At 31.0% G+C, this 67,246-nt stretch overlaps 4 protein-coding genes and 1 long non-coding RNA gene across 9 annotated transcripts; 2 read left to right on the top strand and 3 right to left on the bottom strand.

Moving 5' to 3' along the window:
• Positions 1-9,962: 9,962 nt before the first annotated feature.
• On the top strand, positions 9,963-11,137 carry LOC149516220 (protein SOB FIVE-LIKE 3-like). Its single transcript, XM_089768823.1, has one exon. It carries the CDS (start codon positions 10,398-10,400, stop codon positions 10,890-10,892), a length of 495 nt encoding a protein of 164 aa, XP_089624949.1. The 5' UTR covers positions 9,963-10,397; the 3' UTR covers positions 10,893-11,137.
• A 2,345-nt stretch (positions 11,138-13,482) lies between these two features.
• Positions 13,483-28,751, top strand: LOC111290593 (serine protease SPPA, chloroplastic-like). 2 transcript variants are annotated; one of them, XM_022881966.2, is made up of 13 exons: positions 13,483-14,422; positions 15,052-15,235; positions 15,760-15,897; positions 18,265-18,435; positions 18,513-18,616; positions 18,906-18,973; positions 19,666-19,832; positions 21,049-21,118; positions 21,812-21,966; positions 22,896-23,001; positions 27,483-27,570; positions 27,689-27,832; positions 28,373-28,751. In XM_022881966.2, exons 1-13 carry the CDS (start codon positions 13,709-13,711, stop codon positions 28,601-28,603), a joined length of 2,340 nt encoding a protein of 779 aa, XP_022737701.2. In that variant the 5' UTR covers positions 13,483-13,708; the 3' UTR covers positions 28,604-28,751. The 2 variants fall into 2 exon arrangements, with proteins under 2 accessions (XP_022737701.2, XP_022737703.2); XM_022881968.2 differs by lacking the exons at positions 21,049-21,118; positions 21,812-21,966 and having other exon boundaries at positions 13,694-14,422.
• A 146-nt stretch (positions 28,752-28,897) lies between these two features.
• On the bottom strand, positions 28,898-32,039 carry LOC149516219 (uncharacterized). Its single transcript, XM_089768460.1, has 4 exons — positions 30,776-32,039; positions 30,408-30,551; positions 29,397-29,977; positions 28,898-29,297 (listed from the first exon to the last, which is right to left on the bottom strand). The coding sequence occupies exons 1-4, from the start codon at positions 32,037-32,039 to the stop codon at positions 29,229-29,231; spliced, it is 2,058 nt and encodes a 685-aa protein (XP_089624586.1). The 3' UTR covers positions 28,898-29,228.
• A 10,897-nt stretch (positions 32,040-42,936) lies between these two features.
• Positions 42,937-48,317, bottom strand: LOC111291250 (uncharacterized). 4 transcript variants are annotated; one of them, XR_016346567.1, is made up of 8 exons: positions 47,780-48,316; positions 46,823-46,877; positions 46,621-46,732; positions 46,284-46,449; positions 45,988-46,177; positions 45,840-45,890; positions 44,270-44,333; positions 42,937-43,192 (listed from the first exon to the last, which is right to left on the bottom strand). It is a non-coding gene; the product is annotated as an uncharacterized LOC111291250 (long non-coding RNA). The 4 variants fall into 4 exon arrangements; XR_016346566.1 differs by having other exon boundaries at positions 46,621-46,877; positions 47,780-48,317; XR_016346568.1 differs by lacking the exon at positions 47,780-48,316 and adding an exon at positions 45,434-45,543 and having other exon boundaries at positions 46,621-47,773.
• A 1,356-nt stretch (positions 48,318-49,673) lies between these two features.
• LOC111290300 (uncharacterized) lies at positions 49,674-60,374 on the bottom strand. The gene is made up of 15 exons (XM_089768459.1): positions 60,168-60,374; positions 58,751-59,094; positions 56,258-58,012; positions 55,297-55,350; positions 55,152-55,207; positions 54,297-54,455; positions 54,007-54,196; positions 53,859-53,909; positions 53,506-53,556; positions 53,357-53,415; positions 52,199-52,334; positions 51,677-51,829; positions 51,039-51,425; positions 50,857-50,933; positions 49,674-50,413 (listed from the first exon to the last, which is right to left on the bottom strand). Exons 2-15 carry the CDS (start codon positions 58,935-58,937, stop codon positions 50,237-50,239), a joined length of 3,492 nt encoding a protein of 1,163 aa, XP_089624585.1. The 5' UTR covers positions 58,938-59,094; positions 60,168-60,374; the 3' UTR covers positions 49,674-50,236.
• Between the last annotated feature and the right edge of the window lie 6,872 nt (positions 60,375-67,246).

Raw genomic sequence — 67,246 nt, 5'->3', positions numbered from 1 at the left:
ATCAGGTAAGGATAATATAAGGTAAAACCCCTCAACCTGTTGCCCCTTATGAATTACAGGTTGAGCATCTCTTTTTTTTTTTTAGCATAACCTCTTTCGTTGCATTACTACCTTCAAGCTTTTCATTCTTGATGACATTTTTAATGATCTCTTTAGAAATTATCATATCAATAAAATCCTTGATGGCATTATCAATCATTCTTTCATAATAAGGAGCTTTGAGAGTATTGATGAATAGAACTATGATTTATTTTTTGATCAATAGAGGTTGAACTTGGACAGTAATATCCCTTCATCTTTGGGTATATTCTTTGAAACTTTTAGTATATTTCTTTTTCATACTTTGTAAAGATATACGATCTAGTACCAGATATATAATGTGTTTGTATTGCGTAAAAAAAATCCTTGCAAGTTCTTTCCATCCATGGATGTGAGATCTATCTAGTTGTACATATCACCTAGTAGTTAAATCAATAAAATTATCTTGAAAAATATGGATAAGTAACTTTTCATTATAAGCATATGCAACCATCTTATGACTATACATCATAATATATGTAATAAGGTATTTAGTCCCATTATATTTTTCAAACTCAGCATTTTAAATTTTGGTAGAATCACAACATCAGGAAGCAGGCATAATCTAGTAATACCATTGGCCCATAAAAATCTGTTCTTTTAATGGCTTTAAGCCTCTTTTATATGAGATCTATCTCTTGAGAACCCGAATTTTTTTTTAATTTCAATAGAGATTATCTTTAGCTTTTTTTATACCTTGAGATTATTAAAATTTGAAACTTGTGTAAGATCAAATGTCTTGATGTCAAAAACAGGATAAATGAGAGTATAAGCAACAGTTGTTAGCATATCAATCTGCACATAAGGATAACTTGTAATGAATGACATTTAATGCTAGGTCCATTGGGATACATGTGCTAAATATGGGCCAAAACTAAGGGGACATAATAGATCAGTCTCATTTTGTATCACCATCTCTTTCACCATTTTTTTCCCTTGCTTATGTTTTTTAACAATTCAGTAATAATTTTCAACTGATCATTCAGTTCTTATTGTACTTTCTTTAGCTTTTAGAGGTGAAAAGTATTTTTTTTTTCATGATCCTTACTTGATATCTAGTGTTGTAGCACTTCAAATTGTTTGAAAATTAAGCTATCATTGAATATTAATTTTTCATAATTTTTATGAATTAGAATGACTTATTATCATGACTTTGGAAAGATGTTTATGTATGAATATATGAATGCAATAAGGAAGATTTAACACATAACAATTGTTAATAAAGAAAATCTTTGTTGAATTGAAAGTTATTTCCAACCAAATCTAATATTACATCTACAAAAAGTTTAAAGTTTATTATGAAAAAAAATCCCTAATTTATCTATATGGATATTGTATTTCGTTAATGAAAACTAGTAGCTCTTGGCCATGTGTTCCCATTGATGGTACCTTTTTCTTCTATTTTTTATCTTTTTCTACCATATCCTTGACTTTATAGGTAGCCATAGTGATTTAGTTAAGTAGGCATTTTAATTGGTTATGCTTTCTTACATATACTTCCTTAGTTTGTTCACATTCTTCATTTACAATACCCATTTATGTTTCAATTTTGACTATTATCCTATTAAGCATTTGGATGTGCTTTTGTGTTTCGGTGAGTGCTTCGTCTTTTTACATCTTTGCTTGAATTGTTCATTTTCTTTCAAAAGTTGGGCTAACTTATGATTGATAGATCACTATGTGATGTTGAGATAAAAAAAAATTTCTTCCATTCATCCATTTTTTTGTCTGAGTGCTTGAACCTTTTTGTCCATTTTTCCTTTTAACTCTTTTTTTAGCCTTTTGTTTTCAAGGTCTAATTCATTTTTTTCAACTTGGAGATTTTGTTTAATAGTTTTCACTACCAATAGGGGATCAAGATGTGGTGATTTCATTAGGCCATTTAGAGTTATTTTTTAGGGATTTTAATGTCTTTACCTCACCTAATATGCCATACAAAGTACTCAGAAGTAACCTTATTTGAGTCTCCTTCTATCTTCCCTTTGAGTTAAATTCTAAGCTTGCAGAGCTTTGACTATCTTTATGGAGGCATCAATTTCAACATATAATAAATCCATTTTACTAAGTTCAATAGTGGTTGGGATAAACTGTTTATAACCATATTGTCTTTTCACCATGATGAAAAAATAATTTACTACACCCCAAAGGCCTAAAAAATGAACCTAAAGCTTATCTTCACAATCATACAACACTAGTCCATAAAGCATCTAAAGAGCTCTCAATATCACATCTTAGCTAGTGAGTTTGCGTATAATAAGATCCATGTTTCTTTGAATTTTTGTATAGGCCATTCATTCTCACATAATTCCTTAATGGGAGTGCTTGTAGTGAAATAGAGCTTACGAAATTTACCACCATTATTTTCGATATGACTTTTCATCCAGATGATTAACCATTGAGTATATCGAGTAAAATGACCCTCTTCATTTCGACAATAATGATTTAAAGATCTAATGGTCTAAGCCAAATTATAGGAATAAGGTTGATTTAGTAACCAAGTCAATTAAAGAAATCTACCACTACAACATCAATAGAGCCAATTCCTTTTAGAAATACCATCATCCCATTAAGAGCTAATACCATTAAATCCATTCCTCTTTCAATGCCAAAATATTTGTATGTAAAGTCATGAACAATTGACCAAGGAATACCAACACTTTCAACCTTTTCTTTTACCTAAGCATCAACAGTTTGGATATATATGACCATCATTTAAGCAAGCTTTTTCGATAATCAATCTTTTTATTTTTTCAATATACCTTATCAGGATTATGAAGATCTAAGCAAAAGAGAGTCGAATATTCTTCAATAGTTGGCACCATATCAATCTCATTGAACACAAAGTAGCAATATGAAGGGTCATAAAACTAAATAATGGCACCAATAAGTCGATCATGAATAGGGAATGAAAGAAGTAATGCAAGGTCCCCAAACTTCTTTCGAAAAGTCTCCTTAACAGTGACACTCCATTGGTTCTAAATACTAACCAAATTGCTAAGATTATTTCGTTTGAGATTGAGATGGATTTTGACAAACAAAGTAGTTACATAATTGGCTGGCAAACAATCACCTTCTTTAAGCTAAGTTTTATCAAGCTTCATTCTGAGGCACATAGGAAACTTTGATAGGCTTTCCATGGATGTAATTAAAATTTTTTTTGTTAAGATTATTTTGTGGCAATCACTCTTTATGTAAATTTAATGATGCATGCATGTACAATAAAGTAAAAAAAAAAAGGTTAGTTAACATAATATAATATATACAAGGAATAACAAAATATAAAAGGTTAGAATGCAAAAATATATACAAAGAATAACATAAATTTACAAGAATAATAACTGTCCCATCATGTGTTCTATTTAGGTTTTTTCTAATTAATAGAAGGGTAGGGCTCTAGCTTGGGTTTGGATCCTTAGGGTTCATGTATATGTTGGGTTCAAAAGCTTGACAGTCTAAAGGCTCCTAAACTATTCCCTGCATCATCGTCTATTATAGACTAGTACAACACTCTAATCTTCACCTATCATTATAGGTTTAAATAAAAATGGTTCAATTTGAGTGAGAGTTTTCGCTAGTTCACACGAAAGTTATCACCTCACAAGAGTGCAGGTACTTTCTTTCTCCTAATAAAAGATAAATATCGAGTATAGAACTTATGCATGAATGCAAGTACAGTATGTGTAACAGGACATGTCGAATAATCAAATAAATATGTGTGAATAAAAAATAATATTTGCAAAACAAACAAATAAGAAATCACAAACAAATAGGCTAGTCCACATGAATATCATAAATAATTACATAATAAAAGCTGTCAAAGTAAGGCTTATGATAACCTTTAACTAACTAATAGTTTGACTCTCTAAGATCCTCAGTGGAATCGTCAAACTATCATAACATCTAGATTAGGAGAACTTACCCAATAGACACAAAAATATGAAGTCGTCACTAATCTTTTTTAGCTATGTGCGATTGGCCATCTATGTGAATATACCATTTTTAAGGTTATCTTAAGCCTAAGCTGAAAGTCTCTAATAATAATAGATTTTGGTTTAGATCAATAGAATTAAAATTCAAGAGTCAAATATGTGCAAAGAAGGTATTAGCACTTTTTTACACTTAAAATTGGTACCAAGTTAATTATGTGTTATCTTACATAAGTCTTATCAAAGATAGTTTTATCATGCAAATAAATCAATTCCAATCTTTTTATTTATTTACAAAACATGGTGATACAAAAATTCTATCAAAATATTAAGCAATCATGCAATCATGCAATAAATAAAAAATCATACCATACAAAAATTATCATGCAAATATAATACTATAAATCATACCAAATATCATGTAATAATATCATGCTTAGATCTGTTAAAATATTCATGCATGAATGTTATACAAATATATTATTTATCATGCAATAATAACAATCATATAAATATATAATATCATTCTAATATATTATCATACAATAATATAAATACCATGTAAATATATTAATAACCATTCATGCAAATATATAATCATGAAATATAATATAATCACACGAATATATTAGTAATTATGCATAATCATGCAATTATACACACAATAAACATACAAACATGCAATTAAATATCATTCAAATATAATATTAATCATGCAATAACATATAATATCATATTATGCAATAAATATAAAATCATGCAATAATAATAATAATAATAATAATAATAATAATAACAAATAAATAAATAAATAGCTATGTAAATAAATATATTAATAATCATGCAATCATGCAAATATTTAAATTAATAATCATGCAATTAAGAATGTAAAATATGTAATTAAACATGCAAGTAAATATATAATTATGCAAACAATAATATATAAATCATGCAAAAAAATGCAATTAAATATATAATCATGCAAATAAATATATTAATAATCAAGCAATTAAATATATTAATAATCATGCAATCAAATTAAATATGATAATACAAATAAATATATTAATAATCATATAAATATATTAATAAATCACACAAATAAATATATTAATCATGCAAACAAATATATTAGGCAAATAAATTATCATACAAAGATAATATTAGTCATACAAATTCATGCAAAAAATAAATACTATGCAATAAATATAAAAATAAGAATAAGCAATTAAATATTATAAAAATTATACAAAAATCACAAAAAAAAAAGTGAAAGCAAACATTACCTTAATGAGTCCCGATAATTTTTCATAATTGAAAAACTAATACTTCCTACTATAAATCTTAACATTTCTTCTAAAAACTCCAACTAAATCTTTTTGCAAACTTTTTTACTTGATTGGTTTTTCTTTGTTGATTCAAAGCTTTATCCAAATTTTCTCTCTTTTCAGTGACTTTTATTTAATCATGAAGTAAATTGCTATGAGGTCCCTCTTTGATTTTAGATTCAAGATCTTTATATAGGGATTGAATCCCTTTTGATTTGAAAAAAATTAATTTAAACAAATTTAGAATTTTTTTAAAAAATTTTATTCTTTAGGTAATCTTTCATTTTTCAATAGATTGAGCTTCAAATCTTTTCAAAATTATTCAACCATTAAAGTTAAAATATAAGATAAAATCTAATAGTTAAATTAAATCTAAGATTTTTCATACAAAATCTTACTTTTTTATTTTTATCATTTTTTTTCTGATTGACTTTGACTATTTTAACTAAAAAAACAAAAATTAAACCAAAAATTAAACTAAAAAAATTAAAATACAAATAAAATTTAAGACTTAATTTTTGAACCAAAAATTTATTTATTTTTAATTAAGATCCAACTGCACAATCAAAATTAATATTCAAAGCCTAATGAATTTCAAAAAATTTTTGAACAAAATAGAATGTTTACAATTATGCAATTAAATATCTTATAATTCAAATTTTATATACATCAAGTCACACCATCAATTAATTATTAAAAATTATAAATCTTGAGTCTTAATTTTCTATCCACTAATTAGGCAAAATTAAATTAATAAAGGTATACTTGAAAAGACATGAAGCAATAAATTTCCACTGAACTTAACTTTAAATGAAGCATAAATTTTACTCACCCGTAAATAAAAATATTATAAGCCATATAATTTCAATGCATGAAGATTAGATATGGTCCTTGGTTGGGCCCAGCCCGATTATCCTTTGAAAAATCTTACTCAAGGATGGGCTTGGCCCGTAATCTCAAAATATTTAAAAATTTAAAAAATGTTAAAATATTAGAATTTTAATATTTTTAAATATATTTTATATTAAAATTAAATAGAAGATGAATATTTATTAATTTAATAATATTAATCTGATCCGAGTTTAAAAAACCACGTTCATATTCTTTTCGGACATTCATGACTTTTGCATAATATTTTTAAATTTATTCAGAACTTTTTAAATTAATGACTGAAAATTTTTTGATTAAAACTTTTAAAAATATTTTAAATTCATCCATTTCATCTGTGTTGCTATCCTAGTGCCCCATGGGCAACCGTAGGACCAAAAAAAAAAAAAAAGTTGCCCCGTCAACTTTTGAGTTGGAATTTATCTCATGTGTCCGTTTAATTTGTAACAATGATTGACGTATATTTGAATTTAGAACCTTTAAATTATATTTAAATATTTATTTTAATAGAAAAGAAGAATAAAAATGAATTTAAATTATCTTAGAATATTGCTCAAAAGTAATTGTTTTAGGCACCAATTCAAAACATGCCATTTTTTAAGAGAATATCTTTCATGCAATCGTATGGTATATGTTCCTCTATTAATTTTAATTATGAAATTTAAATTAATTTATTAATAATAGATTAAATAATTTTTTAATAAGAACCTTAATTAACCCTAGCACTAAATACACTACTCTCTATCAGTCATTTTTTTTGTTTTGTTCGATTTTATTTTCATAAAACGAGCGCATATTTGATTAAAGAAATATTATTATTTAAAAAAAATTTTCTTAGTTCAATAAATAATGAAAAAATTATCATTTGGGGAAATTTTACTTTAATAAAAACTCTAGATTTTGCATAATACAAAGAATGAAAAGATATTATGATGAAGAATTTATTAATTTAATAGTTAAATTATAAGGTATGAAAGTGATTATAATTTTAATCATTAGATTAAAAAAGTAATGTTATCGAAATTAATTGAAAAGTATAACATTATTATCAATTATACTTATTTTTTAAATTATAAATATTAAATTCATCAAAATTTGAGTGTAAGAACCAAAACCTCATGATTGAAATAATTGGAAGACCAAAATCACACATTGAACTTTTATCTTTTTCATATTAGAATTCAAAATTTAAAATTATAATTATTGAGAGTTTCTTTTTAAGATATTATAATACCATATATTACTTAAAATAATTAATTAATTAATTAAAACATTAAATTGGGGCTTGAGTAGTTTATTTTCATCTCATCGTTGCCATGTGATATATGACACATTTTTAATGCAAGTGTATCAGTTTATGTTATTATTATTGTTAATATATAAAATTATCCTATACTATTTAATTTTTATTAATTTAGTACTTAAAAAAATTTTATTTTTATATTTTAACTTTTATTTCACCAAATATTTTGATACTTTACAATATTATTGCAATTAAGTGACATGATATAAATATTTAATAAAATCATATCACATATCATAAATATTTAATTATATCACATTAATTATTGTTATATCAATAAAAATTTTTAAAAAATTATTTTTTAAAATAAAAATCAAAATAATAAAAAATGCTTAAAAAATAAATGATATAACGATGATTATATATTATGATTTTATTGGATATTAATATTATAAAAGTAATTTAACTAATATTTTTAGTTTGAAATACTAAAATATTTAATGAAATGAATAATTAAATATTAAAATAAAATTTATATTTATTTATATATTAAATTAATAAAAAATATGATAAAAGAATCATTTTATATTTAACTCTAATTATCATGTAGAGAGCAAAGAGGTGAAATGAAATGAAACCGCGAAAGTAAAGAGAGAGAGAGAGAGAGAGAGAGAGAGAGAGAGAGAGAGAGAGAGAGAGAGAGAGAGAGAGAGAGAGAGAGAGAAAGAGAGAGTGAGATCTCCAGCTAAAGATTGTCCCTTAGCAAATAAAAAACTCATATGTCTTGAATCCAGAGGGTGGAGCCCAAGAGAAGAGCAGCTCAAGAGGTAAAACCTCCAATAGGACAAGTAACAGGAATAATGAACGGGCCTTTTATGTCTGCTAAAACCCACATAATAAGTCATGGGAGAGATTAAAAAGTGGGGAACAGCACCAAGCCATGCTTAGAAGTATGGGGACAAGGACTGCCCCAACCCACTGGTTTTGAACTCTTTTGTTCTCTCTTCTCCCCCCCCCCCCCCCCAACCCTCTTCCCAATTGGGGTCCCATTCTCAAAGTGTAGTCAATTTTCTCTGCTATTCACATAACAAAACAACTTTATTTATATCAAATTTAACGAATTTATGAAAACTTATCACGAGAATCCACCATCTGTTGGCCTAAACAACTTTATTCATGCTTTTGTCATTGAATTAAAACTTTAGAGTATATAGTATATAACAAATTAAGCATCCACTATGTAAAAGATAATGAATTTAAAGATTCAATACCCCCAAAAGTTAGCTGTATGAAATAGTTATAGAAGTTAGTATTGAAGGCATTTAGTGATTAAAAGGATATGTTAATTTTTTTTATTAAGAAACTTGGTACATAGTTAATAATATTTGGAACATTTATGTTAACGTTTAGTATCACATTAACTCATTATGTCATTACCGTCTTCTGTTGATTTTTATTTTATTTTTATAAATATAAATATTCAGGTATTATTATGCAAAATTTTTCATCTTAATTTTTTTTATCTTTCTCTCATTTTGATTTTTTTTATTTACCCTTCGAAATGTAAAAGTAAAATTTATTTTTGTCCTTTCAAAAATACCTCACGGAGCTCGGCATAAACAGTTAATATTACATCATGTTTCCACCACAGACCGGCATGCTATAGCTCGACAATAGAAGCAAAAAATGTACAATGTACAATGACAAGACTAGAAGAAGAAGAAAAAAAAAAATGAAATGAGAGGCAAAAATTGCAGATCATGAGATAGATATAAGTACCGTTGAAGTTATGATCAGAGAGAACATGCAAGTGAAGTTTGCGATGAAAGGAGGGCCATCGGCCATCTCAAAATATGTGAAAAAAGAAACAAGGGTCATTTCGATAGTGAATGCGGGAAGTAAATTCTGGGAAGTTATCTGTCTGATCACTGTAATTTCACCCATCACTCATCAGCAATTCAGTACTTGCAAAATTAAAAATGGTGAGCTCAGACTAGCCCCCAACATGGTTTCCAGCCAATTGATTCATTTATAATGAAAGCATGTTTAATCGGCAACTTTGTTTATTGACGTTCACTTATTGTATAAACTCAACATTTAATTCGAATGATAAGATAAACTAAAAGGACAAGAAAGATAGGATCAAATTAAGTCACTGGTAGAAAATAACTGGATTTCGGAAAAAGACCATATTCCTCCTCAAATAAAAACAAAAGACATAATCCTACGTGTTGAGAAGACAGGCATTATCAAATTAGAGGAGGACAGAAGAGCAGAAGCTCAAAGATACATGGATAGGTTCCTCTCACACGCTCTCATTCATGTTAAACCTAAATTCCAGTTGGGTTTCGTTATATTAGTTTTTAATCCCTAGTAAAAAAGCCTGTTGAAGCTTTAATGACAGGATAAAGGGGAATGGAAGTTGTGAAAGTTAAATGGGGTACTGAAGAGGTCAAGACTTATATTCTCCATAGTTTTGTAGACTGAGCCCAATCTGTCTTTGCATTTAAAGCACCCCTTTATTATTAATGACAAATACAGAGAAGTAAAGAAGATGGTATCTTCACTTGTAAGAACCGATAACCAACAACCCTTGTCCTTTCAAATTCAAGAAAATTTTGGTATTTATGCCTTTTGTAAGGTGAATTTCACTTTCTTTGGCAGCTTCTAGCTGTCTTCTGCTGATTCGAAGTCAGAGAATTAATGGGTCTATAGATTTCCAGGTGGTGAAATTATATCCTATATCCATTTAAGATGGTGTGGTTTTGTGTAGCTTTCAAAAAGTGAGATAGGCATATCTGTTCTTAGTCTTGAAAGCTGGTTTGGACAGGGAGAGGAACGTTTTCTCAGGCCTCTAAATATTTAAGAACTCAAAGCTTTTGCCATCTACTTGATTCTTGGTGTATTCCTTTATAGTTCTTCTTGCCTATACTGATGGAGCCTTCCGAAAACTTTGGAGGCACCGAAGAATGCCACAGCAGTGAATCAGGGTGGACAATGTACATTGGTTCCCCCGTACAAGGTGGTGATGACGACGACGATGATGGACACAATGAAGCTGGTGATGCTTATGCTGCTGATAATGGTGGTCATGCTGATGAAACAGATGCCAATCACGAAACTGACAGTGATGATTCTATGGCTTCTGATGCTTCTTCAGGTCCAAGCCACCAAGGACAGTTTTATGGAAATATGGAGGGAGGTCATGGAACGTCTCATTTCAAGCATGACGAAGACGAGGAAGAAGCTGGCTATTGTTACTTGGACAAGAAAGCTAAGAAATCAGTGGAGAAGCAAAAGCTTGGAATGAAAAAGAAAGAGGACAAAGAAGAGAAAGAGCAGATGACATTCAAGGCTAAAGGAGCTAGTACTCCATCTCGAAGTGGTTCCAAGGTAAGAAAAAGCATCTGGTTGGGAAAAAGAAAGTAGATCTAGTTCTTTTTGCTCCTTTTTCTGCCCCACTTCTTTGTTCTTTTGGTGATTTTGCAGGGAAAACCTGTATCAGCGTAAGAAATTATGTTATGTTGTGTGTTATCAAAGCTATGATGTAAACGCGTTCAATCAAGAAATTTATTATAAGCTTTGCTTTTGCTCCACTCCAATCAAGAAATAAGTTTCACAAGTGAATGAGCTGTGAGCATTTCATTTGTATTCATGTCAAAATAACATCCTCATATATGTTGACAATTAATAGCTAATATAGATTTCTGTCATTTAAAGTTGAATAAATGATGATAAAAGTAAGCCCTCTTCTAAAGAAAAACCTTTAACTAATGCACCAAAACCATTAAGCGACAAATATGATCAATGTAGCCAAACTGACCACTTTGAGGTTGAAAAACCAATTCGATCGACATATTAATTCACTGTAATGGTTCATGATATCTTGCAGGGAAGTGGCAACTATAGTCGACGTCGAAAAGCAAAATTTCTGAACCCTGAATCTTTGGCAACTAATGTTTAAATCAAAATTTAATTTGCTATGCAAAACCTCAAGATTTTTGCATTCACAGATTATTTTTGTTGTAGAAATCAATGAAGTTTATAACCATAGACAATAATGAAGCAGTCATATTCATATATTCCAAAGTCGAATCCAATTAAAATTGTCCAGAAAACAATTGGTCCGAGACATGATGTTCTTTGTATTTTAGGTAGACCCCAATACTACAGGAAAGTAACCGGCCAACAGTAGAAAAAATATTAAGCTCTAAAATGGACAAAATCTACACCAAAAAGTTCATTCAAATCAATAGACAAAGCAACACATCCTGGTGGATCCAGTGGGGGACACGTTGCCGAGCACGTGGGGTGAAGGGAATTTTAGTAATTTGGCCAAAGACTATGACAATTCCACGACGGCCAGGCCAACTCACAACAATAGCTTTTGGTGTGGAGGGCCCTCGTGAGAGGAAACAATTACGTTGCTTTCAGCTATGCTGGTTTCTGCAAACATTGCTTAGCAATTCGGATGCTTCTGCTTGAGCAGTCTTCGTTTCGCTAGCAAACAAAATGCAATCACGTAAACTTCCATCATTCCATAGTAACACATTTTCACAATCATTAAAGTTTGACCAACCCAATCTAAAGCACACTACAGATTGTGGTTCATTCAATAATTTATCTTAAAAAACTTTTTTCTGTTGGGTGAAATTTCCATTTATATTAAAAGTTCAAAGTGCTAAAATGTGATTAAATTCAACAATTTCATGCCATCCCATGAGGAACAACTAAGTATTGATTGATACAAGGAATGTCTTGTTTTGCATAGGATTAATATGGAATGATTAAGTTTTGTGGAGCCTGATTACTACTGATTACTACTTTGATGTTAATTCAATTGTTTTTATGTAGAGCAAATATGGATCACTATAAATATCTATAATTAATTTTTCCTTGCACTTGTTTTATTATCACTTTCTGAAAAATGGGGTTTTAATCTTAACCTATTACAAAGTAAACAAACTGCTTTAAATAATACAATTATTTGCAGTAAGGATTTATATTTGATTTAGTGTCAAAATATAATATTATACACCATAAACGCACCACAAATTGTCACATCTGATGCAAGAAACATGACAGAATCCGTGTAACTAGCAAATCATCCTCTAACCCCCAGTTCTTATAATAAGCATTTTGTTGATTCAATTTTTCTTTAGGAAAAATGTTGTTAAACTAGTAGAGCTTTAAATTACTACAGTATATATTTATAGCAGTCATTGCTATATTCATACTTTTCAACTGGTTCAAAACCAAGTGAAAATCAAGCCAAGTATGTTTGTCCTGAAAGAGCCTTTGCAGTTATAAGCAGATAAACAAGTGATCAAATTAACAATCAAACATGAAATCCAGGCTTCAAGCTAGGCACAATGTGGGAGTAAGTCAGCGAAAGGGTAATGCAAACTAATGAAAACAGGTCGAGTAGAGGTGGTCGGGTCCTCCTAATCGAGGAGCAGTGGAATTTCGAAAAGATCAAGTGACATCATGGCTTTGCAATGGACCCTTAGTTCACCTAAGAAATATATCATTAATAAGCTCACTACAGGGCATGTGACCACTTGTTGAATTTAGCTATGCATATTTCCTTTTCAGGGTTTCGAAAGTGCCAATCTCAATACTGAAGTTGGGCTCCACGGAGCTTGTTCCATCACCAAAGGGTGACAATGTTGTTTTCCACCAAAAATGACAGTCAGATGCATATGCTGAATTCCTCTTTTCCAGAAACTATCTAGCTGGCTATGTCCGGCCTTCCAGATCCTGATCATACAATTGACAGCCACAAAGGAAAAAGATTTGAGAGCTATATATATCTAGAAAACCAAAGTTGGAACTTGAACCTGGCAAGCATGTCAATATGAGATGTTTCATCCCAAGGATATATAGTCTTAAATGTTAATTAAATGTCATCATGAGATGTTTCATCAAAGGGATAATGTCTTGCCTTAATCAGTTATTCTAAAATTACCACTTGAATTGTTCTTTGGTATCACAAGCAACTTCGGCATTGACCTGTGAAAGGAGTGAAAGCAGGAATTCTGTGGGCAACCTCAGTTTAATGATCATGCAGTGAAGGCGAGTATGTTTGTCAGTTTAACTGGGAAATTTAGAATTTATTATGAGATAATTTTTTTAATAAAATAATTATTGAGAAAGTTGTTATTATTAAAAAGATCAAATTTCCGAGATATAGGGGTATTCCAGAGTTGGAGTAGACACAACAGTTAAAAAAACTGCTGCATGACATGACGTTTTCGGCTGAAGTTCAGGCCCGCACGGTTGGAAACGTGTTCGAAAGATTGGAGTTCTTTTCTAAAGCTGGTCCAATCTCCAGTTTGGGTTTCGGCCCAAACAGTTCACGTAATCATATGTCCAAGACAACGTGTCATTTCCAAAATTGTTACGTGGACAAAACTAAACCTTTTTTTTGTTCCTTCGTCGTCCGTTTGTCATATCCATTCCTCCCTTTCTTCATCTTTTCTCTTCTTTGGTTCATCCCCTGCCAAACTGAAAAAGAGAAAATGTCTAAACTGTTGCTCTTCCACACTGCTCACTCGACACCCAAAATCCACCAAAGAAGTTTCACTACAATCCTGTCAAGACCTCTTTCAATCCCTTCTCATTCCAAATGCCGCTCTCCTGTTTCTCTCTTCCCTTCCATTTCTTCTTCAACTCTCCACCCCCACCTCCAAAGACAAAGCTTTTCATTCTCTTACTCTTTTTCCACTCCAGCTTTCGATGATTCCTCGTCTTCAACCGAGGCTCAGAAAGAAAAAGAAGAAAAAGTTGGAAGTCGAAGTGGTGAAAAGTCAGAGACTGAGGAGTATCCGAGTGGAGAAGTGGAGTATGAGAAGATGAGTGGGTGGAAGAGTTTCGTTGTTAAGTTTAAGATGCTTATTGCCTTCCCTTGGGAAAGGGTTCGAAAAGGCAGCGTCTTAACTATGAAACTGCGCGGCCAGGTTTGGTTTTTTGAATCTTTTCAGTTTTCCTTTTTCTTTAGGCTTCTTTACCCTTTTTTTTTTTTTTTTTTTTGATGCATTTGGTAGTAAATAGTTGTCTTGATAAAGCAAGAAATGGGTTTTGGCAGATGCTAATGGAGACACTACTTTAAGTGAAATGAATACAATTTGAAGGTTATTTTGTTTATAGAAGGATTATACATCCATTTTTTTGTGAAACATTGTTTGTCATTTTCTAAAGAATTGACTGAATTTAAAGGGTAAATTAAATCTTGTTTAGCTGAGTCGTAAATATTTCTGATTGTTTGATAATCAAAATTTTTTCTTTTATATTGTCACCATAGTTCTTGCTACTTTCGGTTATTATGTTTTGCACATTGAAAAAGGGTAAACCAGGTTCTGATGTAAGATAGAACTGCGTATTTTATATACCTATTCACACAACTGTCCAGAGTGAGAAGTGTCCGAGATGTAAAGCTTGCCAAAAATGGCATCTGGATTGGTTCAACTGAACCTTAATGCCAGTATTAATATTTAAACTTCTTTTCCTGAGAAATTGTTTGCATCTTTAGCTTTTGATATCATTGATTTATTTTGGATTTGAAAGTTTCTACTCTTTCCATGTTCAGATATCTGATCAACTGAAGAGCCGTTTCTCTTCAGGATTATCTCTTCCACAAATTTGTGAGAATTTCGTAAAAGCTGCATATGATCCTCGTATTTCTGGTGTCTATCTCCACATTGAACCTCTGAACTGCGGATGGGGAAAAGTTGAGGAAATTCGAAGGCATATTTTGAACTTTAAGAAATCAGGTAGCTTCACAGAGTTTATTGTCTCACTTCGATTTTGGATATCCGTACACATAAATTGAACAGTTGGACTTGGACCTTGGGTATTCTAATCAAGTGAAAACTGGCGAGTTTATTCTTTGAGAAGGGAAATGGCTACTGTGGCCCTAAGCCCCTAACTACTGTTAAAGAACATTAAACCATTTCTGAATTTTCAAATACATGATCTTGATACAAAAGTTAAGGGTGGGGGGGTTTGTAGTCAGTTATCTGTTACAGTGAATAACTTCTGGGGTTACTGTGCTGTGTTTATTCTGTTTCAAACATAATGCCCATGTCTTAAGTCAGCTTGCATTATAAACTTTTTAATCAACTTGATTTTTGATAACTTTTTTCAAGCATATTTCTCATAAATTAACAAGTGTTACCATATAGTAGATATCTGGAGAGTAATAAATATCTTCTATCTGTATCTTAGATTTTATTTATCTACTTAATTTGTTGTTAAAGGATTGAATTGGAATTTTAATATTTTCTGAAACTTACAGGTAAATTCATCATTGCATATATCCCTGCCTGTGGGGAGAAAGAGTTTTACCTTGCTTGTGCATGTGAAGAGATCTACGCCCCATCAAGTGCTTATTTTTCATTGTATGGTCTGACTGTTCAAGCATCATTCCTTGGAGGTTAGTTGACAGAAATATATCTCTCTCACTTCCTACTGTTTCTTTTGTCAATGTTCCGTTTTAATTACTATTGAAGAGCCTGTGCTTAAGGGAACCTTAAGCTTTTTATTTTTCTTTCTTTTCTTTTTGGCTACATATAAGTGGTGGTATGTAGGAAGATGATTAAAGCTCAAACTTTTATATTTGTGGTGGACATTTTTTCCTATTTCTTTTGAGCCTGTATAAAATATTTTCTCAAGTCAATTTCATTAGTAGGTCTAGCTAGAGGGAAAAATTGGATGCTTCATGTGGGACTTTCTAATTGTTTGATTTGAATCAGGTGACAGATTCCACCTGGACAATCTGTCCCCACAATTTTTCCCAATCTTATTTCTTGCCACAACTGAAATAATACCAAACTTAAAAACTTTGGTGTGATATAATGATTTTTTTGTTCTTTATAGCAATTTAATGGATCTTTTTTGTTTTCTAGAGCTTTTCAAATATTTTATTTCACTACTTCCTATTCTTAGCTCACAGACATTTTGTACATAGAAATAGCCAAATAGGAACAACAATAACAATAAATCAAACCTTGTCCCACTACATGGGGTTTGTCTCCGTGGATCCTATTATGCTGTTGTTCTGTCATAAGGACTATATTCTTTGTAAGAACTAAGAAGACTAACAAGATGTTCTTTTTGATAGTTTCTGTCCATGTTGTTTTTGGTATTTTTTTGACATGTGCATTCTATAAATAGTAAAATCTTCATTAGCAAGATTATCGTAGGCATTCATCTCCATGACCAAATTTTACCTATGTTCTCTCGTGTATGTCTTCAATTGTTACAACATCACTCGTCTTTGATGTATTTCTTTTCTATCAACACATTCATCATAGTGTCCTATCTTTGCAACATCCAATTCTTTGACATGTATTTCTGCTAAATATTCAGTTTCATAAAGCATGGCCAGTCTTTTCGCTGTATTATAAAAGATTTTATTTTTCACTTGTGTGGGTATTTTTTTTCTCACTCAAGAGTCAAGACTCAAGATAAGCCACTGCAGTTCATCCAACCAGCACAGATCCATCTAATGAAATTTCCATCAATTCTAGTATTTTCTAAATGATTGATTCAAGGCACTGAAATTGTCCATTTTTACTCCTTTACCTTCATTGTCTTTAGTAAATTTACATTCTATATTTTTCGTTTAGACCTACTTAACTGGAAACTCTTTTAACTTCGGAAAGTCACTCGATGTTTCTACCTTAAACTTAAGCTTTAGCATTACCCAGGTTTTCTTCTCCACAATTATTTGATTAGCAGATAGCATATACCAAACTATTGTTCCCTGGATATACCTAGTAAGTTTTACCAAAATTAAGCTAAAAATATAAGACTCAAAAGTTAACCTTTGATCCTCCATAAACCTTTTGGTTATACCTCTATGTTCCTACATTAGGAATATGTGTATCATTGCCACTATTGCTAAAACAGTTTAACCATTCTGGTAGGCTACATCTTTCTTGTTATTCTTAAGTTTAAGGCAATCATCCATAAGCTAAGATACCATGGTTTTGTTCATCCAACCACAAATTCTTTGCTCAGTATCTTGTGAACCTTCTTTAACTGTTTTTTCAGTGCAAGAGTTTCAACCTTTCAGAACCATTGACTTGCTGAAACTAGTAATTTTTGTATTCCGAGTTTCAAGTATGATAATCCTAAATTTTGCAATAGAATAAAAATTAGAAAGGAGTTTGTGAATTTTTTTAGCCATTCACCTTTATTTAGTCATTAGTCCTGTGGTCGCAATGCCATGGAGGATTTTGGAGTTGCTAAAATTTACTAATCAGTCTTGTCATAAAGCAATAGAGATTTTGTTTTTAAAAAAAAATCTTTGGGAGATAATAGTTTAGGGCCAGATGCTGAAACATTCATGCTGTTGGCTCTAGTTACCTGGCAACTAGGGCTTAGTTAGTTTGTTTTTTAACAGAGTTTTAGCAGCCCTTTCTAAAAAAGAGTCGCAATATCCCTTCCCTTTAGTAGAAGCTCTTCTTTGGCAATACGGTGATTGTAATTGAATGGTGCTTTTAAGATTATTATAGTAATCCTTGGAAATGAAAATCATCACACTGCCTCATATTTAGTTATCCTCAAATATGAATAGAAAGGCAATTCATGGAACCAGTAGGTAGTCATTTGCTTCAATAGATGTGTAAAATAATTCTCTTGCCGTTGCTTTACTTTCTTTTTTATATCTCCTTGGTTAATAGATATACTTTCAAATTTTCAACTTTTAGGGTACCTTTGTTTAATAATATTTGTCAATGCTATAGTTGTGGCTTGCATTTTAACGTTATGATTGGTAGTCTAAATCTATTTGCAGGTGTTTTTGAGAAAATAGGAATTGAACCACAGGTGCAAAGGATTGGTAAATATAAAAGTGCTGGGGATCAACTTACGCGGAAGACTATGTCAGAAGAAAATTGTGAGATGCTTACTAAGTTGCTTGATAACATATATGGGAATTGGTTGGATGTAGTTTCCTCTTCAAAAGGTGCCTTTTCTATTTTGTGGTTTTGCTTTGATCTCAAAGTATTAAAGATAATTTTTGGCTCATGCAATCTTATCCAGGAAAGAAACGTGAAGATGTTGAGAACTTCATTAATGAAGGGGTCTATAAAGTAGAAAAGCTGAAAGAGGAAGGATTCATAACAAATATACATTATGATGATGAGGTAGAATCATCAAATGCCAATGCAGTATACAGTTGAGCTAATAAAATATTTAGCAAATTTTCATCTTGTGCTGTTAAAACATAGTTTAAGTTTATTGAGATACAGAAACTTGGTGATTCAGACAGCTTGCTCTCTGTTCCATTTACTAACCCTTGATACCTTCTTTGTACTATATATTAAAAAGAATGTGACAGAGAGTGGTCAAAAACTGTTGTAAGGGGTTGGTCTCTAGTTTTATTTTTAAGCTAGCTCTCTTATGAAAACTATTTGATGTTTGTAACTTCTGCAGGTTATCTCAAAGTTAAAAGAGAGGCTTGGAGTCCAAAAGGATAAAAAGCTTCATATGGTTGATTACAGGTGGGTTTCTGTCATTTATTTCCATATAATCTTCAGGGCATTGAGATCTCTCTCTTACTCCCTATTCTTTCAATTTTTTTATGATAAAACTTTTCTATTATAGTCCCTTAGGGGACTTCCAACTGTTGAATCTTTAAATTTTCCACTTGAAGTTTTTAGACTTTTAGTTTCAAAACCCTTGGAAGGGGGGTGGGGGTGGTTTATCTTCATCGTGTGGCTCAAACCCTAATTACATGTTCCTAAAAAAAAATTTTCTTCTTTCCATATTAAGTTGAGCATCAAGGTAATGGATGCTAGTGTTCATCTGTTTAATCTCCTAAAGGTCACAGTTACTTAGAAACTTTAAAATACTGGTTCAATGGTTTGGGTGACCTAAGACTTACATTAGGAATGCTCTAGAAATTCTGTTTTCAATAATCTTTGCTTTTTCCTTTTGTTTTTCTTCTTTTTCCAATGTGTACCTGGTGTTGGAGCATGTTTTAATCTATCAGTTTTATAACCTTCAACAATAGACACTTTTATGTTACATTCCTGATTTTTTTTTTTTATTGAAGAAATATTGTCTTTAATATTATATATATTTGGAGATGATTTATACCACACCAAGCCTAGTGTAATATTTATGCCATTTGCAACTTAAAGTGGCATGCATGTCAGATTTACTTAAGATTTCTCTTTCTTTGTAAATGTAGGAAATACTCCAAAGTTAGGAAGTGGACTCTCGGTTTAGCAGGTGGTAGAGACCAAATAGCTGTGATCAGAGCCTCTGGGAGCATCAGCCGTGTGCAGAGTCCATTAAGTACGCCAAGTTCTGGTATCATTGCAGAGCAAATCATTGAGAAGATTCGTAGTGTCCGAGGTATTCCTCATTTTACCTTGCATGCAATGATGTGTAGTTGAAATAAAATCGTTCTCTAAATTTTACAAGTAACAGGACCAAATTCTATACAACTTTAAGTTAACTGCAATTCATGCAATAGATGTTTGAAGCAGTCCAAATCTGTCTGATTACATGATGGCTTGGGTTTTACCAGTACCTAAATGCATTCTGATAGAAACCTGGATCTTGGCAATCTGAACTGTTCAAATGAAAGTATACGCTTAACTTGAGTCTCAGCTGCACATTATTGGTTCCACCTCGAAAGAGTGAACAAAACAATAAAGTATATCAAAAGCTTTTTTCCCCTGAAATTTCAAGGCTTAAGGTTTGACAAGTACAGAAAAAGGTAAAATCTAATTGTCTTATTTGTGAAGTATGTTTCTTCCAAAGGGTAAATTGGTAGTTGACTTGAAACATTACCATGTAGACGAAAGAACTCAAGCAGAAGATGTGACTTATAAAATAACCATGACCAGAATTGCAAAATATTAGAGAATTAGGATTCAAGAGTGAGAGAAAAAAATAGAGATAAATGTATGGTCAAAAGGAGCTGATCTTAAGGCCAGAGAATTTGGAATATGGTCTCTTTCGTGAATATTATTGTTGATAAAATGGGACCTATTTTTATTGCATCAATAGAAGTTCTTTATATTATTACAAACACTATAATAAGATCATGTCCAAGTTCTTAAATATCAGCCTTCTACTGTGACTGACAGAAAATAGCCCAAAAGATAAGAAGTCCTTAAATTTACATATTCTTCAGTGGCATGAATGGTGTTGGGCTGCAGTTATTTATTTGTTTATTTTTAAATCATAAAGACTATTAAATCATATTTGCTATTATTATATGCTATTAAAATAGACATGTAAATGGACATTAATGTTTGCTTGTCGAATTGCAGAAAGGAAAAAGGAGTAAAATCATGGATTTTACCAAGCTGACTAAAGTGTTTATATACCACAAAATGGCTAATTTTGAAATCCTTCTTTTGTGCATGCCATTACTTTTATCCAAAAGAATATGTGTGCATTTACATGCGGAAAGTTTATAGAATTTACTTTCTGGATGAGTGTCGCCTTATTTAGGTTGGTTACTGGCACCATCCCCTCTATTCCCCCAACCCCCCCCCCCCCCCCCCAAAAAAAAAAAAAGAAAAAGTGATTTTTTAAATTAAATTTTTATATACTGTAGAATCAAAAAGATACAAGGCTGCTATTATTCGAATTGACAGCCCTGGAGGTGATGCTCTTGCTTCAGATTTGTAAGTGCTTCTAAAGTTTGACTTAATTATTTTCAAAACAATTAAGAATGTATAAGCTTTTGTTATCTGTGCAATGTTTTGTTTGCTTGTGAAGTGATATTTGATGTTTTGTGTGATGAATCCATTTTGAAATTCTCGGATTGCCCATCAATCTTTAGTCCTCCAACATTTTGTGGAACATAAAAGTTTGTGCATTTAGTTTGGATCAATTTTATAAGTTCTTTTCTTTTGGCATGATAAATAAGCTTCTATGGAAGTTTACCATGTCAATTTTCTGGTGGTGAGGCTGGAGAAGAGGTTAGTCTGATAACCTCCCTTGCCAATCCTACTGTAAGTGTAATCTTATTGGTCTTTGTTTCATGAATTTCTGATAGACATAGGAAACTATTTTAAAATTAGATAAATCACGCACATGTGAATATTTTAAGTTGAAGCAGGTGCCCTATGGTAAATAACATTATAGGAACGGAACAATTACTTGGTTCTGTGATTCCAGTAGCCAAGTAACAATGCTTTCTTTTGTTTGACATGTCATTCTTCTTTTTAACCCATTCTTAGTCATGTTTCATTTTAGATGTTGATTTTGTGTGCCAGCATTCAACATTTTCTTTGCTTTTTGAAATACAATGATATGGAATATGAAAAAGAAAATCTGCTAATGTTGATTGGCTAACTATAATCTATCATATCCAGAATGTGGAGGGAAATCAGACTTTTGGCTGCATCTAAACCTGTCATAGCATCCATGTCTGATGTGGCCGCTAGTGGGGGATATTATATGGCTATGGCAGCTCAGACTATCGTAGCTGAAAATTTGACTTTAACTGGTTCAATCGGAGTTGTCACAGGTGAATCAACTCTGAAATTTGATAAGCATGGAGTTTGTGTGGCTGTAAAATAAAGAGATTAAAGTTGGTTGGGCAGATAGAAAACTGCCTATGTGTAAGCTACATATGCAAGGCTGATTTCATTTTTTTTTTTCCTGTTTCTCTCATGACATGAATGATAACTGTAAGAAGAATATAAAATGTGGTCAGAGGGAAAAAAAAAATGAAAATCTAAAAGATATAGGTTATAAACTTTTCTTGGGTCCTCATTATCTGAAACTTATAACAAGTTTAAAAACATTTTTAGAAACCTTGAAAATCAAACATTTTTCCATTGTGTTTGTCCTCCAAAACTAAAATATCCAACCCTCATACCGGCTTACCAGTTGCTATCTGTGACATGAAATGATCTTACGTCTCATTTTATACACGGTCACTACTTTTGTATTTTTTTGTAACCTTTTTCTTTTAATTCATGTCCTTGTCGAATTAGAGATTAATTGTTATGCTAACACAATGCTTCTTCAACAAGAAAACCTGCAAACTAATCACTTGAATTCATTCCTTTACTTTCTTATGACTAGACTAATGGCAGACACCTTGAATATTTGGACTTCACAAATATTGTTATGGAAATATACTGGTGCAGATCTTTGACTAGAAATAATCAAAAGTTTGTTGAATGAATAATTCAATTTCTATTTTTCTTGTCACTGTACACCAAAATACTCACATACAGGAATTGATCCCTTTTTACACTGCTATCTTCATTATGCATTTCTAGTTAATCAAATAAAAAGAAAGATGATACTATGATAGTATAATGCTTTGTGGATCTTAATTGCCCTTTCCTCGATTTTATGAACAAATTGCTTTTTTGACTGAAAACCTTTTGGATTTTTGTGAGTCATAAAATCGATTTTATTTGTTTTCCCTTCTCTTGCTTGTAGGGAAGTTTAATTTGGGGAACTTATATGAAAAGATTGGCTTCAATAAGGAGGTCATATCAAGGGGAAGATATGCTGAACTTTTTGCAGCTGAGCAGCGGCCTTTAAGGTGAATGCCCTTGTTGCATATTTCCATTAGATAGAAAGTGAAAAGATATCAAGAGTACAGTATGATTTCATACCTGAGTTAAAAGCCAAGTTTTAGTCTGTGGAAAAACTAAGAAATAAATCAGTGTGAAAACTGAATGTCTGTTGGAAAACTACTTATTGAAAATTATACAAGAATCTTAGGTTTATATACAACTAACTAAGGGTTAAACTAGAAAACTAAATCTTCTTAAAAAACTAATCCTATAATTGAGGGATTGTCTATCCTAATTTTAGGGATACAAATATTTAATTCTAGAGATACAAATATAAATATACAGATTACAAGATTACAACTAGCTGTAAATAAGTGTTTTTCCACACTCCCCCTCAAGCTGGTGAATAGGTGTTTTTCATTCTCAGCTTGAAAATAATTTCTTGAAATGTTACACTATTGAGACCTTTAGTGAACACATCTGCAAGTTGACCCTTGGTTGATACATAAGGTGTACAAATCAACCTACTGTCTAATTTTTTCTTTATGAAATGTCGGTCTACTTCAATGTGTTTTGTTCTATCATGTTGCACAGGATTGTGTGCAATATTTATTGCAGACTTATTATCACAGTAGAGTCTCATTGGTCCATCCCACTTGATCTTCAAGTCTTCTAAGATAATCTTTAACCATAGTAGTTCACAAATTCCTTGAGCCATTGCTCTGAACTCTGCTTCAGTACTTGATCTTGTCATCACATTCTGTTTTTTATTCCTTCAAGTCACAAGATTACCACTTAAGAAAGTGCAGTAGCATGAGGTGGATCTTCTATCAGTTACTGAACCTGCATAATCAGCATCTGTATATGCTTCTAGAACTAACCCTAAATTTCTTTTGAATAAGATACCTCTCTCAGGATTGGCTTTCAAATAGTACAATATACGGTAGACTGCCTGTAGGTGCACTTTTTTAGGACTATGCATAAATTGACTTACCACACTCACAGTATATGCTATATCAGGTCTAGTATGTGAGAGATAAATGAGTCTTCCAATTAATATTTGGTCCATCTTTCTATTTACAGTAGCATCTTCATTAGCTTCTCCAATTTTATGATTAGGATCTATAGGGGTATTTGCAAGTTTACATGCAAGTTTCCCAGTTTCCTTCAGAAGATCCATCACATATTTTTGTTGTGAGATGAAAATGCCATGCCGTGAGTGAGCTACTTCAATTCCTATGAAGTACTTTAATCTCTATAGCTCTTTTATCTGAAATTCTCTAGCCAAACACTGTTTTAGAGGTTCTCTCTCTTTTTCATCATCTCTAGTTACAATTATATCAACATACACTAATAGAACTGTGACTCTCCCTGAATCAGAGTACTTGATAAACAATGTGTGATCTCCTTGACTTTATTTATATCTCATTGCTAGCATCACTTTGGCAAATCTCTCGAACCAAGCTCTAGGAGACCGTTTAAGGCCATAAAAGCTTTTTTCAGCCTGCGTACTTTGTTTGCTTCTAGATGACCTCCAAATCTCGGTGAAACTTTCATATATATTTCTTCTTCCAAATCACCATGTAGAAAAGCATTCTTTACATCAAATTGTTGAAGTTGCCAATAGTAATTTGCAGCCAATGATAACAAAATCTTAACTGTATTCATCTTGACAACTGAAGCAAAGGTTTCTTGGTAATCCACTCCATAGGTTTGAGTGTAGCCCTTAGCCACTAACCTAGTTTTATATCTTTTAACAGTACCATCTGTCTTATATTTTATAATAAAAAGCTATTTACACCCCACTGGATTTTTTTTCTTTAAGCAACTCTACCAGTTCCCATGTCTGATTTTTCTCTAAGGCCTCCATTTCTATTTTCATGGCTTGCCTCCATTTTTCACTGGATAATATCTCGGATAATGTAGTTGGAACAGAAATAGTGTTTAGGCTCACAAAAAAATTTTGTGAGATGGTGAGAATTTTTTAAATGACATAAAATAAGAAATTGGGTATAGTGGATGCTTAGTACATTCTTTGGTTCCTTTCCTAATGACAATAGGCAGATCATAATCACTAGTTATAGTTTTAGGAGATTCATGCTTATTTTGAGAAACAGAGTAAAAAACTGTAGTTACCTCATTTTCAGAGTTAGGATCAGGTTCTTGAACTGGCACTGGTTCAGGATCTGAAACTTTTTTTTTTGAGTACACCTGTAATTCCTTCATAGAATCAAGAACAATATTATCCTTTGTCACATCTTCTGTATTTGGAATGGGTTCAGACTCAAATTCAGTGTTTGACTTGGGGTCAACAGAAACAGGTTTGGACTCAGAAGAATTAATAGGTGTAAATGTTGAAGAAGGGGATAAATCAAGCAAAAAGAAGTCTTTATCCTTATCTTCCATGAATGAAGTCTCCTCCTGAAGATAAGGTTGAGTAAAAAATGGTTTATTTTCTTCAAAAGTGACATCTGCAGACACATAAAATTTTTTGGTATGAGGATGATAGCATTTATATCTTTTTTGAGTTGAAGAATACCCCACAAAAATACACTTAATCGTTATTGGATTCAACTTTTCCTTGTTATGACTGTGAACATGAATAAATGATGTACAACCAAATATCCTAGGTGTGAGATTGTTTGTGGTATTGAAGTTGGGATAAAATTATGAGAGTAGTTTCATAAGAGTTTTAAATCTTAAAACCCTTGAAGGTAACCTATTTATAATATGTGTGCTAGTGAGAACAGTTTTCCCCAAGTAAAATTTAGGTACATTTGCTTGAAAAAGAAAGGCTCAGGTTGTGACTAGTAAATGGTTATTTTTCCTTTTTGTCACTCCATTTTGCTGTGAAGTATTAACACAAGATAACTTATGGATAATCTCCTCTTTTTGAAAATAGGTAGATAGACTCTGGTTGAAGTAGTCTCTTGTATTATCAGACTTAAATCTCTTGATTCTCACTCCAAATTGATTTTGGATCATGTTTTGGAAGCTTATAAACATTCTATTCACATCTGATTTGGATTTAAGTAAAAAAACCTAAGAGACCCTGGTACAATCATCTATGAATGAAACAAACCATTTCGCACTAGAAATATTAGGAATTATTAAGGGACCCCAAATGTCACTATGAATCAAGTAAAAGGGAGTAGAACTTCTTTTGTTACTGATTGAAAAAGACACACGTCTATGCTTTGCAAGTTCGCAAACATCACAATGAAAATCTTCGACATTTAATCCTTTAAACAAAGAAGGAAACATGTTTCTTGAGGTTCCAAAAGAAGGATGTCCAAGACGAAAATGATAAAGCCATATTTTGTCTTTATTGAAAGATTTTTCAGAAAGAAATGACAAAGGTAAACTATTCTTGATACTACTTGTGTTATTTGATGTCTCAAGATAGTATAGTCCATCCTTCTTCTTAGCAAGTCCAATCATTTTCCCCGAACTCTGGGCTTGAAATTCACAATAAGAGGGATAAAAAGTTACTTTGCAATTCATATCTCTGGTAAGTTTTTGTATAGATATCAGATTAGTAGACAATCCAGGAACATGAAAAACATTTTTTAGAACAAACGAGGGATTAACTTGAACATCTCCTAATCCTGCCATTGTGGTAAGTGAACCATCTGTAACAACAATTTTCTTATTACTAGGACACAGGTTATATGTACTAAGCTTTTGTGAGAAATGTGTCATGTGGTCTATGGCTTTTGAGTCAATCACTCAAGAACTCGTAATAGGCTTAGCCGAGACATTTAATCCATGAGAACCGAAAACTTTACCTGAACTAGAAACCTTACCCAAAAAACATACCACAGTAGGCTTTTTAAGGATTTTCAATAAGTTTCTTAGTTTTTCAATCTCTTCCCTGTCGAACTCTCCTTGTTTCAGAGACATCTGTAGTACTCCAGTGATTTTTTCAGTTAACATTTTCTCAAATTGGGTGGTAGCGATATCTTTTTTTGAAAGGGTTCGGCAATGAAGGCCTAAACAGATGAAGGCCTAAACAGGATTCGACAATGAAGGCCTAAAAAAGTCAGTAATGAAAGCTGAAAATTTTGCTTCCCAAGAAGAGCCTAAAGCTCTGATACTGTGTGAAAAAACTAAGAAATAAATCAGTGTGGAAATTGAATGTATGTTGAAAAACTGCTTATTGAGAATTATACAAGAATCTTAGGTTTATATACAACTAACTAGGGGTTAAACTAGGAAATTAAATCTTCCTTAAAAACTAATCCTATAATTGAGGGATTGTCTATCCTAATTTTAGGGATACAAATACTTAATTCTAAAGATACAAATATAAATTTACAGATTACAAGATTACAACCAGCTGTAAATAAGTGTTTTCCCACATGGCCTTTGCCTATTAATTATTCTTTGTCCTATTTCCTGCCTGGTCTTCTTTACTTTGGGGGCTTTGGATCACAGGAAGCTGCCTTTTTTGTTTGGATTCTTTTTTTTAATAGACTACAAGAGAACTAACTTTAATATATACCAGTCTGGATGAAGCTGAACTTTTTGCAAAGTCTGCGCAGAATGCTTATAAACAATTTCGAGATAAGGCTGCTCTTTCGAGATCAATGCCTGTATGTATCTTTTTATCTTCAGTTTTAGATGTAATGCTAAGTTTCCTCTTTATTTTTCTCTTAAAAGGAAACGGGGAAAAGAAAAAAAATAACCATCTGAATTTGAGTCATTCAACAGGTAGAAATGATGGAAGAGGTAGCACAAGGCAGAGTATGGGCAGGTAAAGATGCAGCTTCACGGGGTTTAATTGATGCTATTGGGGGACTTTCTCGGGCTATTGCCATTGCAAAACATAAGACCAATATACCCCAAGACAGACAAGTTAGTTCTTTACTCTTCATTTTAAGACACAGAAACTTATTCCTAGGATGGATATTACTATTATTTATCACCGTATCATTTGCGAAAAGCACTACTTCAAAGTCGTTGGTGAACCCTGTAATTTGATGATACTTAATATCCATAAAAGTTTTTCTGTTATGAATTTGGATATTATAACCCCTAGGACGGATTATATGAGGATGTTAGTCTTCAGACAATATTATGTTCTTGTAGAATCCTTGGTTTAATACTTCAGAGATACTTCTATATGGAAGGCCAAATATGAAAAGAGACCTAAAGGTTCTGACATATAGCGCAGCAGTATTGCACTAGAAAATTCTGTATGATGGAACTGCATCCTTCCGTATGATAGAATAGGACACACATTTATGGTTATCTGCAAAGCATTGAGAGCATAAGTTTCAACGTGATACAAGTCATAATGCATTATGGATGTATGTGAAAATTAATTATACATCATATATCATTTTGGAAAATAATGCTTACTCAAATATTGACGTATGTAATATAATGAATTAGGTTACACTAGTCGAGTTATCAAGACCTTCTCCAACACTACCAGAGATCCTAAGTGGCATAGGGAGCTCCATAGTTGGAGTAGACAGAACACTAAAAGAACTGGTGCAAGACCTGACATTTTCTGATGGAGTTCAGGCCAGGATGGATGGAATCGTATTCCAGAGATTGGAGGGATTTTCTAATGCTACCCCACTTTTCAGTTTGATAAAAGATTACCTCAGTTCACTATGATTTATATAATTGACTTGACTTTTGGTCCCCTTTTATGGTAGTTCTCAAGAGACTGTTTTCAGCCTATAATTTAGATGGATTCTTTTAGACATGGTAATTTTGTATGTTTTACTAATTTTCAATTACCACATTTTAAATAATTTTTTTCCTGGGATAATCTTTTTTTTTTTAACAAAGGAGATTACGGTATAAGAATATATCTTAAAAAAAATTTGCACATGATATGATTAGAATTTTAAATCAATTGAATATTATTTTTTAAAAATGATTATACGAAAACTTAAAGTTCATACAGATATCATAAACAAAACAAGCCTTCTTTTTTTTCTGGCCCTGGTTCTTCCTAATAGAATGCCCAAGATTCAATAGTACAATCAGCTTCAAACAAAAAGCTACTCAAGTTTAAAAGACAAACTTTGAAAATGTTTCGTGTCACCAAATTTCCGTAGTACAATTAAAGGATTAAAGGATTAAAGGAAGGAAAACAAATTATTAAAATAGTTTGAAAACCCACAAAACAAAAGTGTCGTATGTCTAAATTATAGAAGGTATAAAAAAGAAAAAATCAATCTCAACATTATTCATATTGAAACACGTGTCTATCGCCCTTGGAAAAACTGTCATACTAAGAGACTTCTGTTGCCAATTTCTGTTGCAGCACGGATGTATCAAAGCATTTCACATAATAACCCACCTGTAACAGCAAAATAGGGTCGCACTTGGTTAGCCTGCAATATTGTAATAACCAACCAAAAAAAAAAAAAAAAACCCTCGACCTTGCAGTAGATTATACCTTAGATTGGATGGTATGAATCCATCGTCCATTAACTGTGGATGCAGTATATGAAACAACTTCAAGTCCCTCCTCAAGCAGTAGTTCTAGCACCCTTGAAAGTGTGAAAGCTTGCCCCCCCAAGCTCGAACGGAGCATAACATTGACAACATCCGAACATGATCGAACTTCAACAACACCGCTTGAGGAATAGTCATTAGAGCTCATTTTCGAGTCAAAGCTACTCTGAAGTTTCTTTAACTCATCTCTCGAAGCACACAGTTCAATCATCCTATTTCGCAGGAGCAGTATATAGCTCTGTGCCCTCTCTAAGATATCTTGTATTGTGCACTTTCGCTTGGTATCAGGAGGCAATAGAGATTTAAGAGAAGAAATAAGGGATTTAAATTCTTGCCTCCTACGTCTTTCCCTCAACTTTCTTTTGACATTATCATTTCTATTTTCCCTCTTGTGATCACTCGCAAACAATTCCGGCAGCTGGCCTGTTCCCATCTTGCTGTACGGACTACAATCGCCGTCGATCGGAGCAGAATCCGAAATCTTGTGATCTTGAGGTTCGGACTTTGTCATGACCACTTTTCCTTTTGTAACAACATTGCAAGAATATTAGACATTCAAAAATTTTAATAATTATATATAAGTGATTTTAGGTTGTGAGAGACTTGTTAGATGTCATTTTTTAAGAATGATTACATGAATTAATTGAAATAAACTCCGGATTCAAAACACTGAAATATATGACCTCTTTAATTTCAAACCCACGTAGGCAATAAACAAAAGGAAAAAACTCGGTTGCTGCGGACTAAATGAATAAGGATTTGTGTGCTGCTTGGAATATTAGCACCAGTATACGGACTGTTATGTAAATAATTAATGTTAGTGTATGCTAGTTGTAATTGGATTGTAGCAGACTTCTGCTTTTCTTTGAATAAATAAAGCACAGCTTATCAGAAAAAAAAAAAAAAAAAAAAAAACAAAAAGAAAAAAATATAGGATGAGAAGACAAAATACCTGGCTGTTCTTCACGTTTTATTGAGGCTTCGAATATATCTGGATCTTCTACCAATTGTGTCATCACATCTCTGTCTTTACTGATCGGAGCAGAATCCGAAATCTTGTGATCTTGAGGTTCAAACTCTGTTATGATCACTTTTCCTTTTGTAACAATATTGCAAGTATTAGACATTCAAAAAATTTAGTAATTATATATGTGATTTCAGGTAGTTAGAGATCTAGATGCTATCTTTTAGGAGTGATTACACGAATTAATTGAAATAAACTTCGGATTCAAAGCACCGAAAGATATTACCTCTTTAATTTCAAACCGACGTAGGCAATAAAAAAAAAGATAAAAACAATAGGGTGAGAAAACAAATTACCTGGCTGTTCTTCACGTTTTATCGAGGCTTCGAATATATCTGGATCTTCTATCAATTGTGTCATCACATCTCTGTCTTTACTGATTGGAGAAAAAATACGCATTAAATAATCTGCCCCAGTCCCCCACTCCGTTTCATTCCACTTTATATCTGCCCACCACTGACTGTCGCCCTTGATCATTTTAAGATTTGTGCTTGACAATTCCATTTTTGATATGCTTTTAAACTTCGGACAACTGTAAAAGCTGATGCTTTCTAATTTAGGTGCAATAGGAAGACCGTTAGAAATGCTTACCAACTCTGGGAGGTGAAGAAGTAACAATCTTTTCAAACGAGGAAGAGAATTATCTGACATTGTGCAGATTGATGCTTGGCTTATTAGGCTGGTGACTCTAGGACAGTCTTCAAGAATGATTTCTTCCAGGTTGACAAAATTTTCAAGCAAAGCATGTGGGAAAATGGCACTCAGCTGGGGGCACGTATGAAATGCTATGAATTTCAACTTAGAAAAACAACCGTATTGAACTGGTCCTTTCCAAATACTTCCTAAATTCTCCAGGTAGTAAATGCTCAAATATTTCAGTGATTCAAGTACATGTTTTGCAGAACTCGGGTGAACTTCAGATTGATCAATATTTTCATTTCCTTCGTAATGCATCTCTCCATCAATGATGGTTTCCATCTTATTACACTCTGCCAACAAGCAAAACTCTAGCCTCTTCATATTTTCGATCCCAAATTCAGATAGATTCAGAGCTGTTGCATGGTGGTCCAAGAAAAATGAAGTAGAGTAGTTAAGTACCCTTCTTATTTCAATCGGGATGTTTCCACCATTCACAAACTTCAAGCATTTTTCCCAATTTCGGAATTGTGCTTCAACTTGATCAGGTACACGAGAAATGCTTCTTCTTTTCTGATAGCCAACAACAAATCTAAAGCCTGACAGTGAAGGATACATCAATGATTTGCTATCGGATCTACAATCATCTAAAAGTTGGACTTTTGGCAGGTATAATCTAAGACTTTTCAACGCTTTTAAGCGGCACACTTCCTTAACAACAGCTTCCACTGAATCACCCCACCGTTTGTCTGCTGGATCCACATCAATGCTCAATTCAATCAGTTGCGAGAGATTCGATATTGTTCCAGGGCGAACCACTATGTTTGATAGCAACCTCTTTTTGCTACAATTTGCATGCCCATAAAACGACACTCTCAACTGTTTTAACTTGACAAGCTCTCCAATTTCTGCAGGAAGATCCATAATCTGAGTTTCTTCAAGATCAAGCTCCTCAAGATTCTTGAGTTTGCCAACCTGGGGTCATAGTTCCATGAAAAGTTTGCATTGTCTCAAGCATAGCTTTTTTAGTGCAACCAACTTGGGAAGAGATTTGGGTAAAGATTTGATATTTGTACCAGACAAATCCAACACTTGGAGAAGAAGTATGCGATGAAAGAATAAGGGGGGAATAGCTGCCAGTTCATAGTTGGTTTGCAAGTACCAGGTAATAAATGAAAGGCAGTCTGGCGACTTTGGTAGTTCAGCAAGTTCTGTTTCCGTTTTTGGACGAAGAGTTATCTTAGAATGTGTTCTTTTATCATGGTAGATCTCTTTGGCGTCCCTTTTTTTCTTTTTAGGCGGCTTAATTGATCCTAACCCACGCACCGCAAAAACAAATTGATTCATTTTGTCCAAGTTACTGTCCTGCTACATCAACATTTTCTCCTGCAGATCTGAGACAATCTTCCTTCACAAAATTCTCCTTCAAACTAGAAATAAATGATAATGTAATCACCATGAAATAAAAAGTTTTCAAGAATACCTAAATAAAACCAAGGACTCTTAAAACATATTATTATTTCCCTTTTGATGTTAGGATTTTTTTTTTTTTTTTTTGCCGATCAAAGTCAGATAAAATTAAGGGCTTTAAACCACCTGAGTCAGGGAGTGAACCAGAAAGATGTGGGGGCATCTTCAGGTTTGGAGTCCTAGGTGGTAACCAGCCAGGACAGCTGCAACCTTTGTTACCTCAGATTAACATGGTTCGACGTGTTAGGAAAATGGGATCCAGCCCATGTAATTAGTTTTGGATCAAGTAAAGGTGTTAGGGTCTTTTTTTTTTACACAGAGTCTTAGCTACTTAATAAAAAAGATGTGGAGTTGTTTTAAGGTGGTGTCATAAACCAATAAGAGAAAGAAGAAAGCCATAAAAAATAAAGAGAAAAAAAAAAGGGAGAGTTGATTGAATAAAAATGGATCCATGGTCCGATTAAGCTAAAACTTTGTTAATAGGTTTATAATTCAGAGTTCTACATTCTGAACGGTGAAGATCGGGTTTGAAGTTCTCTAGAAACAAATCCATGGTGTATTTGTTGAGTCACCTATTTGGTGAAATTTCTCCAATTATCTCTCTAGTTGTTGATTAGCTCTAGTTTTAATTAGAGAAGAACTTTATATATCCATTATTTGATAGTAGAGATTTTTCTGGTGATCCGTGATTTTTTCCTTTACATTGGAGGATTTTTTACGTAAATCTTGGTGTACTTTATTTTTTTACGTTTTTTATTATTGATTGTTATCTATTGCTGTGGGTTTATTACGATATATTGCTTTTGTATTATTGTGATTATTGCTTCAGGCGCAACAAATGGTATCAAAGCGATGTTATTTTGAGACATCAATACAGAAGCAACCCAAAACAGAAGTAAATTCTATTTAAGATCATGGAAGGTGATACAGGTGCCATGATAAAATTGAAAGTATCGAATTATTTAATTTGGAAGCCTATGATGGAGGATCATCTATACTGTAAAAATTTGTATGAGTCAGTATTGGGTGATTATGCTAAACCAGTAGAAATGAAAGATGAAAGCTAAAAAAAGCTAGGCAAAAAGATGCTGGCTACAATCAGAAAATAGGTTGATATCAATGCGTTCCATCATGCAGCGTAAAAGTCAGATGCTCACATTGTTTGAAAAAATTGACGGCATTGTATAAGAGAAAAACAGAAATGAATAAAGTTATGCTTGTTAAAAAGCTTACAACTTTACAGTACAGGGATGGATGATCTGTTACAAAGCACTTGAGTGATTGTTAAGATATATTTAATCGGATAACTACTATAAAGCTTAAGATGGATGATGAAATGAAGGCGTTATTTTTTTTAGGTTTATTGTCAGACAGCTAGAATACTCTAGTTGTGACTGTTCTTAATTCAGCTCCTGATTATAAAGTGACATTGAAAATGGTAAAGGATAATATGCTTAATAAAGAAGCAAGACGAAAGATGTAGACCTTGGGAATCAAGTTATGATCACAGAGAATATGGATAAAAATATCGACAAAGGTCAGAACTTAAATGGTCATAGTAAATCTAAACATAGATCTATGTCTAGAGATAAAGTGAAGTATTTTCATTGTGGTAAGGCAGGTCATATAAAATGACAATGTAAAATCTTGAAGCAAGAATGAAAAGATGAGAAAGACAAGAGTTCAGATGATGACAATGTTACAGTAGTGAATCCAGATAGTGATTCAGTTACTTTGATTTATACACATAGTGATTGTAATCATGTTGGTGATCCCGACATTGAGTGGATAGTTGACACAGGAGCGGCATATCATTGTGTTCCTAAGAGAGAGTTGTTTACAACTTATAAAGTAGGAGACTTTGGTTGTATCAAGATGGAAAATAAAAGTGTGTCACAGATTATTAAGATTGGTGATATGGATGTATAAACTAGTACAGGCTGCATGTTGACTTTGGAGGATGTCAGACACATTCCAGATATGAAAATGAACTTGTTTGCTATTAATGTCTTTGATAAGGAGGGATATGAAAGTCGACAAAAGAATGGCCAATGGAAGCTTCTCAAAGGATTTATGGTAGTTGTAAAGAAAAAATTATGCTGCATAATATATAAGACACGGTTGCAATTGAATGGTAATCAGATAAATGCCATTGAAGATGATGCTTCAGCAAACTTGTGGTACAAGAGGTTGGCACACATGAATGAGAAATGGTTACAGGTTTTGGTAACACAGTCTCTCATTCCCTTGACCAAAGGTATATCTCTCGATTCATGTGATTATTATTTGTTTGATAAGCATCATAGGATTTTTTTTTTGTAAAAGTTCTTAAAGAAAAAAATATATTGAAATTAATTTATTCTGACATATGTGGTCCATTGAGGTTGAGTCATTAGGTGGTAGTAGATATTTTGTTACTTTTATTGATGATGCTTCACGTAAGACTTGGGTGTATATGTTAAAAAATAAAAGTCAGATATTGCAGTATTTTTAAAAATTTTATGCCATGGTGGAAAGGATGACAGGATTATCCTTAAAGTGTATTCAGACTGATAATGATGGGGAATACACATTCAAAAACTTTGAAGAGTATTGTTCAAAGCATGAGATTAGGCATAAGATGATAGAACTTAGAACAGTGCAGCATAATGATATAGCTGAAAGGATGAATCGCACTATTATGAAAAAAGTCAGATGTATGTTGAGGATGGTAAAATTACCAAAGTCATTCTGGGGTAAAGTAATCAACACAGCTTGTTATTTGCTTAACAGATCACCATCAGTTTCTTTGGATTTTGATATTTCAAAAAGAGTGTGGATAGAGAAAGATGCTTCATACTCTTATTTGAAAGTTTTTTAGTGTAAAGCATTCATGCATGTGTCGAAAGAGCAAAGGTCAAAGCTTGACAGTAAAGCTACACATAATGTGTTTGTGGGATATAGTGATGAGGAATTTGACTACAGGATATAAGATCCAGTGAAGAGAAAAATAGTCAAAAATAGAGATTTGATCTTCCATGAAAAAAAATTATAGTAAACCTTGAAAAAAATGAAAAGACTACACGAATCACTATTGAGTATGATATTTCAACACTGACAGATGTTCCACAAGAAAGAGACACAGATGATGAAAATGAACAAAAAACAGAACTTGATGATATGAATGAGCCAACCATACTTAGTGATGAGCCAGATTTAATTAGTTTTAAGCAGATGAAGCAATCCTCTTTACCTGAGAGTGTTGAGCAAAGGGAGGTACTTTCGACATTAGGTGATGTAGAGTCTCAATCTAAAAGATCTACTAGAAAATGCAGGTCATCTAATAGGTATCCAAGTTTAGATTTTATTTTAATTACCAGTGAAGGGGAGTCAGAAAGCTTTCAAAATGTATAGACTACTCCGGATAGAGAGCACTGGTTAAAAATAATGAAAGAAGAGATGGAGTTATTACGAAAAAGTGATACTTATGATCTTGTTAAACTTTCAAAAAAAAAGAGGTCATTAAAGAATAAATTGATGTTCAAGTTGAAAATAGATGGTGACAAACTAGTGAGGTACAAAGCTCGATTGATAGTAAAAAAGTTTTCTTAGAAATCAGGCCTTAATTTTGATGAGATCTTTGCTTCAGTTGTAAAGATGAGTTTCATTCGAGTGGTACTGGGATTAGCAGCTAGTTTAAATCTTGAGCTTAAGTAACTTGATGTTAAAACTGCATTATTACATGATGACTTACAAAAAGATATTTATATGAATCAGCCTTAGGGTTTTGAAGTGAAAGAGAAAGAGCACTTAGTTTGTAAATTAAAAAAAAGCTTCTATGGCTTGAAACAAGCTCCACAATAGTGATACAAGAAGTTTGATTTTTTTATAGTAAGTCATAGCTATAAAAGAATGGCAGCAGATTCTTGTGTGTATGTTAAAAAATTTTTTGATGGTAACTTTATTATTCTCTTATTATATGTTGACGATATGTTGATTGTAGGACTAGATGCTAGTATGGTTTACAGGTTGAAAGAACAATTCTTTAAGTCTTTTGATATGAAAGATTTAGGTCCAGCAAAGCAGATTTTTTATATGAATATTATCCAGGATAGGTGAGCTGAAAAACTGTGATCGTTACAGAAAAAGTATATTGAACGAGTGCTTAGTAGATTCAACATGTAACATGCTAAATCAGTTAGCAGTTCACTTGCTAACCATTTTCATCTAAGTAAAAAATTTTGTCAGTGTTTAAGGAAGAGCAACTAGCTATGTCTAGTATTTCTTATTCTTCTGCAGTCTATTCTTTAATGTATCTTATGATTTATACACCGCCTGACATTGTTCATACAGTTAGTGTAGTAAGCAGATTTCTTTTTAATCCAAGAAAGGTTTATTGGGAAGCAGTGAAATGAATTTTTAGATATTTGAGGGGCACCTCAAATATCTTTGACTTATGAAGTTTCACAACCAGTTCTAGAAGAGTTTACTGATACTGACATGGTAGGTGATTTTGATGGTAAGAAATCTACTTCAGGGTATTTGTTCACTTTTGTAAGAGGAGCTGTGTCTTGACAGTCTAAGTTACAGATGTGTGTTACTTTGTTAACTATAGAGGCTAAGTATATTGCAACAACCGAAGCAGGTAAAGAAATGCTTTGGATGAAACATTTTTTTCTTGAATTGGAGTTGAATTAGAAAAAGTATGTGATATTTTGTGATAGCCAGAGTGCTTTAGATTTGAGTAAGAATGTAATGTACCATGCTAAAACAAAGCATATTGATATTAGATATCATTGGTTACGTTCAATGATTAAAGAATAGCAGATGCTATTGAAAAAAGTCCATACTAATGAGAATGTAGTAGATATGTTGACTAAGATACTTCTTAGAAAAAAGCTTGAGATTCGCAGTAACTTGGCTGAATTGAGTTCTCTAGCCAAGGTAAGTTTCAAATGAAACTGTTATGGTGATGAATCTCCTCCTAATAGGGCTAGAGGGGGAGATTGTTAGGAAAATAGGGTCCAACCCCATGTAATTGGTTTTGGACCAAGTAAAGGTCATGGGCCTTGGTCTTTCTTTTTACACAGAGCCATGGGCCATGGGCCATGGGCCTAGCTACTTAATAAAAAAGAGATGGAGTTGTTTTAGGTGGTGTCGCAAACCAAGAAGAGAAAAAGAAAAATTAGGAAAAGCAGAGAGAAAAAAGAGAATGGAGAGTTGGTTGAACGGAAGTCAATCCATGGTCCAATTAAGCTGAAACTTTTTCAGCATGTTTATGATTCAAAGTTCTACATTCTGAACGGTGAAGATCGAGTTTGAAGCTCTTTAGGAACAAATTTATGGTATATTTGTTGAGTCACCTATTTGGTGAGATTTCTACAATTATATCTCTAGTCGTTGATTAGCTCTAGTTTTAGTTAGAGAAGAACTTTGTATATCCATTATTTGATAGTGAAAAATTTTCTAGTGGTTTGTGATTTTTCTCTCTATACTGAAAGATTTTTCACGTAAATCTTAGTATGCTTTTATTTTTTTACGTTTTTAATTATTGATTATTGTCTGTGAGTTTATTGCGATATATTATTTTTGTATTGTTATGATTATTGCTTCGGGCGCAATAAGACTAAGGTCAAGAAGCAAACCAGCTAAGTTTGATGGAAACTAAGACTAGGGCTTTGGGTTCAAATGTCGTTAACCATGACTTAGCCTACCAAAGTCAATGTTTAAATTTCAACCAAGTTCAAAATGGTAACGTGAATAAGAAACATGCACTTGCTGGTCAACCACAAGTAGCTCCATAGGTTAACACAAATCCACGTAGGTAATATATTAAAATTAATTTTGAGATATAAATATTCAAACTACCTTTAAATATTTTTTCAACTTATGAAATGTCTTTTGTATAATAAAATTATGAGATTCAATCAAATTGAACAATAACTTGTAATTTAATATGTGCCGTGACACAAAACTTGACTTGGGGGCACAAATGAATATTCAACCTATAGCTTAGGCTTGAAATTAGGTGCACCACCAAACACAGGTTTACGGTAAGCTAATGTCTTTGGAAATAATCAAGGTGTTGTTATCAGAGATGAGAACCTTTAGATCGTTTGATTAGAGTCAGGTTGCTAAGTTTATATCCAAAAATTGTCTCGAAACATTCATGTAAATCATGCATGCAAAATTTAAAAGTTAATTAAAAAATGTTTAATTATTAATTGGATAACAATAAAATTTCATCCATTAATATATATTGAAAAATAAAATATTTTCAGTTGATATACATAAAATGAATATTGAATTAACTTAAAACTTTTAAGTGTACGTGGTTAAGTTACTAAACTTAACAGTTGAATTGTTAATAGTAATTGCAAATAAGTTATGACAAGACTGGATCCGACCGATGGAAAACAGCCTGAAAACATGTCAAAATGAGGGAAGGAGCCAAATCTAGAGTGGGAAAGACGGATACTGAGCTAGTGGGATCGGAAACGGAGAAGGGAGGGGGGATCGAGGGGAAAGAAGAGAGGAAGAAAGTTAGTGTTTGGGAAGAAAGGAAAGAGGGTGGAGATGGAATGGAAGCCTCTGCCGTCTAACATATTTCTCGACGGTAGATAGACACCGGAACAGGTCGAGAAGGAGAGATCGAGGATAAGAGTTTGACAGAAAGTCAAACTAGGAGGAAGGAAACATTCATGAAATGAATTTTCGTTCTTTAATAAATTTCCTGTCTTCTACGTACGTTTTTTTGGAAACTAACAAAAATGTGGTGCATGATACTAATAAAGTTTGATAGTTGAAGCAAGAAGTGGCATTAAGACTGAGTTTAAACAATAAAACCAAAACAAAATTTCACACACAGACACAAATACATCAAAGCATGCAGGCGCTTGGACAAAAACCTGGAAATATTTGGAGTCGACAGAAGCATTTAGTGATGAACTCACCTCAAAGTTTTTCGAACGGAAAAAAGTAGCTCTAGTTAGGGATGAAGTTCTTGTCACCGATAAAGGAAGGGAAATGTCCCGAAGGATGAAGTGGAAATAGCTTTATGCATTTCAATTTGAAAAAAATAACTCCATGGAAACACTTTAACAAGTATGCACCATAATTGACGATCCACTTTGTGAGACTTTTTACTAATTCAGTGTATAAATTAAATAAAGATATTACTTTTTTATTAAAAATAAATACTTTAATTTAACAAATATTTTCAAAGCACTCCTTTTTAGACTCAACATCATTAAAAGATATCTATTTATAAAAATTGTACCCGAGTGAGTTAACTGGTTCAATTGGAAGTTGACTCATCAATTTCAATGACTGCATCATGGGGTAATTTTTTATTTTTTTCCTTGGATAGAGAAAAAAAAAAAAAGAAAAATTCTTAATTTAATTACTAAAAATATTTTAATCACCTCTTATATAAATATGTTACCTAGTCAAATTTGATGACATAAAATATCAAATAACAAATCTATTATCATTTAAAAGGTAAATGATCAAAACAATAACATTTTAAAATATCAGTGATTAAAATGCGATCTTTAGCTTTGTGTAAATGTGCGTAGTTTCGTCTTTGAAAACGAGCAATTGAAAAGTTGACCACATCCGTCTGAAACCAACGACTTGGAATAACACGTTACAGAACATCTCAAGCTTTATTTACTTTTGTCGTCAATGTAGGGTCGACGCGAAAGAAAAAAACAAAACCCTTTCACACCATCGATTTAAGTTTGAAACCGACGACAAATTGCATCGAAAGCTTAAATTTGCAAACTGGTCATGGACACTCGGGTCTTTTCTCAACATGCAAATAGCAAAACTTTCATTAAGAAAGAGAAAAGAAAAAAAAAAAAGTTTTTGTGATTTTTCCAGACCGATGATTTGGGTTTGTAAGAACCTAGTCGATTGATTGTGAATAGAAATGTAAATGATATATTAATATTTATAAATTATTTAAATTTAGATTAAATAAAATTTAAATTTAATTTGATCATTGTTTAGTTAAGTTTTGATTCAAATAATTTAATTTATCAAATAAATCAAGTTTAAATATTTTAATATATAATTCGAGTAACTCGTAAGTTTAATTAAAATTTTTAATTTTAATTAAAAAATTATTATTTTATTTATATATATATTAACTCGAGTATAAATATATAATTAAATTTAAAATTAAATATAAAAATAAAATTTATTTTTTATTAAACAAATATAATTAATTACGTTCAAATAACTTAATTTTTATTTTAAGTTAAGTTTGAATTTAAAAATTTAAATTTAATCGAACTTAAATCTAGTTTTAAATTAAATACGAACTCAAATTTTTTTTTACTGTATCAATTTAATTTTACTTGACTCAATTATAATTTTTAATTGCAAATAAGGAAGACGTCGTTTACCTTATTTTCGTTTTTTAGTTGAGTCGCACAACTTTTTAGTTTTAATTTTTTTATCTTCTCTAAAAATATATATAATCTTAAAGTTTTAATATATTAGCATACCTTTTGTGGAATAATTTACTCAAGCAATCATAGTTTTAATAAATAAAGCAAACATTTGAATGCTCAAAGAAGAAATCGAGTATATGAAAGTTAACATTGAGAATTAAAACCAATATATTGATAAAACTTAGTGGATAGATTATTGTATAAAAAATTTTTAAAAATTAACTAAAAGGTTACCATCATCAACTAATATATATATATATATATATATATATATATATATATAATTAATAATAATTTGTAAGTTCTAATATAGGTTGAGTTAATATTTAATAAATTGTCAATATAATTTTTTAATTTTAAAAATAAAATTAAAAAACTAACTTAAGTGTTATTAATTTATTTTTTAAATACATGCAATGAGATTCCATTAACTTTGCTTATGAAATCTAAAAACACTAGTATATTTCTTTATGAGATCCAAAAATTTGGCTGCAAGAAATAATTTCTTATATAACTTTTTACAGTTTAACGAAATGTTAAATTTTTTTTTTTTTTTTTTTTGCCTCTAATAAAAGGAAAAATCTTATTGGCCAATAGAATATCAGAAACCACCAAGTTAGAAGTACGAACCAACACACCGTTAATCCACTAACCATGTTTGTCAATGCCAAGTCAACTCTCTTGATGATCAGCTTGTTCTAACCTATCAAAACACCGACTTAAAATGCTGAGCAAAACTCACAACAGTTCTGACGACGATTTCCAGGTGATTTTTTTTACTGCACCTCTCTTTCTATATCAGTCTGAAACCAACTTCTTCAAATGTCTTTAGTTTGTTTTTTTTTTCCATTGGGTCACAATAAATCTGGGATTCAGTCCTATGTTTCTTTGCGATCAATCAATTAGAAATGAGTCCATTCTCCACAAAAGAACTAGGTAACTGTTTTGGATAGATCTTTTGGACTAATTTCAATCGTTTGGATAAATTTATATTGCTTTATTGAGACTTATATAAAGTCGTTAATCCTTTTTCTTCCAAAGAAATCAATTGCCGCCAACTTTTCATGTACAGTAACATGATACTGTAGTACAACGGCTGTTAGTGTAGCACACGTCAAAAATTTCAGCATGTTTACATTGGCCACAACTTCTAGCCATTTCTCAACACAATCATCCATTTGCATACAAGATGCTAAAATTTATCTATTTCTTGCATGTAAAATCCCGTCGAGAGGGCAAGGACATATATGTCAATAGTTATACTAACCGATTTACTTGTAGGCAGAACTCTTACAGGGCATAGTTCAGTACATGTAGATTTCAATAGGCAGGCAAAAGAAAAGTAGAAAAACTTGTAATACAAGATCCACAAACTGCCCTAAATATATCAGCTTATAGATGAGACTTGCCCAACTGGATGAGTTGGGACAAAAACAAGTAAAGAACCCAACAATTTCCACGAGTCCTAAGCTATCAACCAGCATATTCCATAGTAATAAGATTGATCAAGCAGACATTAATCCTTAGAAACATTCCATAAATATAATTTCAATCAGCTTGATCAAAGGAAATATGGAAAGAAAAATGGAAGTATGCTAGACTAAATGAAGATATATCATATGCTAAGAACATTAAAGAAATCTCTTCAAACTCTGATTATAATTATTCCTCTAAGTTTCTGTTTTTTCAAGTTAATATTAGTCCTTTTTTGTTTTTTTGTTTGGCCTGTAACAAGCATGTATAGACAAGTCAATCACAACAAAGGTGGGTGATTTCTTTTCCTTGTAAATTGAATCCTCTACATATGAATAAATTTTCAAAGTGGTAAATGTAAATAAAAAAAAAATCTATAACAGAAGGGGGCACATATACAGATAAAGAACAAAAGGAGATCCATCAGACAAATTTTGATATATACCTAACAGTATTGTGATGGCAAATTTGCATCACTTTGGATTAAGATGTATGTTAGTAAGAAGTGAGCCCGCACAAATGAGGAATAATTTATTAAAGTCTGTTTTTTGTCTTTTGGCCAACGATTAAAGTTTGTTCACTACTGTCATTTTACATATAGTGAACGAGTTTTTTGTTTATCACCAAAAATCCACAGCTTTTCATACCACTAGAATTGCTTCTTTTAGGATCATCATCTCTATTATCCCTGTCGAACTGTCAAAAGGAAAGCCCAAAAACAGAGAAATCCCCGGTAATTAGCATTTAAAGGAAGCAAGATACAAGACCTATATGCCCTAAAAAACACAATAATTATAATTTTAGTATTAGCTCAATAACACAAATAATTTATTAATTATAAACTATATATAAATGGTAAAGTCCCATATAGTCTTGAAGTATTGGAAAATGTCCAATGGAAAATCATATTTTAAAAAATATATATTTTTTGTAAATTATTTCCTTTTTTTTTTTTCACAAATTTTAAATTGTTTGATTAAAAAATTAAAAAAAATTAAAATAATAAAAAAATATTTTAATTATTTGTCTTTTTTTCTTTTTTCCTTTTCTTTCTTTTTATCACTTTTCCACTTCCCTTCTCTCTCTACTTTCATTACCTTCCAACACCCTACGGTCGAGTCCAGTCATTACTCAATCAAATCTGACCAAACAAGGTTGGATCCGACATTAGAACGGCCAGACAGCCTCTAAAAAGGATGAAAACAGCTTGAATAGATTGGGAACATGAGGTAATCCCCATTTATTCAGGCCTTTTTCAGCCTTTTCTAATATTATTTAATATTTTATTATATAATATAACTTTAAAATATATCCTCTAGTATTTAATAATTTAATATACTAATTATTTATGTTATATTTAATGTGTTTTACTATTTATATGATTTGTTAAATATTATTGCATATAATTTAGAATTACATTAATTTAAATTATTATGTAATAAAATTTAATATTAAATAATAAAATTTAATGTTTTATATCATTTTTACTTTTTAATTTTAATTTAATTATTCTTTTCTAAAGATATGATTTATTATTGTACTTAATTATAAAGTTACTTAAATGATATTAGATTTTAAAATTATTAAAATAATAATATTTGATATTATGTAAATAATATCATTCCTAAATATAATATCAGTGTTATTTAATTCTTGAGATTATTTTATTTTTAATAATTTAAATATTTTTTCAATATATAAGAACATTACCTACATGTTTTCAAAATTTTGAAATCTAACGATAGTTTCCAAAGTAAAAAACAGGAATAATACCAAACAACTCCTTTTCTTGTCCTTTTCCACGATCGTCCTCATCCTTTCTCCTTGCCATCTAAGTCTGAAATGACAACAAGTGATGACCTATGTTAAGACAAGAAGTAGGGGAAACAGCTAACATAAACAGTGACTGAAAGGAACCAGTATCCATGTGACACTTCCGATATATATATATATATATATAAATTTAAACTCTAATATGTATAAAGCCTTTTGCAAAATTAAATCATAAAACCTACAGGCAAAGATGGTTGGGGTAGATTTTGCTAACTTGAACTTGATTCAATTTTATATTTACGAAATTCGAATTTGACTCAATTTAAAATTTTTTTTTATTTTTTTAATGTTCGATCTGATTTGATAATGCATAAATTATATTCGATTTGACCCGAAATTAATAAAATATTATTTTTAAAATATAAATTATTATATTTTACTATAATTATAAAATTATATAAATATAAATATATATAAATAACTAATAAAATAATTAATTAAAAAATATTTATATATATATATATATAGAATCAAGTTAAATTTGTCTAAAACTCGACCCCAACCTTTTCTTACTATCATCCAACTCGAAACCCGATTTAAAAAAAAAAAAAAAATCGACTCTATGAAATCGGATCGAGTTGAAACTCATCGAAGATAAATTGGGTTGCCAACCTTACCTTTAAGTCAAAATAAACAATATTTCACAAGTTTGATACGAATCTCCACAAATGATATCAGAACAATCACCGGTTAATAAAAACTAAGTACTACATCATGAGTCACTAAGTGTTACACGATAAAAAATCACTTCTAAAATCTCAACATCTAATGTAATTTGATTTTATGGTTAAACTTGACTTTACAAAAACGTAAAACTTTAAAGGTAAAGAGATTGTGATGTCTTTAATCCTCATATTTGAAGAATATACAGATATAATATAATACACATATTGAAATCTAAACTCAAATTTACGAGCACTTTTTGTGAAACACTTTTAAAATCTCAACATCTGATATGATCTTAATTATATTGTTAGATTTAACTTGACAAAGACGTCAAATTTTAAAAGTGAAAAGATTGTGATATCCCCAATTTCATATTAGAAGAATGTGTAGATATAATATAATACACATGTTAAGATTTAAACCTAAATCTATAAGCACCTTTTGTAAGATAAAATCATGAGATCTTCGAATTAAAACAGACATCAGGTCTCCACAACTTGTCTATTGGTTCTCTACTTGGTTTGAAACTTCCAATAAATTTTCAACTTCTGCGAATTTCCATACATACACAAGTTAAACGCTCGCTACCATAGCCATTAAAAGGTAAAAGCAGGATAGATGACGGATAGAATCATTTATATTTGAATTAATATAAATAGAGAAACAGAGCTCGCTTATGAATATTTTGCAATATAAAATACTCTCTTAAATTCTTAATTTTACTTTGCCTAATGAAATAAATTCCTTCTTTGATCTTCATTACTTTAAATATTTGTTACACAGACACACATTGAAAAGCAACTACCTGTACACAAGACATGTTCATCTCAAATTGAACAATTACCTGATTCTTGGGATTCATCTTGAATTGGAACTTCAGCAATATCTGCATATTCTGCCCGATTTCAATTGCATCAATAAGAGAACGCTGGCTTTCAATATGACCAGAAAAATAATGATAAATAGATACATATTCTAGCAAGTGTCAATACCATTGGCAGATACACACTAAGACCCAGATAAGTGAGCTGATTCAATTGAAACGTTTTCATCTGAGTTCATGCCCTTTTCTGATATGGGATTGGTAATATCAACTTTTGGCATCACTGAATTAAGAAAACAACCAGCATTACCCCTAGCCCTTCTCATAGTGTGTAGATACCGGGACTCGTGAAGGTATGGCTGTAGTCAATGGCAACAGAATTGAGTCCTGAACCTCCCTAATTTTTACCTTTCTTCCAGCCACAAGAAAAAGAAAAAATGGAAAAAAAAAAAAAACCAATTTTACCTTTCTAGCTTTAATGATTTTCTTTTCAAAGCTCAGCCTTAGCACGCTTTTGTCTTAGCCTCCAAATGCCATGATATTGCTTCACATTTACATAAATAGACTCCTCTTCCATTTTAAGAGACAAACAAATGCTAGCATGATGCGTTCCATAAAGATATGATGACACCTGGCATGGCATAATTGGGGTTATCAGAAAAGTTTTGACATCCCATATTTAATTAGTCATGCATTCAGTTCAACCGTTTCGTGTGGAATAATACGTAGAGAAATCTCTTAAACCTTCACAATAAGTTCACAACTTGTATGGCTGTATCCCCACTAATTGATATATACTTACCTCGGACGTCCACAGCCCTGGAGTGGATGGCAATGTTTTTAATTTTTATGGGCCAATGAGTGGCATATGGATACCGAAGGAGTTGACATTGTGATCACATCTGTCTGATCGTCTGGCAGTCATGGATCGCAATTGCATGAAAGAGTGAAAAGACAGCAAAAATAAGAAGAACCGTCTCATAAGAATCACAAAGAAAAATTACCTGAACACTGGACTTTATGATCTTGTGCTGAAACTTTGAGCTAACTTTTCATCATCTACCAATTGTCAAATGCACAAGGTTAAAATCTTCACTTCACATTAGTCATTAGCCAACTCCTTTTTATGTGAAACTTTTGGAATCTTTGCTAGTGAGATGAGTGAGTGAATAGATCAATGAGGGCATTTTCATACTATTTCAATCATTTCTTTTTATTACTAAAGTTGTCCTCATGGTTAAGACTTGATTTACCTATTGTTATTGTTTCATTAAGATAGGGACCTTATTCATTTTTATCAACAAAAATTGAAAAAAATAGAGGAATATATACATGAGGAGATCATAGAGCATTTCCAATGGTACCTAGGCAGCTATTCGACACAAGAAAGAGAAGGTTATTGGCACAGGTTATGATTTAAACTTTCAAATACCATATTCCGTCCTAGGCATTAAATCATTGTCTGGATGTGTAATACCCAAGCCTAAGTTATTATAAACTAATCAGTGACTCAGTATTATTAAAAAAAAAAAAACTTAAGGAGAAGAGAAAAAAATTTATCACAGTTTTTATCAATAGTTTTCTCTGACAGAAAAAGAAATAAGAAAACTTGAAGAAACCCTCCAAAAAAAAGAGAAAGAGAAAGGACAAATCAATCCTAGAAATCACTGATTAAGGTAAGATTTTAATTGAAACTTTTGAAATTTTTATGTTTTGTGCAATTCTCTACAACAATCTATATTCTTGTGCCTTTTCATCTTAAAAAAATTTCAACGACTTTCCGATGACAATCTGGCAAATTGTGGATCCTTTCTAATGGTATGCGTGACACTTCAAGACCAATAAAAAATCATTCAGGTTAAAATCTTCAAATAGAAACTAACCCTAGGCTAACAGAGACTTCAATCCACATATTCATCTCCACAAAACATCAAGTACAAGCAATTCAGCACTTAAATTACCTTTTTGGTTGAAAATTTTGAAAGCTTGCAGTGATTTTCTGTTGAATGAAACTGGACTCTGGATCACTGAGGCAAGAGTGATGAGAGGCAAATAGAGGGATTGTGGGTGGGGAATTGGGATTATGGGTGTGTAGAAATGTAGGTGGGAATTGGGATGAGCTGATGAGAGGCAGGGGTCTAAGGGATGAGCCGATGAGGCCATGAGGGTGAGATTTGACTGAGACCAGAAAATTTTGTGAAGATGAGAAGAGAGAACTGAAGATGCGGTGTGGGTGACGGTGAAAATTGGGAACTTGGGATGAGAGGTTGCTGCCTGGGGTAAAAGGTGAGAGGGAAATCGGGAATGGATTGGGTATCGACGACCAGTTAGGAGAACTAAGGAGAAGATTAGTGAACGGTGAAGATGCAGGTAAAGTGTTCGGGATTTAAATTTATTTATTCGGTTAATCGGGATTTTTTATTTAGAGAAAATTTTATTAATTTATGTTTTTGTATTTGATTTTTAGTAATGATTTTTTTTTTTGTAAATTTTTTAGTAATAGATTAGTTTTTATTTTTTTTTTGTATAATTAAATAATAATTGAAAATGTTGTTTATTATAGAATAAATTAAAAGTAATTTATGATAAAAATATTAAATCAATTAATATGTCAAAAAAATCCTTAATAAATTGACTATTTTATAATCTATTAAAATTATATTTTTTATGTTTGAAATCAAATATATAATATATATTTATCTTAAATAGATATCTTTTTTTTAAAAAAATAAAATATTTCCTAATTTATCTATGATTAATTACTTATAAGTTTTTTCTTAAAAATAAAAAATCTTAATATGATGTAATAAAAATATAAAATTTTAAAAAAATAATCTTATTTGATTAAAATTTCATCCAAAGATAGTCCTTTTAAATTTAAAATTTTCAAATGAATATTTTTATTTTAGTAACTTTCTTTATAATCTTTTAGTCTTTTTTTTTTTTAAATTCCAAAACACAACTACCACTTATTATATATATAATTTTTAAATTTAAAAGATATTTATAATCAATTTATTATGATTTGATGTTTTAATTATAATAAATATATTATATATATTTTAACTATGTAAGTGATTAAATAATATTAATTTAAAATTTTACACACATTTAAATAAATAAAGATAACAAGTTAGTATATATTATACTACAATATATAAGGATACTTGTCAATGGACGTATAGATGAATTTTTTTTTTTTTTACATATGGACAATACCTATTATACCTAATTTAAATTCAAATTTCAAACTTTTTTAAAATAAAATCTTAGCCAAATTATCTATGATTAATTCTTTATATTTTTCTTAAAAAAAAAAAATCTCAATAAATTGTGATCAAAATATAAAATTTTAAAAAAATTAATCTTATTTGATTAAAATTTCACCTAAAGATATTTCTTTTTAAATTTAAAATTTTCAAATGGATTTTTTACTTTAGTAACTTTCTTTATAAACTTTTAGTTTTTTTTTTTTTAAATTCAAAAACACAAATATCAATTATTATATATATATTTTAAATTTGAAAGATAATTATAATTAATTTATTATGATTTAATGTCTTAATTATAATATGTGTATTATATATATTTTAAATATGAAAGTGATTAAATAGTGTTAATTTATGTTTTTATACATTTAAATAAAAAAAACTCATAAATAAACTAATATTATATATATGAATTCTTATCATTTAACATGTCCTACTTTATTAATATATATTTAGTTTCTCTGAAAATTAATATTAAATATGAATTTTTCTTAAGTAAAGATTTGTTATTAAATCAAATATAAATATTTTGTATAATCTCTAAAAATTTATGAATTATTTTTTTAAGTAAATAAAAGATCATAAATTACTTTTAAAAATATAAAATAAAAATTTTAATAATTATAATTATTACATTTTATATAAATTTAAAAACAAATTTACGCAATAACCACAATTATTACGATGATTTCTATTATGTTTGTAATAAAGATAAATAATATTAAACGAAAATGTGATGGCCGTTGTAATTTAAATCCCTTCTGTGTGTTGTGTGTTTGCTTGTAACAACAAAGGGTTGCCTGAGGCAGTAAATAGAGAATTGCTCGAGCTACCGACCGTCACTCTGGCATCTTGGAAGTAAGTGGCAACACCAAAAACATTTGGATCATTAACACTATTAAATTCTCCAAAGTGGTTAGTGGACTTGCTCTGCGACGGTTGGTTGAGCTCTACTGATGTTGGGATCCCTCGAAACAAAGTTCCATTTTGATTCTGTTTTGCAGGTAACACAGCTGGCTCGATCTTCCCAAGACCATCGATCGAATTGTTCAAGGTTTGAGAATGTCCCGGTTGAATTACACCAGGAGATATCCCACGTAGGCTTAAAGCAGCTGAGGAGTTCAGTCCACTAATCATTACACCCGGTTGTCATGATGATAGAGAAGTATTCGAAAGCATTCCAGGTCCAGTCAATGTGCGAAGATCTCCAAAGCCATCCAGTGAACCCATACCCAAGTAAGAGGGATCTTTACTCCCTAATGCAGCAGACATGTTTGCTTGTTGAGTTGCAACACAGGCTAATCTTCTCAGGTAAAGCCTATATTTCTGCAAGACAACATAAGACAGTAAGCTTAAAGAGGAGACGAGTACCCTGTTGCTGCACAGTTTTATAAAATGTCATGATTCAAGTATATGCACTTTTCCCCGTCTGAATGGCCCAGCCTAGCTCTTACCAGCTTGAGCCAGAGTTGCAATAACTTCAAAACTATGAGCTGATTCTATCGAGTAGAACAGGAAGGAAACTCTCCAATAAAAATTAGTACAGCCTATTAAATAGAAGGTAATAAGGAGCCTACGGTAAGTGATGCTTTTGTACACACCAGATTCGCTACTTTATTTTATTCAGCCAGTCAACAGAGTATCTAGTTTTTCTACAGAACCGGCAACCTCTTAACAAGATCCGATGTATACTTAAAACTTTAACATGCAAGGGCAATATATAGGAATCATAATGCAGAGAGTAAAGAACACAGAGGAAAGGGGTTTACCTGTAGATGGCTGGCCACATGTTCCCTTGTGAGCCCTTTAATATTCATAAGATCAAGAATTTTCTTTGGAACAGCCTCTGCATTTGAATTAAGAGAAAAGGAAAACTATAACTAAAAATGCAGTGGCATGAGGATCACAGTGTCAGAATATAAGACACTAATCTCAACAGCAGAAAACTCACTGTCAAGACCCAATTTGTTGACAGCTGCAATAAACTCCCTATGCAGCTCTACAGACCAAACAATTCGAGGCTTCTTCTGGGTTGAAGGGTCCTCATTCTCATGTCCATTATCTACACCCTCTGCTTCCTCATCTTCACCTTGGTCCTTTCGCTTCTTTTTTACTTTTTGGTCAGAACTGCTCGTTGATGTTTGACCAGCTTCTCCAGTTCCTCTCCGAGCCTTATCTTGATTTGGGTCATTAATTTGATCCTCGGAATCAGGTTTTTTCCTTCTGACCACGTGTTGCCATATGTTTTTTAGCTCCATCATCCGAACAGGCTTCAATAAGCAGTCACAAGCACCATGGGTGATCGCCTTAATCGGGGTATCAAGGTGAGCTGACAACACTGAATTCATCAAGAGAAAGAAAATATGTTGAATCATTCTGAAACAATTCTAATCTATTATTCAAATTTAGACCCCAGAATAATTATGGTTTAGAAAACTACTGAATTTCAAACCTTAAAAGGGAACGTGGAATCAGAAAAAAAGATCAGTTCATTGATTCCACAAATTATTCAAAAGACAAAGGGGGAAACGAGCAAAAACAAATGAGTATCATTCAGTGACATTAAATGGAAAAAGGGTTAGTGCTTACTGATTACAGGTAGGTCCATTTCAAGCACCACAAGCTCAAGAAGCTTAAAGCCATCCATATCTGGCAGATTAACTTCACTAATAACCAAGTCATATTTGTTTCTGTTTTCCCTCAACATTTTGAGGGCTGTAATTGCCTGATTGGTTGTAGTAACTGCACAAAAACCAACATAAAACATGTCAAAAAGAAGCCCAATGTCTTAACAATATTAAGAGTCAAAATTTGCATACTACATTAGAAAGATCCAAATCAAAATGCACACTTCAAAGCACAACAGACAGATCTTCCTGACAGAAACAGTATCTAAAAGTTAACCTAACCACACAATAAACTCAAAGAGAAGACACATCAAGACAATTTCTCTAACATTTTGACTACAAGACCGAAGTTTGAATTAAAGATTGAGAACAGAGCAGTAAACAGGTAACTAATCAACAAATTTGGGAGTAAATTCCAAATTCAAAACAAAACCTTTAGGCAAAAAAAAAATTCACGAGTATTTAAAAGAAAAGAACAACTAACCATGATATTGGCATTTACGAAGCATATTTTCCAAAACTTTGAGAAAACAAGGGTCATCATCAACGGCTAAAACACGCATACCAACTGGAAACCGGTCCATGTGGCCATCTTCACTAGTGGAACCACCCATTTTCTCCTACATAGTCATTGATAAAGTAAGCAATAAAAACAACCCAGATGAGAAAACAGAGCAAAAACAGAGATCACAAAACCAAAGTTTTCAACTTATCAAGTTTATCCATTGTTATTAAAACTTCAAAATAAAACCCAGACAGCCAAAACACCCCAAAAGCAAAAAAAAAAGAAAAGATAAAGATAAAGATTGAAAGTGAGGGAGAACTGGAAGCTGAAACTATGAAAAAGAAAAAAGAGCTTTGCAAGTAAAAGCTGTACAAAGAGACAATAGCCAGAACAGAGTTCAGATATTTCAACCCAAAAAACAAAAACAGAAATCATAAATTTTTTGATGCTCTTCCTTTCTGTTTCTGAATTTGATTTGTTTAACTCCTTTTCTCTCTCTCTACTCTGTCTCTGAATTTGTCTTTAGCTTTTTCTTCCGCAGAACAGAGCATCCTTTTTTATTTGATTTATTTTTTATTTTTTATTTTTTTATAATTGAGCTTGCTAATAAATTATAAACTTTCCTTTAAAGCCTGTTTTCTTCCCTTTTTTTTTTTTTAATTTTCTTTTTGTGTTTTTAAAGTAGCATCCCAAACAAGGGGCAAAAGAAAACAAGGCTTTTTTTGCCCTATACTAATTATATGATTTGTTAAATATTATTGCATATAATTTAGAATTACATTAATTCAAATTATTATGTAATAAATTTTAACGTTAAATAATAGTATTTAATGTTTTTATATAATTTTTACATTTTAATATTAATTTAATTAATCTTTTCTAAAGATATGATTTATTATTGTATTTAATTATAACGTTATTTAAATGATATTAAATTTTAATATGATTGAATTAATAATATTTGATATTATGTAAAAAATATCATTACCTAAATATAATATTAGTTTTATTTAATTCTTGAGATAATTTTATTTTTAATAATTTAATTTTTTTTTTCAATATATAACAGCATTATCTATAGTTTTCAAAATTTTGAAATCAAACAGAAGTTTCGAAAGTAAAAAAGAGGAATAATACCAAACAACTCCTTTTCTTGTTCCTTTCCAGGATCGGCCTCTCCCTTTCTGCCTTGCCATCTGACAATCACAACGGTAAGTGAGGACCCATGTTAAGGCAAGAAGTAAGGGAAACAATTAACATAAACAGTAATTGAGAGCAACAATTACCTGTCTGTTGGTCGTCTGCCTGTTTTGAAACTTCAAATAAATTTTCATCTTCTGCGATTTTCCATACACAAGTTAAACGTAGTTAAACGTTCTCACAACCATAGCCATGAACAGGTAAAGCAGGATAGATAACGGTTTGAGTCATTTATATTTGAATCAATATAAAGAGAAAACAGAGCTCACTCATGCATAATTTGCGATATAAAATACTCTCTTAAATTCTTAATTTTACTTTGTCTATTGAAATAAATTCCTTCTTTGATCTTCACTATTTTAAATATTTATTACACAGACACACATCGAAAAGCAACTGCCTGCATACAAGACATGTTCATCTCAAACTGAACAGGTACCTGATTCTTGGGATTCATCTTTTATAGAAACTTTAGCAATGCCTGCGTATTCTGCCCGATTTCAATTGCATCAATAAGAGAACACTGGCTTTCAATATGACCAGAAAAATAATGATAAATAAATATATGTTCTAGCAAGTGTCAATACCATTGGCAAATACACAATCAGGACCAGATAAGTGAGCTGATTCGATTGAAACATTTTCATCTGAGTTCATGCCCTTTTCTGAGGTGGGACTGGTAACATCAACTTTCGGCATCTTTGAATTAAGAAAATGACCAGCGTTATCCCTAACCCTTCTCCAACGGTATAGATGGCGGGACTTACGATAGTATGACTGTAGTCAATGGCAACAGAATTGAGTCCTGACCTCCCTAATTTGTACATTTCTTCCAGCCACAAAGAAAAAGAAAAAATGAAAAAATAAATAAAAATACCAATTCTGCCTCAGCTTCAATGATTTTCTTTTCAAGATAAGCCATCTCACGTATTTGACTTTCAGCAAGTTCATTCCAATCTTCATACATAGGCCCCTCTTCCATTTTAAGAGGCATAGGGATGCTACCATGCTGCATTTCATATAGATATGGTGACACCTGGCATAGCATAGTTGGAGCTATCAGAAAAGTTTTGACATCCCATATTTAATTAGTAATGCATTTAGTTCATCTGTTTCGTGTGGAATAATACATATAGACATCCCTTAAACCTTCAAAATAAGTTCATAACCTCTATAGCTGTACCTCCACTAGTTGATATGTACTTACCTCGGACGTCCTCAGCCCTGTAATCGATGGTAAGGATAAAAAAATTTGAGAAAATTTAATTTAAAATTATAATGTTAGGTTTGATTTAGATTAATTTTTTTATTTGATTCAAATTAAATTTAAATATTAAATATATATATATATATTAGATTTAAATCAAATTTTAAATCGAAAGATGAAAAATTGAAAAAATTAAACTGAATCAAATTATATATTTTTTAAATTTTTATAAATTAAAAATAATAATTTTATATCAAAATTTATTTAAATATATTAAAATTTTATATTAAAATAATATATAAAAATAAAAAATTTAAATTTAAAAACATACAAACGGAATCAAATCGATAAAATTTAGTTTGAATCGTATAAAATTTTGATTCGAATTCAAATCAAATTTTAAAAATTAACAATATTATATAATATCAAAAAAACTGGATCAAATTTAATATGATCCCAACCATTATCACTCATGGATGGATATATTTTTATTGTTTTTGGGCCAAAGGATGGAAGTATGGTTACCGAAGGAGTTGACATTGTGATCATATCTGTCTCAGTTTTTATCTCCTCGGTATAACCTGGCAGTAATGAATTGCAATTGCGTGAGAGTTGAAAAGACAGCAAAAATAAGAAGAATCGTCTCATAAGAGTCACCACGGAAAATTACCTGAACACTGGCCTTTATGATCTCGTGCTGAAACGTCGAGCAACTTTTCATCATCTACCAATTGTCAAATGCACAAGGTTAAAATCTTCACTTCTCATTAGTCATTAGCCAACTCTTTTTATGTGAAACTTTCGAAAATTTTGCAAGTGAGATGAGTGAGTGAATAGATCAATGATGGCACACTTTTTCATATTATTTCAGTCATTTCTTTTTATTTCTAAAGTTGTCCTCATGGTTGGTTAAGACTTGATTCAACTGTTGTTATTGTTTCATTAAGATCGAGACTGTCAGGGATATTTTAGTGTTTGACAATTCATAGTCAGGGATATACATGAGGAGATCATAGAGCATTTCCAATGGTACCTAGGAAGCTATTCGACCCAAGAAAGAGAATGTTATTGGCACAGGTTATGATTTAAACTTTGCAGTACCATATTCGATCCCAGACATGCAATCATTGTCTGGATGGATATCATTCTAGGTCGGCTGCCAACAAAAAAGAGGATTACTTCATCAGGGTTGGGGCACAAGTCCTCACATGAAATGCTTGTCTATTGTTTGTAGTCACGTTGAGGAGTCCAGGTATAATCTTCTTTTTGCTTGTAATTTCACCAAGCAAGTTTGGGTCGGTTCCAGTTCTTCACTTACGTGGTCTACAGAGACAACAAAGTGACTGGACCAGTAAATTTGATGGGGCGAAGGAAAGACTGAAAAGGAAGGCTTTGATATCATTTATAATATGACTTGCTTGGAGTGCATAAATTTATATAATTTGGTCAGAAAGATGAAAGGATGTTTGCCAGAGGTTAATCTGTTCTACGGGGTCTTTGTTTACTACTTTTGCAGTTTGTACTATTTGTAGCAGGGCTTGCCTACTCATTGGTCTGATCTCACACATATGCTAATATTAGACGATGAATAAAAAGCAAAAAAAAGAAAAAAGGATCAAAAGATATATTACCTGGTTGTTGGCCTTCATTTTCTATGGTGGCTTCAAGTAGATCTCTATCTTCTGCCAGCTGAGTCATCACATCTTTCTCATTATTGATGGGGGAAAAGATACGCATCAGATAAGCTGGCCTATTTCCCCACTCTGTTTCATTCCAATTCAGATCTTCCCACCACTGACATTCGCCTTTGATTATCTTCAAAGTTTTGCTTGACAGTTCCATTTTTAATATACTTTTAAGCTTTGGGCAATTGTAACATCCTATGCTTTCTAATTTTGGTGCTATTAGTAGGCCATTAGAAATGCTGACCAGTTCAGGAAGGTAGAGAAGCAGCAATCTTTTCAAACGTGGGAGAAATATTTTATCCGACATCTTTGGCTTGACGGATGCATGACTTACCAGGCTGGTGACTTGAGGGCAGTCCTCAAGAATTATCTCCTCCAAATTGACAAAGTTTTCAAGCAAAGAATGAGAGAAAATGTTAATCAGCTGGGGACATGTGTGCAGCGCTAGGAATTTTAACTTAGACATACATCCATAGCGATTTGGTCCTCTCCAAATACTCCCTAAATTATCCATGTAATAAATGCTCAAATATTCTAGGGACTCAAGCACATGCTCTACAGAACCGAGGTCAGATTCAGATCGATCATCTTCATTTCTTTCGTAATGCATCTCTCCATCAATAAGGGTTTCCATCTTATTACACTCGGCCAACAAGCAAAATTTTAGCCACTTCATATTCTCAATCCCAAATTCGGATAGATTCGTGGCGGTTTTATGATGGTCCAAGAAAAATGAAGTAGCATAATAGAGCACCCCTTTTATTTCAATTGGGATGTTTTCACCATTCACAAACTTCAAGCATTTGTCCCCGTTTCTGAATTTTGCTTCAACTTCAGCAGGAACACGAGATATAACTCTCCTCTTGTGATGGCCAACAGTAAATCTAAAGTGTGACAATGAAGGATACAAAAACGATATATTCTCTAAAAGTTGGAACCTTGGAAGGTACAAGCTAAGAGTCCTCAATGCTTTTGAGTTGCACACTTCCTTCACAACAACTTCCACAGAATCCTCCCACCTCTTGTCTTCCGGATTCACATCAATGCTTAGTTGAGCCAGTTGCGAGAGACTTGATATTGTCTCAGGGTGAATCACAATGTCTGATTTCCCCTTCTTTTTTCCACATATATGATAAAACGATACTCTAAAATGTCTTAACTTGAGTAACTCTCCAATCTCTCTAGGCAGATCCATGATCTGAGTTTCATCAAGATCAAGCTCCTCGAGATTTTTGAGTTTCCCAACCTGAGGTGATAGTTCCATAAAGAGTTCACAACCTTGTAACAAGAGTCTTTTCAGTGCAACCAACTTGGGAAGAGATTCTGGCAAAGATTTGATGCTAGTGCGGGACAAATCTAGTACTTGGAGAAGGGCCATGTGTTGGAAGAATAGGGGAGGAATAGCTGTCAGCTCATAATTCCCTTGCAAATAGACAGCAATCAAAGAAGAGCAGTTTGGAGATTTTGGCAGCTCCGACACGTTATGTTTATTGCCGGTAACATGGATCTCTTTGGCTGTCCATTCTTCTTCCTTTTGTGGCTCGGTCAATCCTGACCCACTTGCCTTAGGAACAGACAGCAGCTCAGACACGTTATGTTTATCACCTGTTAAATGGATCTCTCTAGCTGCCCATTCTTCTTCCTTCCGTAGCTCAGTCAATCGCGACCCACTTGCCTTGGGAACAGACAGCTGCAATTTGGCTGAAATATGAAGTATGATACTGCATAAGTTTCTCGGTCGATTACAAAGGATATTGCCTCACAAAATACTAAGCATCCATCACACTTTGAAGAATAGAATATAATCTCCTTCGTTATGTATATTTACCAAATAATTTTTGAGCAATTCAGAAATTAAAGATGAGTTAATTACTAATACACTTATAAAAAGATATATAATCTCCATTTATATTTTCCCCTATTTTTTGGTGCAGTGATTTTCAAATAAAAATATTATTACAGCCCAATATTTCAGACAAATAATTTTACTTAAGGAGCTTTTTCTGACAAAAGAGTAACTTAAAATCTTTATTCCTTAATAAGAGCAGTTTTAAACTTATTTCCTTTATTAAGGTATTTTAAACTAGTTTAATGCGATTTCAGTGTTCGTTTATTTTCTTTCTCCTTTTATTAAGATCTCTTTAATATTTTCCAAATGAAGTCTTCTGTGACTAATATTGTTTGAGATTTGCTTAAATCAATAAAATTTTTGTTGGATTAGCATTAAAACTCAAAAAAAAAAAAAAAGAAGCAACCCCATAAAATATTAAAAAAAAGCACTACCCCGACTTTTTTTGGTAAATTGTTTGATTTAAATTTGAGCAAAAAGTTTAAAGTTTAAAACTTGAAAATCCAATCATTGTATTTGTAACAGAAAAACAGAAAAAGTTGACAAAACAAACAAAACCAACGTTTTATAGCTAAAGATAAGCATTTTACTCTTTGTGTTCTTGAAGATCTTTTTTTTCTCCTGCTGTGCTGCTGTCAGTTGTTGCCTCCTTCGCCATTTAGCAGCAGGAACCCAAGTACCCTTGACGTGAGTTTGGCATTGAAACCCTTGGCAGTACTCTTTCTTAGGTTTGTTTCCACAATCTTGGCAGTTCATGCTTCCTTGTCTCATAATCATAAAACCTGCTGATCTCGAAGACGACTCATCAGAGAGGTTAAGCCCACTAGCTCTTCGACTAGGACCCGCTTCTAACAAGTAGTTGTTCACATCTTGCTGCTGTTTGTGAAAATACTGTGACCATATCTCAAACCTTTTGTTGTAGATCCCCTCGTTTCTGTACAAATACAGGTTTTTGAAAATGAAATTTCTCAGTTTTTTATTGGAAAAGAAAATGATGATTCGATAATGGTATCGATTGAATAAAGTTGCTTTATCATCTTCAGAAAAAAAAAATGAAGAATTTTCATGTTCTAAACTTCAAGCTTTTGGCTCACATATAAATCAAACAATTTTTGCCATAAATTTTGGGTAGTGCTTTTTTTTTTAAGTTCTACATTGTAATGATTTTCTTTGAAGTTTAGTGCTAATCCATGTGTTCTTATTGGTTTAAACAATCTCAAATAATGTTGATCAGAGATAAAGCTTGAGAATATAAAGAACAGTTTCTTGATCCAAATATGTAGTCTTCTCTGGTGTTAAAATAATCGGAGATGACGAATGAAATGCTGACATGAAATTTATTTGGTTTAAAGTTCCCTGTTAAGGGTAATAAGGTAAAAACAATCTTTATTAATGAATAAAAGTTTTAAATTACTCCTGTTTAGGAAAAAAAGTCGACTTAAGAGCAATCAAAGATACGGTCCAAATTTCTTTCTTCCACGCCTATACATCAGCTTCATCACCGTCATTTATTATTTTTTCTCAAATATTTGACATTCAATTCATCTAAAAATATTTTAAAAAAGTATTTTTTACGAATTAAATCATTCACTTAAAAAAATTCAACAAAAAATTACAACATCAAAATTTTAAATACAATTAAATAATTATTCTTATTGTTAATTTTATACAATATAATATTAAAAACCTATTTTTAAATTCAGCTAAAGTTCAATAGCTTATTTAAATATTATCTTTGTAATTTACTCATAAATAATACCTTGAACACACATAAACTGGTTATGACGATTAAAGATTTAAAACATATATAAATGAAGTGCTTCTCTTTTTTCTAGCTCTTTACTTTTATTTTTTAAAATTTAGATTATTTTATCTTCAACAACGACAAAGATTAATTGATTAAGTGTAACACACAAATCATAACCAGATTTTATCAAATATTAAAATGATCACATGTAAACTGATGAGAAAATAGATGAAGAAATTCAAGAGAACTAGTAAACTCACCTTCACGTTTGTTTGACTAGAAAGGTAGATGTCTCCAGAAGGATTGAAGCCGAGATTGGTAGCTGAATGTTTTTTTCTTTTTTTTTATTTTTTATGTCGTAGTCATAAAGTTAAGATGGGTATATAGCCGAATAATTGAAGGGGTTTTCCATTGCCCTTTCGACTGAGCAATGACCAAGACCAAGACCAAGAAAAGAATTTCCTTCCGGTTTCCATGTAAGTTATGTGGTAGTCATAAAAGTTAAGTGGGGTATATTGCCCAATAATTGAAGGGGCTTTCCATTGCTCATTCGACTTAACAATGACCAAGACCAAGAAAAGAGTTTCCTTCGGTTTCCAGGCAAGTTCTTTGTATTTTACCCTAATTAATTATGAATTTTATTAAAGAGTGCTTCCAGAATACTTTTTAAAAGTGAGAATGAACTTGGCTTATAAAAAAGGATGAATTTATAATAATATTTTTTATTAAATATGATAAATTAATTTGATAATTTTAGTAGGTTAACCAATAAATGTTTTTCAAAATGATAGTTATGACCCTCGTCAACAAGATCAATTAATTAACGAATTTAAAATCTAATATATATATATATATATTATATTATCACATACAGAATTACATGATCAAAATTACTTAAATAGATGCCTAAATAGATAATTTTGTTTAATTACACATGATAATATTTATATTATTTTATATATTATTTTATTTATCAAATAAAATTTTTTAATAAATTATTTAAATTGAATAGTTTGGATAATTATTTAAATTGAAATCAAAATCTATCTAAGATTGAAATTTTTGCATAAAATTTGAATTCAAATATATTAAATTATAATTTATCTTTTTTTTTAAAATTTAATAACAGTTTCAAGTACATATACTTAATAAAATTTTATTTGCTGTCAAATAATTCTATTTAATAAATTATTTAAATTTAATATTTTTAGATAATTATTTAAATTCAAATAAAAATCTATAAAAAATTTAAAATTATTTAATAGATTATTTAAATTTAATACTTTTATATAACTTAATGAATTATTGACTAGAAAGCATGTATTTTTAAAGTAATAAAAGCTTCCTTTTTTGTCTAAAAATATGAGACACTTGAATGTTGATAAAAAAGTTAAACAAAAATATGTTTTTGCTTTGAAAACAAACATAATGATTTATTTATGTTCTAATTTAAATATTTTTATATTATATATTTAGTTAATTTATTTTTTTCTCTTCAATCCATAACTTTTTTTAAATTTGCTTAGATTGATTATAATTAACTTTTTATATTATATATATATATATATATTTACTCATTTCTTCAATGTTTTTATTCTTTGTTAATTATAATCAATCTTGATAAATTAATATGTAAATTTATATTCTCTATTTCCTTTTGTTATACTTTTTATTATTGAATTTCTTTGTCTATAATGGATGATATGAGAAGAATGATGATCACTATCATGTCTAACTCATAAAAAATACTTTCAATTATGTTAAAACTGATTTAAAATAAAAAAAAAATATTTCAAAAAAAAGTTTTTAAGTATAACATAAATAACTTTTGTCTAAAAAATAACTTTATTTCAAAATTATTGTTTCGCTTTTATCTAAAAAATAATTGTTAGCCCAATATATTTATGTAATAATCAAAAATAAGAACTAATAAAAAGTCAATGATTATAACAAAATTAGTAATTATGATTTATTGTTCAATCAAATATATATATATATATATATATACATCACCCAATCAACATTTTGATAAGAATAATTATTAATCTTAACTATTTAAATATTGATTCTTGATTTTTTATCAAACAAGAAAAAAGCAATAGCAAAATTTTAGTATTTAGCAAATAAATTAAAGAAAATATTTTTTAATTAAAAAAACGGATTTTTATAATTCTTAAAATTTTCAAAAGTTTAGATCTTTTTTAGATGAACAATATTATTTGTAATATGTTATGTATAAATTATCACTTAATTGTAACTTAGCATTTATAAATATATAATTATATATTAGATAACTAATTAAAAAATAAATTTAAAATTATGAAAAATTTAATAAAAAATTTCATACCTTATACGAGTTAAAAAAGCTAGTTTGAATATATATTTTTATATTAGCATCAATCTGACATTTTTTATTAGATCAAAATTATTTAAATTAAAAATATTTAAATTAATTATAATTATAATTTAATTTAAATTAAAAATAAAAATATAAAACTTATAGTAGTACAACTGAACTTAATTACTAAACAATGAAATATCATGTCATTAGCGTGCTTTCTTTTATTAAGAAAAAAAATAAACATTAAAGAGGTTTTGATTTTAGTGACGTTTTTTTTAACATTTAGCAGTGTTTATAAATACTGCAAAAAGAGTTACGACGTTTGCAAAAAATGTCACGCAGAGTGCAGGCTATATATGTGTCGTAGTAAATAGCGGTATTTTTGACAAAATGCCTCAATATTAGCGATAATTTCAAAAAAAATACATCAATATTAGTGGCATTTATATCTAAAATGCAGCCATTTTAGCAGCGTTTCTATATTTGAGACACCGTTAAATTAGTGACTTTTTTATGAGAAAAAATGTTGTTGCTTTGTTGGCATTTATAACTGAAAACATCACTACTTTAGAAGCGTTTGAATCTAAAAATGCGTTTATATTAGCGGTATTTATATCTTTTACTCACCACTAATTTAGTGACTTTTTATGAGAAAAACGCAATTACTTTAGTAACGTTTGTATAAAAAATGCCACTTAACTAGCAACATTTACTGGTAAGAGCGTCGCTACTTATAGTAGTATTTTATGCTACAATTGTCACTAAATTATTCATTTAGTGACATTGTCGAATGCAAATGCCACCATTATGTAAAGATGTAATTTTTTTTAATAAATTTTATTTTTATGAAAGAGCTTAAATTCATAAACTAAAATTTATATTAATTTCATTCACGTTTAAATATACATCTAATTAATACAAAGTTTAATAATTAGTATAATAACATTTAAATATTTTTAATATATTAACAAAATAAAAAATTAAAATGTATGAAATAGATGACTGCATACATTTTGTTGGTTGCCAATTGATGAAGAAAATTTTTCACTATGATCACTAGCGTGCTCAAGAACCTACTGAATAATACCACACAATTTTTAACACTTCATTGTAAGCTTTTTATATATTTAAAATTTTAAATATTTACTAAATATAATACCTGAGTTGATAGAGCTCCAAGATCATTTCCTGAAAATTATTGTTACACAAAATTAATAAGATGATTGAATCGATTGTGCAACTACTGAAATTTAGCATGCTCTTGCTCCATTCTAGCATGTTCTTCTTCAATTTTGGCACACTTCTATTCTCTTTTTACTTCAATTTGCTAAAATCGTTGTTGCATAGTTTGCAACTCCCCTCTCAATATTAAAATGTCTCACGAAGACAACATGCTGAGAATGTAAATTGTGGAGAGCTATGTCTATAGTAGGCATATGGTATTGGACCCAATCCAAGGCCTCGAACCCGTCCATGCCTTTTTTTTCAACTTCTATGAATATCCGATTTTTTATTTCTTGCATGTTGAGAAAACTATCATATGCTATTTCAATCTCAGCAGCCATTTTTTCTTTTGCTTTTTCCTGTGAATTAATCATTTCTTGCATGTTGAGAAAACTATCATATGCTATTTCAATCTCAGCAGCCATTTTTTCTTTTGCTTTTTCCTGTGAATTAATCATATACAACTATTAAGTTTAATGATTAATTGATTATATGTTAAAAAGAGTAAATATTTACTTTTTGTTAAAATAGATAATACAAATTACTATAATTTTTTGTGTTTCGACATTCATGTAAGATTCGTCTTTTTTTTATATGTTATGTGAAAAAGGTTCACATGTCCAATTGTGCTGCCCATCTCATTCTCCTATACAAAAATATATGTTATTTGATATGATACATATCAATCGTAACTTATTCATGCATATCAAGTATGTCAATCAATTATTAAAATTTTAAATAATTTTAATCTCATGTATTTATATTTTGATCCCGTAACAACACAATAGTCTTAAACATATGCAAACAATAAAATCATTTTGAGCTTTCACACATATCGATCATGAAAATCAAATTCAATTATTTTCTCTTGGTTTAATATCAAGGATTGAAGCCATTCAATATGTTGAAAGCCATTAAAAAGTTTAATTTGTATATTTGCCTTTTATATGCAAAAATATTCCTAAACAGACATAAACGATAACATTTTCTCCCGTATCAATCGTAGAAATCAAGTTCAATCAATTGGACAAGTTTAATATCAAGTATTAAAGCTATCCAAACTGTTAAAATATAACAATAACAATAAATCTGTATTAAAGACGTAAATATGTGTAAACAATAACTTTTCATACATATATCTGTGTCAACTAAGTTCAAAACTTTTGATAAGTTTAATATCATGTATTGAAACTATCAAAACTATTAAAACAAAATAATAACTATTAATTTGCATATTTACCTTTTAACGGCAGAAAAAGCTCATTCATTGGAATATGTTTATTATTATAAACTTATGATTTCTTTTTGCTTTCTTGCAAAACTTTTTGATCCACTTATGTGGCTATATTTCTATTGCTTCTGCTATCAATCCTAATATGTTCTCTTTCCTGTCATAAAAAAATAATTGTATATATGATAGAAATATAAATATTACCAACTTAAATCATAAAACACTTTCATCGTTTCATTCTACTATACAAAGTTATAAACTAGTACCTCTCATTTTCTTGAGAACCAAAATCTAACCAGTTATTCACATTGCCACCTAATCATATTACAGGGTAGATTTTTCATTATCGCCTTTATAGTAGTATTTCGATTGAAATACTTATTCTTTAAACTATGCTTATAATCTTTTCATTTTTTTCTAATGACTTAAGCACAAATAAAGTTGGTAATTCAAGTATAAATCTTGACTGTAATAATCAATAAGATAAGTTAGAATAAGTAAACACTATGTAAAATAAAAAAATTTTAATATCTAATTAATTATACTAATACCTCAATAAAGTTTAACGCATCGGCCTTAACTTCGTTTAGAACTTTATGTCATGTTTCATAATGAATAGGCAATTTCATTCTATTACGGGCTAGCATACCTAGAAATCCAGCTAATAATTGAGCCTCTTCACCAATTGTTTGCCTATCAGAGTTTGTAGACACTATAATATGCTCGTTAGGAGTTAGCACAAACAATTTTTTTAAAGTTGTCTGGCCTCTGGTCCTCTGTTGACCATTGTTATCAACTACAACAAATATAAAATATATTTGTAAATTCGTAATACTTTTATCATTATACTCGAATTCTAAAATTGGAGTATATCATACATGCATTCAAATTTAAAGCATAATCAATTGATGGGGTACTATCTAAACTTGGACCTCTCATATTGTCAGATTAAATATCAGTTGAAGGGTGAAAAGTGACAAAGTTAGATTCGATAGTACATTCATTTTCCTCCAAAAGATTCAGTCCATAGCCAATATCTACAGGTGCCGCATACGATTCTGAACTAATATCTCTGATATATTTTTCTTTTAACCTACTCTTTCGTATTGTAGCTTACCTACATCATAAAAGCAAATATAAAAAATTATTAGTTTAGAACATATATAAAGACATTGACAATATAAGAAATCAAAACCTACAATAAATAAAGAACATATCGATTTAATTAAATCAAAAGATAATGTATGATTTAGAATACAATAGTTATACAATAGCGAATATCACATTATTTACATACTATCATTAATTACATTATGTCTTAAACACTCGAATTACAAATTATAGATGCAACATTTCATAGTTTGTAAATATCTTCAATAACATCTTGGCGGACCCACTAAGCGTAGGTACTAGAGATATTTTCATCCAAGTTTTGTTCAGCAAAAGGATAACATTCAGTTCCATGTTCAACATCATATTTGGTATCTAGCTCCATATCAAATAAGTCTCTAGGTGTGTTTCAAAGAATAACAAACCAACCCAATTCTTTGGGATCTTCAGAGTAAAATACTTGTTTGACTTAAGATGAAAATACATAAGGTTCATCGATGAGTTTTTGTCCAATGTGAATTAATCGAGAAAAATTTACAAGTATTAATCCATACTGATATTTCTTAATACCTCTCACACTATTCACATCAGCCCAATCACACCGAAATAAGATAACTTTTCACTTGCCATAATCATCCAACTCAATAATGTCATTAATTATATCATAATAGTTAACTCCTTTAAAGGGTTTGTGTCCCTAGCACTAGCATAGCTAGTAGTTAATGAAGTCATAACAACTCTTGAATTTTATGTACTTTTAAATCTCTTATGAGATTTAGTGTGAAATCTAAATCCATTGATGATAAAACTTTTGTATCGTTTCACAATCCAGTTCGAACCGTGTAAAAGACACTTCACCTATTCACTAACAAACCTTCCACTCCAAACCTATAAAAGTGGAATAAATATATATGTTATTAATGTTATTTATACTATAAGCATTCTATGTAAATTTCTCCTAATAGAAAGTATGGCATTACTTACAGTTGTTCCTAACCATTCATGAAAGTTTTCAGCGAATAACTTATCAAACGCTCGAGGGTTTAATAATTGATAATGTGCAGGATCTCTCAAATGATTTTTATACTCACTATAAAGCATCATGATAAAGTATTAACAATAAAAAAAATAAATTATGCTTAATGTAATGAATAATTTTCTTGCTATAAAACTTACATGTGAAACGATTTAATTGAGTCATGATGAAAAAGAACATATCGATGTGCTTGTGCCCAAGATTTATCATCTAACTCCATAAATTCAACTTTGCCTATAGGTTGTCCAAAACTTCAAAAAAGGTAATTGTAGACAGAGTCTGTATGCAGCATACCAACATTTCTTGATGGTCTATTAAATCTTGTTTCAACATCTTTCAAATAACAAGAACAAAATGTCATACACTCTTCTACTAAATATCTTTCAGTAATAGAACC

The sequence above is a fragment of the Durio zibethinus genome, chromosome 11 (assembly GCF_047325235.1).
Source record: "Durio zibethinus cultivar Kanyao isolate XHJ-2024 chromosome 11, ASM4732523v1, whole genome shotgun sequence".
Taxonomy (NCBI): domain Eukaryota; kingdom Viridiplantae; phylum Streptophyta; class Magnoliopsida; order Malvales; family Malvaceae; genus Durio; species Durio zibethinus.
This window is presented reverse-complemented; position numbering and strand designations above follow the sequence as displayed.

Excerpts from the sequence above, each read along its gene's own strand:
- LOC149516220 (XM_089768823.1), top strand. The coding sequence starts at position 10,398 with ATGGAGCCTTCCGAAAACTTTGGAGGCACCGAAGAATGCCACAGCAGT.
- LOC111290593 (XM_022881966.2), top strand. The coding sequence starts at position 13,709 with ATGACGTTTTCGGCTGAAGTTCAGGCCCGCACGGTTGGAAACGTGTTC. Across the intron at positions 19,833-21,048 it reads GAAGATTCGTAGTGTCCGAG|AATCAAAAAGATACAAGGCT; the intron begins GTATTCCTCATT and ends TATATACTGTAG. Across the intron at positions 21,967-22,895 it reads TTCAATCGGAGTTGTCACAG|GGAAGTTTAATTTGGGGAAC; the intron begins GTGAATCAACTC and ends TCTTGCTTGTAG.
- LOC149516219 (XM_089768460.1), bottom strand. The coding sequence starts at position 32,039 with ATGGATCTTCCTGCAGAAATTGGAGAGCTTGTCAAGTTAAAACAGTTG. Across the intron at positions 30,552-30,775 it reads AAAACGTGAAGAACAGCCAG|GAAAAGTGATCATAACAGAG; the intron begins GTAATTTGTTTT and ends TTGTTACAAAAG. Across the intron at positions 29,298-29,396 it reads TTCATACCATCCAATCTAAG|GTGGGTTATTATGTGAAATG; the intron begins GTATAATCTACT and ends TTGCTGTTACAG.
- LOC111290300 (XM_089768459.1), bottom strand. The coding sequence starts at position 58,937 with ATGATTATGAGACAAGGAAGCATGAACTGCCAAGATTGTGGAAACAAA. Across the intron at positions 53,557-53,858 it reads AGATGAATCCCAAGAATCAG|AAGATGAAAATTTATTTGAA; the intron begins GTACCTGTTCAG and ends GGAAAATCGCAG. Across the intron at positions 51,426-51,676 it reads AATGGACCTACCTGTAATCA|TGTTGTCAGCTCACCTTGAT; the intron begins GTAAGCACTAAC and ends TGATGAATTCAG.